Source organism: Bombina bombina, chromosome 1, assembly GCF_027579735.1.
Source record: "Bombina bombina isolate aBomBom1 chromosome 1, aBomBom1.pri, whole genome shotgun sequence".
NCBI lineage: Eukaryota > Metazoa > Chordata > Amphibia > Anura > Bombinatoridae > Bombina > Bombina bombina.
This window is the reverse complement of record NC_069499.1, coordinates 1,148,832,401-1,148,904,489: the sequence shown is the minus strand read 5'-3', so window position 1 is coordinate 1,148,904,489 and position 72,089 is coordinate 1,148,832,401. Positions and strand designations below refer to the sequence as shown.

Genomic DNA, 72,089 nt, shown 5'->3' with positions numbered 1-72,089 from the left:
GCAATTCAATGATTAAGGGTAAATACTTTTTTCACCCTAGAAAAGGTAAGAGGTATGAAATTAAAGAATTCTTTACATGTGAATCCACTTACATTATATACCTCATTAAATGCCCGTTCCCTAATTTATATAGGGGAAACAACTCGTAAGGCCCGCGATAGGCTTAGTCAACATCGCTCAAACATAAGATGTAGAAATTATGAAGCACCAGTAGCAAACCACTTCTTAAAATGTGGCCATCACATAAGCCAGCTAAGATGGCAAATAATTGATAGCATTAAACAGCAAAGAAGTGGGGTTAGTAGGGAAAAACTACTCAAACAGAGAGAAATGTATTGGGTATATGAGTTAGAAAGTTTGGCACCAAAAGGCCTTAATAGGGAATATGACTGGTCAATATTTTTGTAGATATGAAATAAATATATAGATGCAATACAAATGTAGATATGATTATGTCACATGAGAGGTGTTGTATAAATTAAAATTAATAGAAAACAATAGTGGCTAAGATGTATCTACTTAACATGTCTATAGAAGGTTTGTAGCAATAAGGTTATGGCAAATGTAACTGTTTTTAAAGAATTTTTTTACAGTGCAGTGTGCAGCATTTACCAATAGATGGCAGCAGAGCCACACTATTTGGTGGTTGGCGCGAAAATGTTGTTTTAAAAGTATGCAGTTGAATATAATGTAACTAGCATGAATAAGTCTATGGACTCGAAACGTCGCTTGTTCTGAAGTTTTGGAATAAAATTGAAAGTTATTTACAAGTGCTGTGGACATCTGTTGCTTCTATATGTTATTTTGGGGAATGGGCAGACCCCCAGTCTTTACAGGCACTTGCTCCATTTAGTTGCTGTTATTGAAGTATATTGGATGTTCATTTTTTTTCAGACAGACAATATCACAACTGTGGCATATGTCAATCATCAGGGTGGGACTCACAGTCCCCAAGCTATGAAAGAAGTATCTCGGATACTTGCTTGGGCGGAATCCAGCTCCTGTCTAATTTCTGCGGTCCATATCCCGGGTATAGACAATTGGGAAGCGGATTATCTCAGTCGTCAGACTTTACATCCGGGGAAGTGGTCGCTCCATCCAGATGTGTTTTCTCAGATTGTTCAGATGTGGGGTCTTCCAGAAATAGATCTGATGGCTTCCCATCTAAACAAGAAACTACCCAGGTACCTGTCCAGGTCCAGGTATCCTGAGGCGGAAGCGGTGGATGCGTTAGCAGTTCCTTGGTGTTACCAACCTGCTCATATCTTCCTGTCTCTGGTTCTTCTTCCAAGAATGATTTCCAAGATCATCATGGAACAACTGTTTGTGTTGCTGGTAGCTCCAGCATGGCCTCACAGGTTTTGGTATGCGGATCTTGTTCGGATGTCCAGTTGCCAACCTTGGCCACTTCCATTAAGGCCAGACCTTCTGTCTCAAGGTCTGTTTTTCCATCAGGATCTCAAATCATTAAATTTGAAGGTATGGAAATTGAACGCCTAATGCTTAGTCATAGAGGTTTCTCTGACTCAGTGATTAATACTATGTTACAGGCCCGTAAATCTGTTTCTAGGAAGATTTATTATCGAGTTTGGAAGACAACAGAATTTATGTTTACCTGATAAATTTCTTTCTCCAACGGTGTGTCCGGTCCACGGCGTCATCCTTACTTGTGGGATATTCTCCTCCCCAACAGGAAATGGCAAAGAGCCCAGCAAAGCTGGTCACATGATCCCTCCTAGGCTCCGCCTACCCCAGTCATTCGACCGACGTTAAGGAGGAATAATAGCATAGGAGAAACCATATGGTACCGTGGTGACTGTAGTTAAAGAAAATAAATTATCAGACCTGATTAAAAAACCAGGGCGGGCCGTGGACCGGACACACCGTTGGAGAAAGAAATTTATCAGGTAAACATAAATTCTGTTTTCTCCAACATAGGTGTGTCCGGTCCACGGCGTCATCCTTACTTGTGGGAACCAATACCAAAGCTTTAGGACACGGATGAAGGGAGGGAGCAAATCAGGTCACCTAAATGGAAGGCACCACGGCTTGCAAAACCTTTCTCCCAAAAATAGCCTCAGAAGAAGCAAAAGTATCAAACTTGTAAAATTTGGTAAAAGTGTGCAGTGAAGACCAAGTCGCTGCCCTACATATCTGATCAACAGAAGCCTCGTTCTTGAAGGCCCATGTGGAAGCCACAGCCCTAGTGGAATGAGCCGTGATTCTTTCGGGAGGCTGCCGTCCGGCAGTCTCGTAAGCCAATCTGATGATGCTTTTAATCCAAAAAGAGAGAGAGGTAGAAGTTGCTTTTTGACCTCTCCTTTTACCTGAATAAACAACAAACAGGGAAGATGTTTGTCTAAAATCCTTTGTAGCATCTAAATAGAATTTTAGAGCGCGAACAACATCCAAATTGTGCAACAAGCGTTCCTTCTTTGAAACTGGTTTCGGACACAGAGAAGGTACGATAATCTCCTGGTTAATGTTTTTGTTAGAAACAACTTTTGGAAGAAAACCAGGTTTAGTACGTAAAACCACCTTATCTGCATGGAACACCAGATAAGGAGGAGAACACTGCAGAGCAGATAATTCTGAAACCCTTCTAGCAGAAGAAATTGCAACTAAAAACAAAACTTTCCAAGATAATAACTTAATATCAACGGAATGTAAGGGTTCAAACGGAACCCCCTGAAGAACTGAAAGAACTAGATTGAGACTCCAAGGAGGAGTCAAAGGTTTGTAAACAGGCTTGATTCTAACCAGAGCCTGAACAAAGGCTTGAACATCTGGCACAGCTGCCAGTTTTTTGTGAAGTAACACCGACAAGGCAGAAATCTGTCCCTTCAGGGAACTTGCCGATAATCCTTTTTCCAATCCTTCTTGAAGGAAGGATAGAATCCTAGGAATCTTAACCTTGTCCCAAGGGAATCCTTTAGATTCACACCAACAGATATATTTTTTCCAAATTTTGTGGTAAATCTTTCTAGTTACAGGCTTTCTGGCCTGAACAAGAGTATCGATAACAGAATCTGAGAAACCTCGCTTCGATAAAATCAAGCGTTCAATCTCCAAGCAGTCAGCTGGAGTGAAACCAGATTCGGATGTTCGAACGGACCCTGAACAAGAAGGTCTCGTCTCAAAGGTAGCTTCCAAGGTGGAGCCGATGACATATTCACCAGATCTGCATACCAAGTCCTGCGTGGCCACGCAGGAGCTATCAAGATCACCGACGCCCTCTCCTGATTGATCCTGGCTACCAGCCTGGGGATGAGAGGAAACGGCGGGAACACATAAGCTAGTTTGAAGGTCCAAGGTGCTACTAGTGCATCCACTAGAGCCGCCTTGGGATCCCTGGATCTGGACCCGTAGCAAGGAACTTTGAAGTTCTGACGAGAGGCCATCAGATCCATGTCTGGAATGCCCCAAAGTTGAGTGACTTGGGCAAAGATTTCCGGATGGAGTTCCCACTCCCCCGGATGCAATGTCTGACGACTCAGAAAATCCGCTTCCCAATTTTCCACTCCCGGGATGTGGATAGCAGACAGGTGGCAGGAGTGAGACTCCGCCCATAGAATAATCTTGGTCACTTCTTCCATCGCTAGGGAACTCCTTGTTCCCCCCTGATGGTTGATGTACGCAACAGTCGTCATGTTGTCTGATTGAAACCGTATGAACTCGGTCCTCGCTAGCTGAGGCCAAGCCTTGAGAGCATTGAATATCGCTCTCAGTTCCAGAATATTTATCGGTAGAAGAGATTCTTCCCGAGACCAAAGACCCTGAGCTTTCAGGGATCCCCAGACCGCGCCCCAGCCCATCAGACTGGCGTCGGTCGTGACAATGACCCACTCTGGTCTGTGGAATGTCATCCCTCGTGACAGGTTGTCCAGGGACAGCCACCAACGGAGTGAGTCTCTGGTCCTCTGATTTACTTGTATCTTTGGAGACAAGTCTGTATAGTCCCCATTCCACTGACTGAGCATGCACAGTTGCAATGGTCTTAGATGAATGCGCGCAAAAGGAACTATGTCCATTGTCGCTACCATCAACCCGATCACTTCCATGCACTGAGCTACGGAAGGAAGAGGAACGGAATGAAGTATTCGACAAGAGTCCAGAAGCTTTGTCTTTCTGGCCTCTGTTAGAAAAATCCTCATTTCTGAGGAGTCTATAATTGTTCCCAAGAAGGGAACCCTTGTTGACGGGGATAGAGAACTCTTTTCCACGTTCACTTTCCAGCCGTGCGATCTGAGAAAGGCCAGGACGATGTCCGTGTGAGCCTTTGCTCGAGGGAGGGACGACGCTTGAATCAGAATGTCGTCCAGGTAAGGTACAACTGCAATGCCCCTTGGTCTTAGCACAGCTAGAAGGGACCCTAGTACCTTTGTGAAAATCCTTGGAGCAGTGGCTAATCCGAAAGGAAGCGCCACGAACTGGTAATGTTTGTCCAGGAATGCAAACCTTAGGAACCGATGATGTTCCTTGTGGATAGGAATATGTAGATACGCATCCTTTAAATCCACCGTGGTCATGAATTGACCTTCCTGGATGGAAGGAAGGATAGTTCGAATGGTTTCCATCTTGAAAGATGGGACCTTGAGAAATTTGTTTAAGATCTTGAGATCTAGGATTGGTCTGAACGTTCCCTCTTTTTTGGGAACTATGAACAGATTGGAGTAGAACCCCATCCCTTGTTCTCTCAATGGAACAGGATGAATCACTCCCATTTTTAACAGGTCTTCTACACAATGTAAGAACGCCTGTCTTTTTATGTGGTCTGAAGACAACTGAGACCTGTGGAACCTTCCCCTTGGGGGAAGTCCCTTGAATTCCAGAAGATAACCCTGGGAGACTATTTCTAGCGCCCAAGGATCCAGAACATCTCTTGCCCAAGCCTGAGCGAAGAGAGAGAGTCTGCCCCCCACCAGATCCGGTCCCGGATCGGGGGCCGATATTTCATGCTGTCTTGGTAGCAGTGGCAGGTTTCTTTGCCTGCTTTCCCTTGTTCCAGCCTTGCATTGGTCTCCAAGCTGGCTTGGCCTGAGAAGTATTACCCTCTTGCTTAGAGGACGTAGCACCTTGGGCTGGTCCGTTTTTACGAAAGGGACGAAAATTAGGTCTATTTTTTGCCTTGAAAGGCCGATCCTGAGGAAGGGCATGGCCCTTACCCCCAGTGATATCAGAGATAATCTCTTTCAAGTCAGGACCAAACAGCGTTTTCCCCTTGAAAGGAATGTTTAGTAGCTTGTTCTTGGAAGACGCATCAGCCGACCAAGATTTCAACCAAAGCGCTCTGCGCGCCACAATAGCAAACCCAGAATTCTTAGCCGCTAACTTAGCCAATTGCAAAGAGGCGTCTAGAGTGAAAGAATTAGCCAATTTGAGAGCATTGACTCTGTCCATAATCTCCTCATAAGGAGGAGAGTCACTATCGAGCACCTTAATCAGTTCATCAAACCAGAAATATGCGGCTGTAGTGACAGGGACAATGCATGAAATGGGTTGTAGAAGGTAACCCTGCTGAACAAACATCTTTTTAAGCAAACCTTCTAATTTTTTATCCATAGGATCTTTGAAAGCACAACTATCCTCTATGGGAATAGTGGTGCGTTTGTTTAAAGTAGAAACCGCTCCCTCGACCTTGGGGACTGACTGCCATAAGTCCTTTCTGGGGTCGACCATAGGAAACAATTTTTTAAATATGGGGGGAGGGACGAAAGGAATACCGGGCCTTTCCCATTCTTTATTAACAATGTCCGCCACCCGCTTGGGTATAGGAAAAGCTTCTGGGAGCCCCGGCACCTCTAGGAACTTGTCCATTTTACATAGTTTCTCTGGGATGACCAAATTTTCACAATCATCCAGAGTGGATAATACCTCCTTAAGCAAAATGCGGAGATGTTCCAATTTAAATTTAAAAGTAATCACATCAGATTCAGCCTGCTGAGAAATGTTCCCTAAATCAGTAATTTCTCCCTCAGACAAAACCTCCCTGGCTCCCTCAGATTGGGTTAGGGGCCCTTCAGAGATATTAATATCAGCGTCGTCATGCTCTTCAGTAACTAAAACAGAGCATCCACGCTTACGCTGACAAGGGTTCATTTTGGCTAAAATGTTTTTGACAGAATTATCCATTACAGCCGTTAATTGTTGCATAGTAAGGAGTATTGGCGCGCTAGATGTACTAGGGGCCTCCTGAGTGGGCAAGACTCGTGTAGACGAAGGAGGGAATGATGCAGTACCATGCTTACTCCCCTCACTTGAGGAATCATCTTGGGCATCATTGTCATTATCACATAAATCACATTTATTTAAATGAATAGGAATTCTGGCTTCCCCACATTCAGAACACAGTCTATCTGGTAGTTCAGACATGTTAAACAGGCATAAACTTGATAAGAAAGTACAAAAAACGTTTTGAAATAAAACCGTTACTGTCACTTTAAATTTTAAACTGAACACACTTTATTACTGCAATTGCGAAAAAACATGAAGGAATTGTTCAAAATTCACCAAACTTTCACCACAGTGTCTTAAAGCCTTGAAAATATTGCACACCAATTTTGGAAGCTTTAACCCTTAAAATAACGGAACCGGAGCCGTTTTAAGCTTTAACCCCTTTACAGTCCCTGGTATCTGCTTTGCTGAGACCCAACCAAACCCAAGGGGAATACGATACCAAATGATGCCTTCAGAAGTCTTTTATCAGTATCAGAGCTCCTCTCACATGCGACTGCATGCCATGCCTCTCAAAAAACAAGTGCGCAACACCGGCGCGAAAATGAGACTCTGCCTATGCTTTGGGAAAGCCCCTAAAGAAGAAGGTGTCTAAAACAGTGCCTGCCGATATAAATATATCAAAATACCCAGAATAAATGATTCCTCAAGGCTAAATAAGTGTTAATATCAATCGATTTAGCCCAAAATATGTCTACAGTCTAAATAAGCCCTTGTGAAGCCCTTATTTACAATCGAAATAAACATGGCTTACCGGATCCCATAGGGAAAATGACAGCTTCCAGCATTACATCGTCTTGTTAGAATGTGTCATACCTCAAGCAGCAAAGGACTGCAAACTGTTCCCCCAACTGAAGTTAATGCTCTCAACAGTCCTGTGTGGAACAGCCATGGATTTTAGTTACGGTTGCTAAAATCATTTTCCTCATACAAACAGAATTCTTCATCTCTTTTCTGTTTCTGAGTAAATAGTACGTACCAGTACTATTTGAAAATAACAAACTCTTGATTGAATAATGAAAAACTACAGTTAAACACTAAAAAACTCTAAGCCATCTCCGTGGAGATGTTGCCTGTACAACGGCAAAGAGAATGACTGGGGTAGGCGGAGCCTAGGAGGGATCATGTGACCAGCTTTGCTGGGCTCTTTGCCATTTCCTGTTGGGGAGGAGAATATCCCACAAGTAAGGATGACGCCGTGGACCGGACACACCTATGTTGGAGAAATATATTTCATGGTGTTCTTCTCATAAATTCTCCTGGCATTCTTTTAGAATTCCTAGAATTTTACAGTTTCTTCAGGATGGTTTGGATAAAGGTTTGTCTGCAAGTTCCTTGAAGGGACAAATCTCTGCTCTTTCTGTTTTATTTCACAGAAAGCTTCCTAAGCTTCCTGATATTCAGTTTTGTACAGGCTTTGGTCCGTATCAAGCCTGTCAATAAATCAATCTCTCCTCCTTGGAGTCTTAATTTGGTTTTGAAGGCTGTACAGGCTCCTCCGTTTGAGCCTAGGCATTCTTTGGACATTAAACTACTTTCTTGGAAAGTGTTGTTCCTTTTGGCCATCTCTTCTGCTAGAAGAGTTTCTGAATTATCTGCTCTTTCTTGTGAATCTCCTTTTCTGATTTTCCATCAGGATAAGGCAGTTTTGCGGACTTCATTTAAATTTCTACCTAAGGTTGTGAATTCTAACAACATTAATAGAGAAATTGTTGTCCCTTCTTTGTGTCCTAATCCTAAGAATTCTTTGGAGAGATCCTTACATTCTTTGGATGTGGTAAGAGCTTTGAAATATTATGTTGAAGCTACTAAAGATTTCAGGAAGACTTCTAGTCTATTTGTTATCTTTTCTGGTTCTAGGAAAGGTCAGAAGGCTTATGCTATTTCCGTGGCATCTTGGTTAAAGCTTTTGATTCATCAGGCTTATTTGGAATCGGGTCAGGCCCCGCCTCAGAGAATTACAGCTCATTCTACAAGATGAATGAAGAATGAAGCTTCAGTTAATCGGTTTTACAAAAGCAGCAACTTGGTCTTCTTTGCATACATTTACTAAATTCTACCGTTTTAATGTATTTGCTTCTTCGGAAGCAGTTTTTGGTAGAAATGTTTTTCAGGCAGCTGTTTCAGTTTGATTCCTCTGCTTATGTTTGAGTTTTTTCTTTTCATTATGAGAATAAACTTATATTTTGGGTTGTGGATTTATTTTTTTCAGCGGAAAATGGCTGTTATTATTTTATCCCTCCTTCTCTAGTGACTCTTTTGTGGAGTTCCACATCTTGGGTATTACTATCCCATACGTCACTAGCTCATGGACTCTTGCCAAGTACATGAAAGAAAACATAATTTATGTAAGAACTTACCTGATAAATTAATTTCTTTCATATTGGCAAGAGTCCATGAGACCCACCCTTTTTATGGTGGTTATGATTTTTTGTATAAAGCACAATTATTTCCAAATTCCTTTGTTGATGCTTTTTACTCCGTTCTTTATCACCCCACTACTTGGCTATTCGTTAAAAAGAATTGGAGGTGTGGTGAGGGATGTATTTTATAGGCATTTTGAGGTTTGGGAAACTTTGCCCCTCCTGGTAGGATTGTATATCCCATACGTCACTAGCTCATGGACGCTTGCCAATATGAAAGAACTGAATTTATCAGGTAAGTTCTTACATAAATTATGTTTTTACCTCTGTGATTACCTTGTATCTAAGCCTCTGCAGACTGACCCCTTTTCTCAGCTCTTTTGACAGACTTGCATTTTATCCAATCAGTGCTGACTCAAATAACTCCATGGGAGTGAGCACAATGTTATCTATATGGCACACATGAACTAGTGCTGTCTAGCTGCGAAAAACTGTCAAAATGCACTGAGATAAGAGGTGGCCTTCAAGGGCTTAGAAATGAGCATATGAGCCTACCTAGATTTAGCTTTCAACAAAGAATACCACAAGAACAAAGCAAATTTGATGATAAAAGTATACTGGAAAGTTATTTAAAATTGCATTCCCTATCTGAATCATGAAAGTTTAAATTTGAAGCGACTGTTCATTTAACAATGCTGCAGAAAAACCATTTCAAATGGGCTGGCTCAATCTACCCCCTCCCATCAACCACTGGGAAGTTAATTTATTTTGCTACCTCTTGTTTATTTAGTTTTTCTACAACCAGTACTGCAGTATTACCAGTATATGTGTTGGCTTCAATAAGAAAAATCTGTTATTTCAAATTACAAAATAAAGATCAAAGAGCTATTTGTAAACAAATCAATGCATTCCAGCGGGTAAGACGCATAACTGGATGTGCATTTAAGAGTAGAATGATGTCCCCCTAAAGGGACATTCCAGCCAAAATTGGAATCCACATGGATGCATTTAGGTTTGAAGAGAACCCAAATTTGTTCTTTTGTAATTCAGATAGAAAGTTGCTTAAAATTGCATGCTCTAATTTACTCCTATTAGCAAATGTTCTTCATTCTCTTGGTATCATTATTTGAAAAGCAAGAATGTAAGTTTAGCTGACGGCCCATTTTTGGTGAACAACCTGGGTTGTTCTTGCTGATTGGTGGATACATTCATTCACCAATAAACAAGTGCTGTCCAGGGTACTGGACTTTCTTTTTTAAATAAAGATAGCAAGAGAACAAAGAAAAATTGTTAATAGAAGTAAATTAGAAAGTTGCTTAAAATTGCATGCTCTATTTGAAACACAAAAGAAAAACTTTGGGTTCAGTGTTCCTTTAAGTATGCATTGTGCACCAGCATTTTAAACACAGCACTTGCTCAGAGGGCCTAAGGTGCTTGCACCATCTGATAATGACCCAATTTGTTAATTGTGGATATGATACAAGCCCCACTGTCACTCTGAGCAACAGCAGTATTGCTAACTTCTAGTAAATATAATTTAGCCCAATTAATATCAATATTAGAATGTTGATTTAACCTCCCACATTGAGTTTAGTCTGGTGTTGGTGCTTGACATCAGCTGAAGACAAGGCCCCTTGTTAATAATGGCAAATTAAAATGGCAGTTGCATGGTTCACATAATTTACAGATAAGTGGTTACATATATTACATTTTGTAAGATAAAGAGGAATGTTCCTCTCACCAGAAGGAGAACAAAGAGTACATTCCCCACAAACGTCTTCATCCCCTTAAGATAATAGTGACAACGTCCATTGTACAAACAGCAGGCTCCTTGACAATGGCTGCTCACAAATTATAGGTAGCAGAAACAAAAGACCTCAAATTAACACTTGTGCAAAGCACCAATATTGTGGTCATTAAACAATACAAATTAGACCATAAGGCCCAGCAAAAATGTTTTGTAATTTGATATTCTCTTTAGCATGGGTGTTACGGAAATGTTTATTGACCCAGTTGGTGGTGCATACTCATTTGGCAAATGCTTTTATAGGTATACACAAGAAAACATTATAATTTGATACCTTTCTGTATTTTCTGGTTTGTGCAACAAGATACCAATCCAAACTGCATTAATTCATTGTGATCTACATATTTCTTAACTCATTTACATTCTCATACAGCAGAAGACTTTTACCATGTAATTTGTACTCCCCTTTAAAATTAATTCTCCTACAGAAGAATATTTGTATGCTCAGCAGTTCCAGCTTCATGCTATGGAATTTTTTCTTTTTTGTTCTATTTGAGACATATCCTGACTTCTATGAACAAGGACATTACCTATATTTATCCTGCAAAGTGTTTTATATTATTAATTTGTATCACTCAAATACAATGATAAATGTTCTTCAAACTCTAGCTATAAAGCTACCTTCTAGGCAGGTAACAGACAACAACTAAACTAAATTCAGCTGGTTCATGCAGATCATATCTGTAGTTTAAACAAATACTTAGTGACAAAATCACTCCATGCTAGACCCATGTAAGACAGTCAACGGTCCATCACTTTGTTGCTGACATCCTCTTGCCTAATAATAAAAAAAAACTCACAGCATGGAGAGAAATCAATCAAAATCTTTGGGGACTTTTTTGGAACACTATATTGTAAAGTAGGTGTCTATCTTACAAATCCAAAACCCTGCATAGCGAGATAAAGAGCTCTCAAGCACAACTTTGGGTTCTAAATTTCTTTGAGGGACCTTGCACTGCGGATGAGTCTTCTTAGTTAATCCTGCCACAGCGGAGAGCTTTAGATCATTAGGCCCCAAGAGAGACTTCAGTAAATTCTGTAAGACTATGAGTGGAGAAATAGCATGTTTCCATTACACCAAAGGAAACTGGAGACGTGAGAGTTCCTATATAATTTCCACTTACAAATCAGCAAGTTAAACTGCACAATAAAAATCTTCAAGTTCAATGTCTGTTAGTTTAAGGCTTCTGATCAAGGTATCAAGTTCTCTGATGATGTGCCTTTAAAAACACAAAACACCTGAACAACAACCCTCCTTCATATACTGTGAATCTTTTAAATTATAAAAAGCTTAAAAATAAAACTAATTCAATCACTTGTTAAAGTTTTTCAACAAAAAAAAAATATCATCCCATGTGTTTAAGTGTACTTGTATGATGTGTATCAGGCATACTATCTCTCTCTCTTCAAGCATATGTTCTTTTTGTAGGAGTTAAACATACATTTGTTTTTCAGAATGTTTTCAACTGCATGAGTCCTTAGTTAGGGGAAATGCTAAAAAAAAACACAGTTTGCATCTAAAGATTTGTGTATTAAAAAGTGCAAAGTATTTAGTCACAAAACACGCAATATCTCTTCCATTTTACAAATATTTCTTTGGAATCAAAACAAGTGTTTGTTTTTTTTAGATCATTTTGCGAATTTATTCAGAAATAAGTGTAAAGACAAAGTAGCGTCATCACACACAAGGTCCCAGTCATACAGGCACACACAATGCAGAGTAAAAATATAGCTGCATCTCCAAACATTTACATCCGTTGCAAGCCGCTTTAAATGCATGGGTCTCCACCCCAGAACAAATGAGCTTCCTGCTATTGAAGGACAACATGGTCATTGGACTTCCCCTCTTCCTAAAAAAAAGTGTTTCTAGATCCATCTGGTAGACTTTGTTAAAAGAACTTCACGCCCCTGCTGTCATTTAGCGTGATGATCTCAGCTCTGTGCTCCAGCTGCAGTGCCTCCAGTGATCGCAGAAGCATGGTCTCATCCAGGCCATGGAATTCTGAGTAGAGGAAGAAGGTTTTATCAACAGTGGAAAGTGAAAAGGGCCAGACAAAACTAACAATAACACTGTTTAAATAGCATGTTTATTATACACAAGCACTACATACATACTTATGGTTTCATGAATCAAATGTAAAAGGTTTCCAAATGAGTTTTATTAACAAATTGACTTCATTCTCTTGGTATCCTCTGTTGAAACGCAGGCAGGTAGGCTCAGAAGCGTGCACTTGTCTGGGGAACTATATAGCAGCAGTTTTGCAAGAATGCATTTAACTATGTTTTACATTGTGTAAACACTGCTGCCATGTAGTGCTCGAAACATATATAGTTCTCCAGACACGTGCACTCTCTTCAGTATGCTCTATAAGAATTATGAAATAAAATGTTGGGTTTCATGCACCTTTGTTGGTTAAGGAAATAGCAGGAATATTACAAGTTACTACTGTAAAACTCACACTAACATGAGCTACTGGTATTGTCTATGGACAAGCTGCTAACATTAGATGACAAAAATGAAACAAAATATGTAGCTGGAAGGAAACGTGTTACAATAATATCACTGAGTTCATATGTCAGATGAGGTAGCATAACCCTGGCTATAGGACTCCTGGAATATGTTGGCACATGGTAGAAATAAATTATGATAATAATAATAAATGCTCTTTAAAGGGACATGAAACCCATTTTTTTAATTTCATGATATAAAAAGAGCATGCAATTTTTTTTTTCTATTTTTTTTTTTACATGGTGTAAATATTTATATTTAAGTACACACACACACACACAGAGTAAATATTTATATTTAAGTACACACACACAGAGTACATATTTATATTTAAGTACACACACACACAGAGTAAAATATTTATATTTAAGTACACACACTGAGTTAAATATTTATATTTAAGTACACACACACACACACGGAGTAAATATTTATATTTAAGTACACACACACATGGTGTAAATATTTATATTTAAAGGGACACTGTACCCAAAAAAATTCTTTTGTGATTCAGATTGAGCATGAAATTTTCTTAAATTTCTTTTTTATTCAGTATCCAACATAATAACATAAGACATTATTTAATTTACATTGTCTCATTATACTTTACGAGTAATTTAACAAGGAGAAAGAGAGGAAAGAAGAAAAAAAAAAAAAAAAGACAAGCAACCGAAATTTCCATTTTAACTTTAAACCTTAACCCATTTCATAACTTTTTTTTTCCTTTCTTTTTTTTTTGAGTTGATTCTAGGCTTTGCATAATAACTACTTATGTTACCCATCAAAGGAAAAAAAAAAAAGCAACAACATATTTCAGAAAATTACATTACATCTTCAACCCATCATTCATAATACAGATTCAATTCTATTTTGTTGGAATTTCCTTAACCTTCTTGGGTAATCAAGATGGCTTATTTAGAATTATTTGGTCTAATAAAAAAAAAAAAAAAAAAAAAAAAAAAAAGTGAATAAAAAATAATTTTCCCATCTCTCCCCTTCTTCCCCCTTCCTTTATTGTTCAATTTTTACCATGTTCCTAAAACAACTAATTCTGACTGTCTAAATGGGTAAATTAAATAATCAATTTCTTTTTTAGGGAAAGTTTTTATAAAGGAGGACCATTTTTGAAAAAAATTACTTACATCTCTTGTATCATAAAATTTTGTATTGTATTGTTCAAGGATACATTGTTTTTTTATGGAGTTTCGAATTTCCGAAAAAGTAGGACCTGATATATCTTTCCATTTTTTGAAAATCATATATCTAGATGCTAGTATGGCAACATTGACAATGTTTTTCTAATCAGGTGGAATTCTTGGATCCAGTCTAAGTAATATTATATTTATGAATGAAAAGTCCAGGTGGGAGACTCCCACCCTTTTACTTAACCAGTATTCCATTTTTTTCCAAATCGCTTTTATTTTAGGGCATTCCCACAACATATGCTTAAGATTAGCCGCTATTAATGAGCATTTTGGGCATTTGTTAAATTGCGAATTCCCCCATCTATGTCCCTTTTCCGGGGTGAAATATGTCATATGAAGAAGTTTTATATGAGATTCTCGCCATGTGGCAGAGAGAGTTGTTCGCCTGACTTCTAATATCGATGTTTGAATATTCCCTACTTCAACCTGATCTGGTACTAAATTAACTGCCCATTTTGATTGAATTCTTGTTATATTATTTAAACCCTTATCCGAGTTCAATATTTGACAGCAATATGTAATGGATAACCGTCCCTTTTTAGCCTGCATTAGCCAATTCTCTAGAGGCCCCAGTGACCAATTCCAGCCTGAATAATTTAATAATTTCCAAATATAGTGTCTTGCCTGTAGATAAACATAAAAATCTTTTTGGGAAAGATCAAACTCCACTCTTAAATCAGCAAATGTTTTAATATGCTTTCCTGCAATGTCTACTAATTGTGTCACTTTATCCAATCCCATCTCTTGCCACCTTTGTAGTGGAGCTAAATGTAGGGCTATTGCAAAGTGAGGATTCCCTTTTAAGGGTAAATATTTAGAAAAAAATGTATCGACTTTTAATAGGGTGCAGATCTTTGACCAGGCCTTGATTGGAGTATATATAGTTTTGGAGTTTTTTATTACCTTTGGTATGTCTCTTAATTCATTGTGTATTAATGCTGTTGGGAGATAGGGAAAGGTTATATTGTTTTCTAGATCATTATCTGTTACATAGTCTTTGGAACAGATCCAATCCACTACGATTCGGGACAATCCCGCTAAATTATATAGACGAAGATCTGGCAGGGCACAGCCGCCAGATTTTTGAGGTAGACTAAGTTTCTCTAATGCTATTCTAGGCTTTTTACCTTGCCAAATAAACTTTCTAAGGGCCATATTTAGGGTCTTAATATCTTTATCCTTCAGAAGAATTGGAACATTTTGAATAATATACAAAATTTTTGGCAGTAATATCATTTTATACAGAGCAATACGTCCTGACAGTGAGATGGGAAGATTTTGCCAGTTCTTCATTGTATATACCATAGTTTTTAGAATTGGGGGTATGTTAAGACTATACCATTTCTCTGGTGTTGAAGAGAATACCCAAGTATCTGAAAGCTTCTTCAACAATTTTAAAGGGTATATTTTCTTTTAATTGGGAAGGTCGTTTTAACCATAGTAATTCGGTTTTAGATGTATTCATTTTGTAACCTGAGAACAGAGTAAATTGATTTATAATTGACAGTAATTTTGGTAGATTTGTCTGAATCTCTCTCATATATAATAAGATATCGTCAGCATATAATGCTATCTTTAGTTCTCTATTTCTTATTTTTATCCCTTCACCATCTTGTCTAATCCTTATTGCGAGAGGTTCTATTGCGACATTAAAAAGCAGGGGTGAAAGGGGGCATCCCTGCCTTGTGCCCCTAGCTAAACATATATCCAATGACTGTCTAGTATTCACTATTATCTTTGTAGAGGCTTTATTGTAAAGATTTTCAATAAATTTAGAGAATTGGCCCTTAAAACCGAACTGAGCTAGCGTATAAAGAAGATGATCATGGTGGACTGAGTCAAATGCTTTCTCAGCATCGATTTTAATGACTACCTTATCACTTTTATCCTGTTTTCCTTCTTGTCCCTTATTCGTCTCTGGTTTAAAATAATCAATAGTGAGAAACAGCTCTCGAATCTTAGCTGAAGAATTTCTATTCATTAAAAATCCAGCTTGATCTTTGTGTATTATAGTTGGAAGAAGAGTTTGCATTCTTTGAGCAAGAATAGAGGTCATTAGTTTATAGTCCACATTTAACAAGGCTATTGGCCTATATAACTCTTTCTGGGTTAAATCTTTCTCAGGTTTTGGTATAAGCGTTGTATAAGAGGCTGCAAAACTAGAGGAGGGAAAGTTGCCCTCAACGTACATATTATTAAATAACCTTGTCAAATGCGGAACTATCAATGGCGATAATATTTTTTAAAACTCACTAGGCAGGCCATCAGGGCCTGATGCTTTATTGATAGACATATCTTTAATACTCTTTTTGACCTCTTCTTCAGTGATAGGGGAATTTATCATTTCATTTAATTCATCTGTTATCTTTGGACAGGAAATCTTTTCCCAAAAATTTGCGCGCTGTTTCTTATCTGATGCCCTATGAGAATAAAGATCTTTATAGTAATTCGTCATTATTTTTAAAATCTCATCTGGGTTTGTGATTAGTTTATCCCCTTCCTTGACAGACTCAATTGAGGGAGATCCTTTATCTTGTTTAATTAAATTGGCAAGTAACCTGCCTGCTTTGTTTCCATATTTAAATAGTTGTGCTTGTAATTTTAGTTCTCTTTGTGTAGTTTTATGTAATAGAAAGGTGTCTCTTTCCCTTTTAGCTTGCGTATATCTATTCCATGATTCAGGAGTTTTATTCAGTATATAAGTATTATAAGTATTTGATAGTGTTCTTAAAACCTCTTCCTCTTTCTTTTTATATTTTTTCGTTCTATTGATATTGTATGCTAAAATCTCCCCCCTCATAACTGCTTTTGCAGCCTCCCAAAAGATCATTGGTCGGTTAGTGTAATCACTATTTAATTGGGCATATTCTTGAAATTTCAAGCTCAGCATATTTTTAAATTCTGGATCTGTAGCCAAATACTGAGGAAAATAAAATCGTGAATTTTTATTCTTAGGATCCTGTGCATGTATTTCAAAAGTTATTGGGGCATGATCCGAGACTGTAATAGGAAGAATGTTAGACTCTATATTTAAGTTTAAGAATTTCTCATCTACCAAAAATAAGTCTATTCTTGAGAGCGTCTTATGAGCTTTAGAAAGACATGTGTAACTTTTAGTATCTTGGTTATGTAGTCTCCAAATGTCCTTGACTTTTAAATTAGAATATATTTTAGTAAAAACTTTTGTTTCTAAGTTGTCTTTCTTTGTTCTTAAAATTCGAGCATCTTGTCTTAGTCTGTCTAGTGCATAGTGTAGGGACATGTTAAAATCTCCTCCAATTATTAATAAGCCCTCTTTTTTGGAAAGTATTTTAGTTTGCAGGGTATCCCAAAAAACATAATCAATAGTATTTGGTGCATATATATTGCAAAGTGTATATGTGTTTTTAGCGATCTTAACCTTCAATAGTAGGAATCTCCCACCTGGATCTATTTCTAAAATTGTAGATGCAGCCTTTATTTTTTTCCCAAGTAAAATTGCCACTCCCCCTCTTCTACCCAGAGCCGGAGCTGCAATAACTTCCTGGACCCATGATTTTTTTGAGTTTAATTATTTCATCAATGTTCATATGTGTTTCCTGGAGGAGGGCAACATCTGTATTTATCTTTCTCAAATAGGATATAATTGTTTTTCTTTTAATAGGAGATGTTAACCCTCCTATATTCCAGGATACCATTTTACAGGTAATGTCTGTGTCCATTATTTAATACAAGAGGGAAGAAGGAGAAAGAAGAGAAAAAAAAAACAAAAAAAAACAATATAAAAACCCTTATCCCCACATCCTCCCTGACCCCTTCAATTGTGTATTCCTGGTTATCCCATTTTATTCCCCCTATCATATTGTCCCGATCAAACCTTGCTGGGACATCAACCCTAAGTATGGGCTGGCTATTTCTTAAAAATAGGAAAAAAAAAAATCCCATTAAGGTTAACATTAAAGATAATATATATTATCCTCAGATCAATGACTCTCTCTCTTCTCCCGTCCCTTTTTTCATTAAATTCATGACTATCAATCAGAGTAGTACCCATTTTGTTCTTGTGTCTCATTATCCTTATCTTCCTTTCTTTTTTTACCAACTCTGCCTTCTGATATTGTCATTGCTCATTATTTTGGAGATATTGCCTGTGCTATGTACTTTTCAGCTTCTTTAGATGATTAAAAAACCTGAGTCCTATTATTTATTGTTATTTTTAATTTATCTGGGTAAATTAGTGTAGCTTGGTAACCTTGACTTATCAATCTAGTACAGATTGGATCAATTGGAATTTGTACACAGAGTAGGATGCCGCAAAAGTTAGGACGTTCCATGACGTCTTAAGGGCATTAAAGCCCAGCACTTTTAGGACAGCATGGAACGTCCTAAGGTAAAACAGCCTCAGACTGACATGGCTGCACCTTTCCTAATGTGTGAGTGCTTTAACCTATGTTACAGAATAGCAGTTTTTAATGTTTCTCAACATTTCTGCAATTTTGGTTTTGTTTGGTTTTACAGCTTGGGTAGTGGTAAGAGACGTCTCGTTAGTGGCAATGTAAGAAACTATACAAGTATTTTGTGATCCATAATTTGGCTTTGACCAATGTGAATTACAATTCATATACTGCGTAGCTTAAGCATTAGATAAGGAACATTAATTATAACAGGCAAAGAATCAGACCCTCAGAGCAACCATAGAGCAGATAATTAATGTATTTGCATGTTTACTATAGAAATAACAGCAGATCTATACGTGTCCATAGAAGGTAACAACTTATCTAAAACTACCCAAGTAGAATATTTACTTTTTACTGTTAAATGTTAAAATATTAAGTCAGGGATGGCCAACCTATGGCGCAGGTGCCACAAGTGGTGCATTGCACCCTGAGAATAAATCTAAAACTTAATTTTATTTTATTATTTTTAGTGATTTTTTTTTTATTTTGTGCACATCTTTTAGTGAATGTCATCTTCTATCACAATCTGTCTTGAGTTAAAAAAAAACAAACATTCAGTGAGTAAGACTTTATCAAGTTGCTATATATTCACTACACATAGTGCTCTGCCCTTATCAGAGACATTATACAAAGAGGGAGTTCTGTACAGGAGTTGTTCCATAAGTGTGCAGGTTTTGATACTGGTTTGATCTTGAGGAATCAGCAAAGGCTGCAGAGCTTTGCACATTTTTACCAGTCAGTTTACAATTGACACTTGTACAGTAGCGTTGTGCTTTGCTCTTTGTGTGAAAGAAAATAAACAAAAGAAAAGCAGAAAGTGACAGTAAGCATCAACTTAAAGAACAGTGCAAAAATGAGTTCTTATTTATTGCGGGTCCATCAGTTGTGAAAATACTCTCTCAGATAATAGAAGACATAATCTTATGCTTGGGTCTGAGTAATGGAAAGAGTATGTGATTAAGAGAAAGGATGAAATAAAAAGAAGACACAATATATTTGTTAAAAAAAAGGTTGTGAAAATTTGGCAATAAAGGAAGCGTCCTACGAAATTGCCTTTGCATTGGCTAAAAAAACGGAAGCCTTTCTCTGATGGAGAAGAAATTGCTAAGCCTTGTCTCCAAATATTTGCAAGATTTCTTGGTGATAAAAATATTGAAAGAAAAGTAGACAAAATCTCTATAAAAGCAGTTACAGGGTGCACTGAGGAACTTTACAGTGATGTATCTGAGCAACTGAAAGACTTTTCACACGCTTGTACTTTCTTTAGCTTTGCACAATTCTGCTTACATATGTGATGTAGACCAATTACGCATTTTTATAAGAGGAATTGATGAGAATTTTAACCTCTCTGAAGAACTTGTCAGTCACGGAAAAACAAGAGGATCAAATTTAACAGAGTAAACACACGCCTAGAAAATCTGCACGTAGATTTGTGTTTGTACTGATGGAGCACCGTCAATGGTAGGTAAAGCAGCTGGGAGAACGCTTTTTAGCTCGTCCTCTACTAACATATCACTGCATTATACACCAAGAGTTACTGGGTGGAAAAACTTTATGTTTGCAACCGGTTGTGAAATGAGTGAAATTTGAGCAGGAGGATTAAACAGAAGAGAATTCAATGGATATTGTGAATTGCTAGTTTTGGAATATGGTGATCTCATCCTTCTCTGTGAGGTGCGCTGGTTTTCTAGAGGACAGGTTCTCAGTAGATTTTGGAAACTGAAAAATAATGTTCATAATTTTCTAGAAGAGAAAAATGAGCTGACTGAGGAAAGAGCAATTTTATGTGATAACAATCAGCTATTTGATTCAGAATTTTTAATTGATGTTACCAGCAATCTCAATGATCTAAATTTGAAACTGCAGAACAAATCGTTTCCTAGCTTAGTAAATGATATCAGCATTCAAGATGAAGTTAAAACTGATTACCTCTCAGTAAGAAAATAAGGATTTGAGCCACATCTAAAAAGGACAGAGTGAATATGCTGAAGATAATGGCATTTGTCGTTTTAGTGATTTTGCTAAGGAAGACGGCATACTCACATTTATAAACCCATTTTCACTTAGTTAACAAAAAATCCTGAACATGCCTAGTAGCATACATCCCAAATGCTTCTGACATAATACATTTTTGGTGATCATTACCCTCTGAACATTTTCCAGAACTAAGAAAATTTGCCCAGAGTTATATCTGTCATTTTGGAACAACGTACAGATGCGGACAAGCATTTTATCCATGAAATTGATTAAGAACAAACTAAGGTTGGGAATGACTGGTTTAAATTTGAAGAATTCTCTGCTGCTCTCAGTAACTAATTTAACTCTAAATATTACAAACTTGGTGAAATCAGAGCAGACTAAAAAGTCTCATTATAGTAAGCAATGTTTATCTTGTCTGTATATTAAATCATTTCATGTAAAAAAATACCCATATTAACATATTTTTAAAGAAGTGAATGGGGGTACAAGTGTTGTTTGGCCACCCCTGCATTAAGTAACTTGAGCTTCGGAATACCATTAGAACTGTAACGTACTTGATAGGTGAGGCAGTCTAAGTCCTGGTTTCTTAACAGCTGGCCCTGCTGGTGGAATGCAGCCAAACATGCCCACCCCTCCGCACGTAAGGAATACTGGGCAGTCCTGTCAGAGTGTGCACTGTGTGTGTGTGCCCTGTACGCATGTAGTGGCAGTTCACTGGGAGGACAACGCAGGATAAGGAGCATACACCTGGACACCGCAGGTAAGTGATACCTGCCCACTGATACCAATTTCTTCCCCCACTGACGCGTTTTATTATACATGTAAATAAATTTATATATATATATATATTTATTATATATATATTTTCTGCTATTTTACCTGTGTATGACCAGGAAGCAGGAAAGATGGAGCGGATAACAACATTTAATTCTTGGTTAGATAAGTGGTGCAGGGAACGAGGATTTGGTTTTATTGGCCATTATAGCTCTGTTTGGAAAGATACTAGGTTATTTAGGAGAGATGGCTTGCATTTGGATGCTAAAGGAACAGAGTATCTGGGAGAGGAGTTCAAATACTTTATTAGAAATCATTTAAACTAATAAAGGGGGGTAGCATTAATATATCCACCTGCCCCCCACAGCATGCCAAAACTGTTAGTCCAAGTAACAATTCTAGAAATTCTAGTAGAAAAATTCTTCGTGCCATGAGCACAAATGCTCGCAGCTTAGGAAATAAATTACCTGAACTCATTTCAATAATGACTAGGGACAACTTGGATTTAGTAGCTATAACAGAAACATGGTACAATGATTTGCATGACTGGGACATAGTCATACCTGGATACAGGTTATTTAAAAAGAACAGAGTAGGAAAGAAAGGTGGAGGAGTTGCTTTGTATGTAAATGAAAATATAAAGGTTACTGAAATTGTAGGAACAAATGATGAGGTGGAAAGTATTTGGGTGACTTTGGAAATTGGAGATAAAAATGTTTTTAGAATAGGGGTTGTATATAGGCCTCCATTGCAGGATGAAAAACTGGACAATCTGTTATTAGATGAAATAACCAAAATGACCATGAAGGGTAAGGTTATAGTACTGGGGGACTTTAATTTGCCAGATATAGACTGGAAGATTCCTTCTGCTAGATCGGCTAGAAGCAGGTATATTCTTGAATCTCTGCTAGGGGAATCACTTGAACAATTAGTCAAGGAACCAACTCGTAAGGAAGCTATATTAGATCTAATACTTACAAACAGTGATACAGTTTCAGATGTGTCTGTAGGTGAGAACTTAGGATCCAGTGATCATCAATCTGTTTGGTTTAGTATTCATGTTCAGGAACTGTACACCCAGACTAAAACAAAAGTTTTAGACTTTAGGACGGCAGATTTTTCATTAATGGGAGAATACCTAAAAAACTATTTAAAGGGGAAAAATCTTATTACAGGGGTTCAAGAACAGTGGGAATTTGTGAAAGGTGCCATTTTAGATGCAACCGCACACTGTATTAGACATGTCTGTAAAAGTAAAAGAAAGCGGAAACCAATTTGGTTTTCCAAAGAAGTAGCACATGCTGTAAAGACAAAAAAGATAGCTTATAAAAATTACAGACACACACAAGCAGATGATGATATGAAAATATGGAGACTCCAACAAAAAAAGACTAAGCAGTTAATTAGGAAGGTTAAAGCTGATGCAGAAGAGAAGATAGCACAGTCAGTAAAACATGGGGACAAAACATTCTTTAGATATATCAGTGAAAGAAGAAAAAATAAGGTAGGAATAGTAAAATTGAAATCAGTTGATGGTAGAATAATAGAAGGAGATAAGCAGATTGCAGACTGTCTCAATGATTACTTCTGTTCTGTTTTCACTAAAGATTGTGAAGATACAATGTCTACATTAAGGGATGCTATGCAAAATAGAAACAAGCTTAACAGTAATCTTTTTACAGAGGATGAGGTTTTGTTAGCATTATCAAAAATAAATGTTACAAAGGCAGTGGGTCCTGATAATATTCATCCAAGGGTTTTAAAAGAACTTCGTTCAGTGCTAACTGTCCCATTAACTGATCTGTTTAATCAGTCACTATTAACAGGAGCTGTCCCAGATGATTGGAGAATAGCAAATGTAATACCTCTTCATAAAAAGGGCAGTAGAGAAGAATCTGGCAACTACAGGCCAGTTAGTTTAACTTCAGTAGTAGGGAAATTAATGGAAAGCCTCTTAAAGGAAAGAATTATGACTTACATAAAGACAAACAATTTAGAGGACCAAAATCAGCATGGTTTTACTTCAGGGAGATCATGTCAGACTAATCTAATTGACTTCTTTGATTATGTAACAAAAGTATTAGACAAGGGAGGAGCAGTTGATGTAGCATATCTAGATTTCAGCAAAGCATTTGACACCGTCCCACACAATAAACTTATTCACAAACTATATCTCCTTGGTCTAGATTCAAAAATTGTGAACTGGGTGGAATGCTGGCTTAAGGACAGAAAACAAAGTGTCTTAGTAAATGGAGTTCATTCAGCAGAGGGGGCTGTTACTAGTGGTGTTCCTCAGGGGTCAGTTCTGGGGCCTGTTTTGTTTAACATATTTATCTGCGATATCAGCAAAGGGCTACAGGGGAAAGTATGTCTATTTGCAGATGATACAAAAATTTGCAACAGAGTGGATGTTCCAGGGGGGGTAGACAAAATGAGAAGTGATATACAACAATTGGAGGATTGGACAAACGACTGGGATCTAAAGTTTAACACAGCAAAGTGTAAAATAATGCATTTAGGGAAGAAAAATCCAAATGTTAATTACAGACTCAATGACACTTTACTGACTGTTACAGACGAGGAAGAGGACTTGGGAATTATTATTTCAGATGATTTAAAACTTAGTAAACAATGTAGTAAGGCAGCGAGTAAGGCTAGCAGAATGCTTGGATGTATTGGTAGAGGTATTTGCAGCAGAAATAGTAAGGTTCTTATGCCACTTTATAGATCATTAGTTAGGTCTCATCTTGAGTATTGTGTGCAGTTCTGGAGGCCATATCTTCAGAAGGATATTAACAAACTTGAATCTGTGCAAAGGAGGGCTACCAAAATGGTACATGGTCTAAAAAATAAAACTTACCAGGATAGGCTCAATGACCTAAATATGTATAGCTTAGAGGAGAGAAGGGAAAGAGGTGATATGATAGCAACTTTCAAGTACATTAAAGGGTTTAGTAAAACTGAGGCTGTGGGTATTTTACATAAAATGGAAAATTCAAGAACAAGGGGTCATGAGCTCAAGCTAAAGGGTAGTAGATTCAGGAGTAATTTGAGGAAGCACTTCTTTACAGAAAGAGTGATTGATTTATGGAATAAACTTCCTCAAGAGGTAGTAGCAACAAACACTGTGGGGGACTTTAAAAATGCATGGGACAAGCATAGGGCTATCCTACGAACTAGATAAGTTTATACTGTTAGGTAAGGTGGGGCAGACTTGCTGGGCCTATGGCTCTTATCTGCCGTCAATATCTATGTTTCTATATACACACACATATATTATATATATTATACACACACAAACACATATATATATATATATATATATATGCGAAAGAATATAGTGGAATGCCAGCTCAACCCAATTAAGTAATGTATAGATTAACCCCTGATATGTAAATAGGTATATCTAGGGGTGCACAGGGGCATAAAAAATATGTGACTAAAATATTAGAAAGAAAAAAGGGGACAGAAAAAAGAGGAAATGGAGAAAAGTAATGCCCTATGCCAGCACTAATTGTATAAAAAAATTGAAAGAGATAAGTCCTCAAAGCTGGATATCGAACCTATGTGAGTCTAGGGGGTATAAGCCCCTCTCCTATAAACATGGAAAACGCTAGTCATAAATATACAAAAAATGTCTTAAACTTTAATATTCCATATATATAAGAATGAGTAAAAATGATCAATAAAACCTAAATATAGCAAGAAATACCTATCTACCAATGGCCATTGGGGGAACAAAATGTGCAATGTCCATGATTAGGGCTCAAATGATATCAGAAGACAAATCTATGCCAAATGAATGCCACAATGGAGTCCAAAAGTGCAAACTGTGTTCAGGGAGTGTTAGTCAAAAGCAGCAGTTCGTATAAACAGTTATATGCCATGCAGAGTAGAAATGAAGTGAAGCAGTTCAGCAATATAGCAATTTGACAGGCGAGCAGTACAGTTAGTAGAAGTACAGTCGTTTAGTATTTCAAATGTGGTAGATACTCCCAGAAATTGCTGGGTATACTCGCTACAGGGTACTACCTACTGAGGGATAAGCCCTCGCCTAAGGGACCCGTAGTACAGACAAGGAGTATGGACTGATCTCACCCGTCTTCATTTAGAAGTAGCGTCCATGTACACTGATGGATATGAAGCCGGACTCGGTAGGGTGCTGAATATGCCGCTCCTCCTTTATACTGCAACCAGATGCAATGAAATAGCTGCTTCCCTTGTCTGTTCGATCAGAAGTATCAACAAAGGGTAACTGTATAGACTCCCCAATGGTCCAAAGGATCCAGGACCCTCAGCTGGCCTAGCTGAGGTAGGTAGTGCAAACTACGCTACACGTGTTTCGCCGCCAGGGATACTCCGTGCGGCTTCTTCAAAGCATGCCTTTCTTGTTTGTATGCAGACCCTCCTGGGAATTTAAACTCAATTTGGAAGTTCCGGTTACAATACTTCCTATGAGTCATGTGTTCACCTGTTAAGATGGTATCTTGCTTTTAAGGAGGTATTAATCTAACATATATATTGTAACTGAACTCGTTCAGCGTTCTCTAATGTATTGAGAATCTAGCATCTTATTTACAAAACCTTTTTACATGCATATACATAAACAAGAAGTTTAGTAGGAGAGAGGCTTAAATGTATGAATCTTATGGCTATCTCAAAAAATGAATCTAAGCTAGTTACAGATAAAGAAAGCAGTAATAGTAGCCGTATATGGTATTCCGTCATAGCATTACTTCAATATAAAAAAATATAAATAATTCATGACTATCCTCATTGTAGAGGTTGTATAGTCTATAATATTTGTTGTATTCTTATATAAAGATCTACTTTTAAACATGCACAGCTACAGTCTTATAGATAGGGTCCAGGGTAGATGTGTAAATGTATAAACGATTACTTTCACTACAAAAAAGGGGCAAAATGTATTTCTTCATTCATCCCCTTGGGTTTGAGAGTATTCATATTATAGATCCATTTGCATTCAGTCTGAAGCAATTTTTTATCTAGATCACCATCTCTACCATGTAGATCTATGAGTTCTAGACCCATGGTGTGTAAAGAAGTGTCGTGCTACACTACTGTCTTTGAGGTTTTTATTTTGAATATCCCTCTTGTGTTCTAGTATTCTTTCTTTTAGCTCTCTATAGGATTTACCCACATAGAATTGTGGGCATGAACATGATATGGCATATACAACTCCTTCACTTTTACAATTTATGTGTCCCTTTATTTTGTGTTTTTTTCCCTCAGCGTCTATTATGTGGGTACCTTTATGTATGTATTTACATACACTGCATTTTCCACATATGAAGTTGCCATCCTTAGTCTTATAATTTTGAAGCCAATTTTTGCTTTTGGTTGTATGTTTAAAGTGACTATGCACTAATTTATCCTGAAGGTTTGGTGATCTTCTGGGGGTCATGATTGGAGTCCCGCCGACTATTGTTTTTAGGACAGGGTCTACCATTAAGATATCCCAGTGTTTGGACAGTATAGATCTTATGTCATTCCATTTATTGTGATATGTAGATATAAATCTTACTGTACTGTTTCCTGCCTGTGATTTGTCATTTTTTTGTATACAATATACTGTCCTTTGATTTTTCTTTAGCTATATAATAGCTATGTTTTAAGATGTTATGTGAATAACCCATATCCAATAGTCCAATAGTCTGTGTGTCAATTTTTTTGGCATGGATTTCAAAGGTTTCTGGTGTAGAGCAGTTTCTTTTGCATCTCAAATATTGGCCATAAGGAATGCATTTTAGTACTGACTCTGATGGTATCCCTATTTGACGTATGTGTAAATTTTAAATTTAGGTTATTCTTATTTATTAGTTGGAGGAATTGTTGTAATTCTGCGTCTGTCCCATGCCACACCACAAGGATGTCATCTATATAGAAAACACAGAGGTTATTTTTTTCTTCATATTCTGATAGAGTATTACTTATATAATCAACCTCCCATTTGCCGAGGTATAGGCGGGCATTTGTGGGGGCACAGCTGGCCCACATTGCTGTGCCAAGTATTTGACGGTAAAATTTATGATTGAATATGAAGAAATGTCTCTCAAGGACAAAATTCAATAGGTTTAGGGTAAAGCTTGTATATTCTGAATATTCACTGCCTCTTTGATCTAAATAATATTTACAGGCCTCCATACCCAATATATGGGGAATTGATGAGTACAAAGCTTCCACATCTATAGCTACAAGCGTAGTGTTGTCCTCAACTGTAAGACCGTCTAATTTCCTGAGTATATCATTTGTATCTTGAATGAATGAGGGGAGTGTCGTCATGAAGGGCTGTAGGCAATAGTCAATATATTGAGAGACATTCTCATTCAGGCTCATTTGTCCCAAAATTATCAGTCTACCTGGTGGTCGATGTTTCTTTTTATGTATTTTAGGTGTTGTGTAGAAAGTTGCTGTTCTTGGTTTTTTTTTATGTACATATAATTATATTCTGCCTTGTTAATGAATCCCTCTTGTAATGCTTTTTGTAGTAAGTCTTCAAGTTCCATTTGATATTCTATAGTGGGGTCACCTTTAAGTAGTTCATAATGTGCTTTGTCCGTCAGTTGCCTCAAACATTCCTTATTCTAATCTAATGTATCCATTATTACTACATTACCACCCTTGTCTGATGGCTTGATCGTAATGCTTTCGTCTTCTATCAGGTCCTTTAACGATTTTCTTTGTTTCCGGGTAAGATTATCCTTATACCCTGTATGTATATCCAGTTTAGATATTTAATTTTCCACTAATTTGACGAAAGTATTAACCGATGGAACCGCAAACAAGGGTGGCATGTATAAGGATTTTCCTTTTAGTGATGAACGGCCTAAAAGCAGCTATTTCAGGGAAGCAGCTATTTCATTGCATCTGGTTGCAGTATAAAGGAGGAGCGGCATTTTCAGCACCCTAACGAGTCCTGCTTGATATCTATAAGTGTACACGGACGCTACTTCTAAATGAAGACGGGTGAGATCAGTCCATACTACTTGTCTGTACTAGGGGTCCCTTAGGCGCGGGCTTATCCCTCAGTAGGAAGTACCCTGTAGCGAGTATACCCAGCAATTTCTGGGAGTATCTACCACATTTGAAATACTAAACGACTGTACTTCTACTAACTGTACTGCTCGCCTGTCAAATTGCTATATTGCTGAACTGCTTCACTTCATTTCTACTCTGCATGGCATATAACTGTTTACATGAACTGCTACTGCTTTTGACTAACACTCCCTGAACACAGTTTGCACTTTTGGACTCCATTGTGGCATTCATTTGGCATAGATTTTTCTGATATCATTTGAGCCCTAATCATGGACATTGCACATTTTGTTCCCCCAATGGCCATTGGTAGATAGGTATTTCTTGCTATATTTAGGTTTTATTGATAAATTTTACTCGTTCTTATATATTTGGAATATTAAAGTTAAGGAATTTTTGTATATTTATGACTAGCGTTTTCCATGTTTATAGGAGAGGGGCTTATACCCCCTAGACTCACATAGGTTCGATATCCAGCTTTGAGGACTTATCTCTTTCAATTTTTTGATACGATTAGTGCTGGCATAGGGCATACTTTTCTCTGTCCCCTTTTTTCTTTCTAATATTTTAGTTTTATATATATATAAATATACACACATACATACACATATATATATATATAGACAGACTAATATCTATTGAAAGACTGTAAATAAAGAGAATGACAAGTAAGCTAAAGTAAAGTAGTCTGCTACGGCTCATGTACTTACCTTCTCCTTCAGTGTCATCACCGGCTATTAACTCATAAAGTGTGAATACAGAATTGGTCATTCCATTTTTTGAGACCTAGAATAAAGAGAGGAAAATGTTCTCAAACTGATGAGCTTTATGGAAAATAATGGATTCTCTATATGGTCTTATTATAGTGATAAATATGCATCATTAAAGGGGTAGATGTTTCCGGTGAAAAGGCAAAATGAAGACTCATTTATAACTGATATCTTCGTACATTCAGTTTATAATGGAATAACTAACATTTTGTATTCTTATAAATACTGCATATGCCAAACCCATCATTTCCTATTAAAAGGAAAACTAAACCCAATTTTTATTCTTTTACGAATCAGATAACGCATACAAATTGTAAACAATGTTCCAATTTAAGCCTGTTATCACATTTTCTTAATTCTCTTGGAATCCTTAAAAAAAAAAGAGCAGCAATTTGACACTGGGAGCAAACTGAACTCATCAGACAAACCAATGACAAGAGACATCAATGTGCAGTCACCAATCAGCAGCTAGCTCCCAGTGCACTGCTGCTCCTGAGCCTACCTAAGTATGCTTTTTAAACAAAGGAAAACAAGAGAATGAAGCAAAATAGATAACAGAAGTAAACTGGAAAATTGTTTAAAACCACATGAAATCATAAAAGTTTAATTTTGACCTTAGCTTCCCTTTAAGATAGGAACATTTTTTTTACTACTAAATACAACCATATTCCAGAAATCACAGCTGAGATACTCATGAGGTTGCCGTGTGCCTTGCCGTGAAGACGCGATCATGTTTCAAATTCATAGAACCTATCTTCAACTATTTTTGCCACAGATTTATTTGTGAGCGTTCCTGTCATTAAAGAGACTACTTGAAAATTGTTATTGTTTAAAAAGATAGATAATCCTTTATAACACTTTCCCTAGTTTTGCGTTTTACCTCTCTAATTACTTGTATCTAAGCCCCTGAAGACTGTCCCCTTATTTCAGTGCTTTTACAATCTTGCATTTTAGACAATCAGTTCTGGTTTTTGTGTAAACATTATCATTCTCCACAGGAGTGAGCACAATGTTATATTTATGACACACATAAACTAGCACTGGCTGTTATGTAAGATTTAAAAAGCTAATAAAAAGAATAAAATAAGTGGAGGCCTGCAGGGACTTAGAAACAAGCAAACTTAGAGGTTATTCAGCTGGGTATGCAAAGCTGGGGAATGAGCAGTAAAGGTGCTAGACTTTCCTTATATCCCCTATAGCTGTGAGAGGTGCAAAATGTATGAAATTTCACACACAAGCCCTCATGTATCAAGTGAAGTGCGGACAAGGTTCCTAACTAGGGAATCCCTCCACTCGTCTTCTTGTGCAACACCTTTCCCTGCTCACGCATGACCTGTCAATCACCTTAAACGAACATGTACAGGGTGAGGTTAAGAAACAGCAGTTGTATGACCGCTGGTTCTTAACTTGCTTTAAATAGGCTTCCTGCAAGGCCTACAATGCAGCCCATGAACTTCTTGCAAAGAAGAAAAATAATTACAACTTAGCTAAAACATGACTTGCCCCACTTGAGATGCCATCTACAAATATTTCCTGGGAACGAAAACTTCCAAAATCAAGCGCATGTCAGCTATATCTATCCTACTTGGTTGCTTTTATCAATAAAGCCATACAATTAAACGGGGTTAAGAAGTAATAGGTAATGAGGTTCTGTCCTATATCTTTGTATATAAATGATATCAGCAAGCATCAAGACTTATGTAAAAATGCAGAGCTGCAGGGCAGAACTACCTTTTCTGATAATGTCACCATTTACATGCGAGAGATGTACAAAGTTCACATTACAATTTATAGTTGGAGATGTTTGAATACTGGTGAACGGGGTGTATATACATATGCTCCTTGCACGTGAAATACTATCACTGAAGCATTTTACAAATATGTATGTTTTTGCTGCTTATAACTCACTATAGTCTTTGGATTATATTGCACAACAAATACAGTGTTTAGAAAGCCATATGTAGCCTTGGTTGTGGTAGACTGGAGCTTACCTTTTGGGTAGAACAAAATAATTAAAGGGACATGAAGTCCAAAATCTTTCTTTCATGATTCAGATAGAACATTTTTTTTAAAAAAACCTTCCAAATTACTTCTATTATCAATTTTGTGTCGTTCCCTTGTTATTCTTTGCTGAAGAGATATCTAGATAGGTAGCGTGCACGTCTAGAGCACTACATGGCAGGAAATAGTGCTGCACTCAAGTGCTCTTGTTAATGTATACAATTCTTGCAAAACTGCAGCCATATAGTACAGCAGACACGTGCACACTCCTGAACTTACCTTACTGCTTTTCAACAAAGGATAACAAAAAACAATGAAAATTTGGTTTAAAACTATATGTTCTATCTGAATCATGAAAGATCTTTTGGGGGGTTTTATATCCCTTTAAAAACAGTTGTATTCAGTTTATAAAACATCACTACTGGTGTCATAACAAATTCCTTGTTTTGAAACATAGAAAGTAACTCATATAAAAGACATCACTTGATAGTCTGTAAAACACTGAAAACTATAAAATCCTTAGCCAAGTTTTATTGTTTGGTTATAAACGTGTAACAATCTGAACTTGTGCAGTATATATAACAATGGATACGTTGATATCAAAAAGGTACAGGCGTAATCGATTCTTACCCATTGATAAATGACTTTTCCCCACTCATCAGGCTTCCTCCACATAATCAAAAACCTGGATTTGTTTTTATCCATCCATTCGAGGTTACCTGCATGAACAAAAAAGAAAACAACCATATTAAAGGGACATGATACCCAAACGTTGAAGCACTTGAAAGTGATGCAGCATAGCTATAAAAAGCAGAATAGAAAAATATCACCTGAACATCTCTATGTAAAAAAAAAAAAACATCTTTTACCTCAAAACTTCCTCACTAGCCACATCCCATTGTAAAGGGATTTTAAGCAGCCAATCAGGATGCTTGTTCCAAAACTTGCAAGGAAATGTGCATCTGGCATGTACATGCACAGTCATGTTATTTCCCTACTCAATTTAGAATCAAATCTCGTGAGATTTAAGTGAAATCTCATGAGATCATAGTAAAGCAAAGTGTGACATCAGCAGCACTAATGAATGGCTGTTTTTTTTTTGGGGGGGGTTTACATGCAGCTGACAGTAGCTGAAGAATAACTGTTCATAGCGCACTTAACTGTTGTGAGAAGAGGACATTTTGAGGTAAAATAACTTCCTTTTTTACATATGGATATTCAGGTGATATTTCCTTGTCAGCTTTTTTCAGCTATGCTGCATCACTTTCAGGTGATTTAGCATATGGGTATTATGTCCCTTGTATAAGTACCTGAACTATATCAACTAAACGCAACAGTCTAATCTACACTGTGGCAACATACAATATATAATTATAAGATTGTAAACTAAGATTGTCCAGTCTACCTTGGTCCCCATTTATTTTAAGCATATTGTACAGTAACTAATTTCTTATGAAATATGTAACTAAAAATAAATTATAATCTAATTTTATTTTGAGAAATTATTTTATGACTATGCATATAATGTAACATGGCTCTTGAACAATACTACCATTAGTGACTGTCCCTCCATATAAAAATAAGGCTGAGGGCATCTATAGGAACCACTTATATGTTAACTTGCACAAGCCTCTTTGTACTAAATTATAACATTACAGAACACATCTTGGAGGCCCAAGTCCAAAAGATCATTGGAGAAAAGTATCAGATCAATAAAGGAACTATATGGATCTTGTTGAAATTATCATGTAAGAGAAACCACTTATGGGCCTCAAAGTATCATATTTGCAATAAAAAAACTAAAAAAATAAGGGATAGAAAAAAGTAAGTAGTCAATGCACAGACATCTACATAATATAAATAAAAAGCAGGATAAATATGAACGCACTGACATTAAGCCCAAAAACAAAAGATTTGCGACAAAATATAAATCTCCTCTAGTTTTGGTCACAATATATATTGATTTGTATATTAATAGATATAACAGTCTAATTTGAAGGCCATGCTCAATCTTTAGGCAATAGACATGTTTAAGTTGCAACATTGTGTTATTGTAGCAACAATGTATGTTTGCCTTTAAGAAAAATGGTGACACGCTATTTAAGGAAGGAGTGTCATTACAAGCGGTATTTGACGAAGCCCCGTGTAAACTCAAAAGGGGAGGGGCGAAACGCGTCATCAGACTGCAGTGAAGTACACACAGGTGTGAGCAACAGATGGTTTGCTGTGTACCGTGTTCCTCCATGTCTCTGGATAAGTGTTTGGTAGCCTGGAATGGTTAACACGTGAGTTTGGAAGTAAGCGACCCACACACAACACAGAGTTTATCTTGGAAAAACAGCAAGTTTTTAATGCAGTGCAGTCGGCATTGTTAACGGTTCAAAAACCTACGCTTTGACAGCTCAATCAGCAACACTGGTCTAGGTTTGAAAGGACAGACCCGTTTGTTTGGGAAGCTCTGGATCCGTAAGTGAATCCTCCCTGGGTTTACCAGTGCAGGACTGTTGCCTTCTGATATAAGGTCTGGTTAAGTTATCTGAGCGTGCAGTTGCACTATGTGCATACACATGTTGCAAAAGGATGGACTGCACTCACTGGATTTCTTCAAAAGTATCAAAAATGTATTGTGACATGGTACACATGCATGTAAATATTTAGACGTGTATATGTATGTATCTCTACGTAAAAACACTTTGCCTGCCTTTTTTTCTCTCTAACACCTGAGACCTCATATCTCTGAGCCCTTATAACTTTTTTGTTAAATAATTTTTATTAGAAAGTGTTATTAGTGCAACTGTACTTTTTAAACATTTTTTATATTTTTTTCTGACACTTTTTTTTGTTTTGCAAAACAGTTAACCAGAGCTCTGAGGACGAGGTTATCATTCTAGCGTAAATCGCTATTGCGCTCATGCGTTTACTTTCAACTTGTAATACGAGCGCTACTTCCAATGCGCGAAAGCATACGCGATAAACCCCTTTTCTCTTGCTCGAAACTATTAGCACGTCACTCATATTCTGGCCCTTTATGAGGAATTACATTTTGAGTTTAAAGTCATTGTAAACTTTAATGAATTAAAGTGCCCCTGTTTTTAAGAATAATTTTGATACTTAGCTTTAAACTTAAAGTCAATCCTAGCGTTTGTGAAATGCTAAGTTTGACCATTGAAACAAATAAAGGTGACTTTCATTCATGAAGTATAACATACTTCATGCAGAACGCTCCTTTACTTGTTTCATGCGTTTGCCGTTCTGAGCTGATAAGGCAGCCCACGGCAGAACGCTGTTTTGCTAGAGAGGTGACATTTTCACCTCTTAGCCAATAGCCGTGTGGGAAATCCGGCTTAGCACCCTTGGGAGACGGATTTTCCACAGGACTGTTTGCTAAGAGGTGGAAATGTCACCTCTCTAGCAAAATGGCGTTCTGCCGTGGGCTGCCTGAGCAGCTCAGAACGGTGAATGCTTGAAACAAATAAAGGAGCTTTCTGCATGAAGTATTTTATACTTCATGAATGAAAGTCCCTTTATTTGTTTTTATGGTCAATCCTAGCGTTTCACAAACGCTAAGATTGTAAACTTTAATGAATTAAAGTGAAAGTCGATCACTTTAACTAGACCCACTACGCACATCCACCTCCAGTAATCAAAGTATAACCCCTTCCTTATTACATCTCCATACACAGAAATTGCAAATAAAAAATACATATCAGTTATGAGAATTGTGTATTTTATATTATGTGCTAATTCAAGAGTATGTTATTTCTAGATCTAACTTATTTACATTAAAGTGAATGTAAGCTTTTATGAATCTGTGCCCGGATTTTAAAAATACTATTAAAAACAAGGGCACTTTCATTCATGAAACTTTAGATTGCAGCGTTTCTTTTTGTTTTTTTTAAATGTCGTTTTCTGCAGCAAAGCCGGATTGGCGATCCCCCGCCCACAGCTTCCCTGTACTTACGTCAGCAATGACGAAAACCGGCTTCGTTCAATCACCAGAGCATCCATCTCGTAATTGGAGGAAGCCGGTTTCGTCATTGCTGTGCTAAGTAAAGCATGAGAAGAAGGCGGGGGATCGCCGGTCAGGTTTTGCTGCAGAAAAAGGCAAGTATTTTAAAAAATAAAAAGCTGCAATCTAAAGTTTCATGAATGAAAGTGCCCCTGTTTTTAATAGTATTTTTAAAAACCAGGCACTGATTCATGAAAGTTTACATTCACTTTCAATAAAATGTACACAAAGATTCTTGTATCGGTCATTAGTTATTTGAACATACAGAAGGCTGCATAATTGTACTTGCCTTTTCTCCTGAGTTCTTCTAAAACAACCTGGACAGATTCTAAAGAAAGCTTTCCTGTTTCTTGTTAAGGGATTGATATCAGTTTTTCAGTTATATCAAATATGAAAAGCTAAACAGTAAAATTAGAGAATTGTGTATTAGCAGTTGTACGCAAACAACTTATTTAACCATTTTAGGGCTGCAACTTATGATTATTTTTATTATCGATTAATCGACCGATTATTTTTCCGATTAATCGACTAATCGCATAAAAAATGAATTAATAATTGTTTCCTATATTTTAAATAAAATCCACATACTGAGTGTTAAAAGTATAAACTTCAGACTAAAACTTTAAAAATTGGAGAAACAGTTGTGTTAATGTAAGCAGCAGAACACTTTTTTCAAAATTAAGCAAAACAAAACCACAAACTGTTAGAAAAGAGGTTGAACAAGAAAAGGCAAACTATATAACTGTTTATAACATTCTTTTATTCACTCTTTCAGAAACTTTGCATTGAAACGTGAACATGTCCACGTGCTCCTGGCTGTGGCTGGGTCTCTTTTTGCGGCTATGTTGCCTGCAGCAAAAAAGAGGAGCTCAAAGGGCGTCGAGGTGTCAGATGCATAATTACGGTTTTGCCAAAGTGGAATATTTATCTTTGTTAGCTCTTCATCAATGCTAAGTGTTTTCCACCTTGGCAAGGGGTCTCTTAATAAAGCAAGCCTGGACTTCATTCTAACATAAAAAATATCTTGAATATCTATATGCAATGGTAAATAACCAGCTATAAGGTTAGGGGGAAATATCTAGTCTGCTCTAAAAAGAACAGATATATACTTAATAGAGGTTGAATCTGGTACATATTATCACAATTTATTAAAAATATAAAAAAAAAACTATTAAAAAAAAAAAAAAAGTCAAAAACTCTAAGGACTTTATATCAATAACAGGACAAAGTCATACACACTTATCTATACAGTACATATAATCAGCAATACCAAGCAATCCGCTAATAATTGTGCAAACAGATAATAGTGCACATCAGTTCAAATAACCATTAATCTAGGGCTAGATGTAATTAACAAGCTCTGCACTGTATCATGCAAATCACCTGATTTAATACAAACAAATGATGACTCCTATTATTTCTGGGTTGCACATGAGCCAGGCATAGCTGTAAACTTAAAAAGAAACTTATACTGTTCTGAAAAAGTGAAAGGTAAATGTCTGTAGATGTCCTTTAGGCTAAGGACATAACCATAAAACACAATATCATGTACATAATCTCATTGAAGTGAGGCAGCTGGTGCTGTGCACAGACCAACTAATTGCAAATCAACTATGAGATTCGTTGACAACTATTTTCATAATCGATTATTATTGATTATAATGATTAGTTGTTGCAGCTCTAAAATTTTTTAAATCAGACATAACAAAGAGAGTAACACATAATTTGCAATCTGCAACCTAAATAAGTTATTTTGCTCAGTAATAAGAAACAATGTAATTGCTGAGATTTTCGCTCTAGAACAAGTTAGTGATTGTGTATGTATGTATATATATCTATATATATATGTATATATATATATATATATACATACACACAGTCATTGGCACCCCTGCATGTCTGTCAGATAATGCACCACTTCACCCAGAAAATGGTTGTAATTGCAAATGTTTAGGCATTCTCATGCATATTTATTTTGTTTGTATTGGTATGACAAAAAAAAAAGTGGAGGAAAAAAAAGCCAAATCTGACGCATTCCACGCAAAACTCCAAAAATGGACTGGACAAAAACAGTGGCTAAGCCAATCAAATGGAGTAGACGAAAATCAGCATGGGTACAAAACAATCCGCCCCATAGGCTAATCGGCCAATACACACACATTATATATATATATATATATATATATATACACACACAGCCCTCAGTTTAAGCCAGGGTTAGGTTCCAGAAGGAATGGTTGTAAATCGAAATAGTTGTAAATTGAAACCCAGTTTATAATGTAAGTCAATGGGAAGTGAGGGAGATAGGTTCCAGGCCCCTCTCAAAATTGTCATAAGTAACACCTAATACATTTATTTTTATAGCTTTGAAATGAATAATTTAAATGCTAAACATCATTATAAACCTAATAAAATAATCACACAACACAGAATATATAATTAAACTAAGTTAAATGAACAAAACATTTGCTAAACAGCATTATAAACCTAATAAAATAATCACACAACACAGACTTCACTTGCATTTTTCTGCAAACAGTTCTTTCTATGCATTCAAATCTGGACTGATTTATAGACAGGAAGATCTTGTTCCTTTGAAATCTGCTCGATAGCTCAGGTCTGGTTAAACTGATTAATTTCAGCTTGCTTGGCTTTGCTGCAACACAAGCGGACAGCTCCACCTACTGGCTATTTTAATAAATGCACTGCTTCTCAATGCTTTTCAATAGCAGTCACATGACTGGGAAAAAAGGTTGTTATTCTGAAACGGTGTAAATTGAACCATTGTAAAACGAGGGCCATCTGTGTGTATATATATATATATATATATATATATTTATATATATATATATATATATATATATATATATATATATATATATATATATATATATATATATATATATATATATATATCATAAGTCCACTCTCATTTCTCAAGCACACCACATACCAACTTAGAATAAAATACAAAGTAATTAATAAATAGAAATTCTGGATGCAAAAACATCCTGGTCGATCACAAACGGACTGCAGGCCACCTGTTAAATAGTCCTCTTTTAGAGTTTAAAGTAATATAATAAAGATTAATATAAGGGCAATGATGGATTGCTCTAATACATTATAGTATTCTATTACTGCACTACTGCTTGCACAGAACTATGCGTGTATGTATATATATATTTTTTTAATATATTTAACCCCTTAACGACCAAGGACGTACGCCACACGTCCTCAAAAAAAATACAGTTAATGACCGAGGACGTGTGGCGTACGTCCTTGGTCTGGAAAGCAGCTGGAAGCGATCCTGCTCGCTTCCAGCTGCTTTCCGGTTATTGCAGTGATTCCTCAACATCGAGGCATCCTGCAATAACCCCCCTTGGCCATCCGATGCAGAGAGAGCCACTCTGTGGCCCTCTCTGTACCGGACATCGATGGCCGGTTTCGTTGGTGGGTGGGAGCCAGTCTGGGAGGCGGGTGGGCGGCCATCGATGGGCCGTATGATGTGGAGGGGGGCGGGATCGTGGGCGGGAACGCCGGGTGCGCGCGCGTGCACGAGGGTGCGCGCGCGGGGGTAGGAAGCGGGTGGGAACCGCTACACTACAGAAAATTTATGGGAGAAAAGTGGCAGTGATTGCCAAATATATTTATATATATATATATCGATCTAAGAGATCTGGGAGGGGTGGTGGGTTGGTCTTTTGGGGGGGGGAAAGCTACACTACAGAAAATTATTTTAAAAAAATAATAAAACAATGTTTTACTATAAACTGGGTACTGGCAGACAGCTGCCAGTACCAAAGATGGCTACTAATAAGTTAGAGGGGGATGGGTAAAGAGATGTTTGGGGGGTATCAGGGAGGTTGGGGGCTAAGGGGGGATCCTCCAGAGCAGCATATGTAAATATGCCTTTTTTTTATTTATGTTTTATCAAGGATAGCTTTTTTTTTTAGTACTGGCAGACTTTCTGCCAGTACTTAACATGGCGGGGACAATTGTGGGGTGGGGGAGGGAAGAGAGCTGTTTGGGAGGGATCAGGGGGTGTAATGTGTCAGGTGGGAGGCTGATCTCTACACTAAAGCTAAAATTAACCCTGCAAGCTCCCTACATGCTACCTAATTAACCCCTTCACTGCTAGCCATAATACACGTGTGATGCGCAGCGGCATTTAGCGGCCTTCTAATTACCAAAAAGCAACGCCAAAGCCATGTATGTCTGCTATTTCTCAACAAAGGGGATCCCAGAGAAGCATTTACAACCATTTGTGCCATAATTGCACAAGCTGTTTGTAAATGATTTCAGTGAGAAACCTAAAATTGTGAAAAATTTTACTTTTTTTTTTATTTAATCGCATTTGGCGTTGAAATGGTGGCATGAAATATACCAAAATGGGCCTAGATCAATACTTAGGGTTGTCTACTACACTACAATAAAGCTAAAATTAACCCTACAAGCTCCCTACAATGCTCCCTAATTAACCCCTTCATTGCTGAGCATAATACACGTGTGGTGCGCAGTGGCATTTAGCGGCCTTCTAATTACCAAAAAGCAACACCAAATCCATATATGTCTGCTATTTATGAAAAAAGGGGATTGCAGAGAAGCATTTACAACCATTTGTGCCATAATTGCACGAGCTGTTTGTAAATAAATTCAGTGAGAAACCTAAAGTTTGTAACAAAATGTGTGAAAAAGTGAACAATTTTTTTTATTTGATCGCATTTGGCGGTGAAATGGTGGCATGAAATATACCAAAATGGGCCTAGATCAATACTTTGGGATGTCTTCTAAAACAAAATATATACATGTCAAGGGATATTCAGGTATTCCTGACAGATATCAGGGTTCCAATGTAACTAGCGCTAAGTTTGAAAAAAAGTGGTTTGGAAATAGCAAAGTGCTTCTTGTATTTATTGCCCTATAACTTGCAAAAAAAAGCAAAGAACATGTAAACATTGGGTATTTCTAAACTCAGGACAAAATTTGGAAACTATTTAGCATGAGTGTTTTTTGGTGGTTGCAGATGTGTAACAGATTTTGGGGGTCAAAGTTAGAAAAAGTGTGTTTTTTTCCATTTTTTCCTCATATTTTATATTTTTTATAGTAAATTATAAGATATGATGAAAATAATGGTATCTTTAGAAAGTCCATTTAATGGCAAGAAAAATGATATATAATATATGTGGGTACAGTAAATGAGTAAGAGTAAAATTACAGCTAAACACAAACACTGCAGAAATGTAAAAATAGCCTTGGTCCCAAACGGTCAGAAAATGGAAAAGTGCTGTGGTCATTAAGGGGTTAAAGTAAGCTCTGAATTGACAATACACTACTGGCTCAGAGACACTATGAAAAACAGGGACAGCATATGTGCATAGCCACCAACCTCACTCTTGTTCTTTTACAGCTGTTATGTCTTTAATTATATGGTTATCCCTTTTTGAAGGAGGAGGGTTAAACACATAAGTCTGTGCAAGTAGTAGTGCAATAATAAAATGATGTAGCAAATTAGGGAATTTTATTATTGACATATAATGTAGAATAGCCTTTCAACAGAAAAATAAAATCTTTCCATAAAACCTATCAGAAACATTTACTGAAAAAGAATTGCAAAAATGCTTACACTTAAATCTAGATTTCACTAATGTGCATTTATAAACCTTTTAATATGCCCACCATATATGTTACATTTGTTTCTAATATGAAGCAAGAGGAACCTGTGAACATCTTAATAACGTTTCAGTCAAATGTAAAGTACTGATTATTGTACTTTTTCGTTAGAATAACATCTTTGAAGGATACTCTGTATTTTCTTATTGTTAAACAATGGGCTCTCCTGGATTTCCATTACATTCATTGTGTATAGCTTGTTGTGCCTGCAGTAGGAAAGGACTAAGGAAGTCCATGCTGACAGCTGCTTCTGTCTGGTGTCAACATTAGGCTGTAACCTGTAAATAACAAAGCAAAGTAATTGTTTTACACACTGTGGTGAAAGCTGCATGTCCTGTTTTTTTTTTTTTGTTTTAAAGGGATACTAACCCCTCATTTGTTCTTTCATGATTCAGATAGAGCATACAATTTGAAGCAACTTTCTAATTTACTCCTATTATCAATTTTTCTTTGTTCTCATGTTATCTTGATTTGAAAATGCAGTACTAAAAGGTTAGGAGCCGTCCCATTTTTTAGTTCAGCACCTTGGTAGAGCTGCTGATTGGTTTGCTACATTTAGCCACAAATCAGCAAGTGCTACCCATGTGCTGAACAAAAAATGGTCTGGCTCTAAAGCTTACTGTACTGCTTTTTCAAATCAAGATAGCATGAGAACAAAGAAAATTTGATAATAGGAGTAAATTAGAAAGGTGCTTAAAATCTCATGCTCTATCTGAATCATGAAATAACAAAAATTGGGTTTAGTATCCCTTTAAATAAAGCCAGAAGTGTGCTCATGCCTACGAGTTAGAAGATGGTGTTAAGTCAGTAATCTGATTGTTTGGGGGTTAGATAGAACTGATGGGTACATTTCCGGATATCTGGTGGGAATTGCAAGTATTATGCTCAGACATCTCATTTATAACGACGTGAGTGGTACATTTTTGACAGCTATGCATTTGGCAGAAGTTATAAGTGCTTGTTCTATTGTGTTTATGAATAGGTGGTGAAATGTGCCTCACAATTAGCGTTTAGTTTAACTAGACGAAATCAGCTTCAAAGTCTGTATATTAAGTGAAAGGTATGTTTGTGTCAAACGGTCTGTACAGTCTTATGTGGAGCATATTATGGGGACGTGTAGAGGAGGGTGAAAGGTCTCCTAAAGACTCAGCATTAGACGGGTTAATCCCGAATTGGGTGCAGCACTAATTTCTTGTCCCACTTCCTTGTTGCTGCCCGGAACTCTATAGCAGTAACACCAGCAGTTAGGACAGTGCCCTCTCCTAACCCTTCCCCTCATTCCCGAATATCTTTTACTCCCCACGATTTTGCCCAGGACTCTCACGTGTAGAAGGGGGGAAAGTTGTACTGCCACGGCCACTCGAACCCCATCTCCATGGAGCTCCAGCTAACCTCTTCCGCCCGGGGACAGAAAACGCGCTGGCTGAAAGGTTCCGGGTTCTGCCCCCCAATCCCGTCCTGGGCCGTGATAGGATAATGCAAAAAGCCAATCCAGGAGGAGACGGGAAGGGTCTGTTGCTAAGGGTAACCAGATACCCCGGGACAAAATTGTATTTCTTGCAATCTGAAATACTTTTTTGGTCTTTGCGTTTCGAGGGTTTATGACTCGAGCCTTATGATTCGTAATGGTTTTTCCTTGATGGAACCGCATTCGCTTTGCATAGTCATCTATTTATCAACATAATTAGAAGACTAAATTATTGTAACTATTTGCAACAATTATTTAAAAACATTTTGACACATCTACTTTGTGGAATTCTTTGTCATTTTTAGCAATTTGGATGCATACAGCAGTCCTTATCCTTGCACTTCTATAACACATTTACACCGATGGTTACCTGCGTCTTCGCTTTATGGGTGCCAAATAACTTTGAAGATCCATGTTTCTTCTAAACACAATTTGGGGTTTGTAATTTATTATTGGTTTTAGAATGACATTTTTAACCATTGGCTATTATCTCTAGATAACATGTTATATTCAAGATGGGTTCCTTATATCCATAATAGTGACGCTCTGGAGCTTCCAGTAAGCTCATTGCTATAGCCTTTCTAAAAAAAAAAGGAAAAGAAGGGGGGTTAAACACATAGTTAAAGTGATGACCAGGAGCCACAGCGCACTGCTGGCCTCAGCTGGAATCTGCTGCTGGCTCAATAAGCAGTGCTAATCACACAGCTGTGTCGTGAGAAATGTACTTTTTTTCAGCAACTCAAAAGATAATCAGTTTTCTTCAAATTTTCAGCATTTACAGTTACTGAGGGTGTCAACAAACTCTTATGTAGCAAAGAAATTAAAAGGACATGAAATCCAAAATATTTATTTCATGATTTAGATAAAGAATACAATTTTAAACAATATTCCAAATTACTTCTGTTATATAATTTGCTTCATTCTTTAGATATCCTTTGTTAAAGAAATAGCAATGCACATGGGTGAGCCAATCACACGAAGCATCTATGTGCAGCCAACAATCAGCAGCTACTTAGCCTATTAAGATATGATTTTCAACAAAGGATATCAAGAGAATGAAGCAAATTAGATAAGAGCAGTAAATTGCAAAGTTGTTTAAAATGTCCTGCTCTTTTTAAACAATGACATAAATAATTTGGGTTTCATGTCCCTTAAATTAACCGAATCCAAACTTACTAGTACCTGAAAAACAGTTTTTAACACTGAACAGACAGTCACAGGGGTCAAGTCCTACAAAAAATGGGCTCCAATGCACTTATATGTATGTCCATTATATATGTGTACATATGTATTTATGTGTATATATTATAAAGAAATAGTATCCAGAAATCATACAAATTTACAAGTGCATGCTGCGAAGCCCTGCACTAAGGGCCAACATGAATCAATATACCACAGAATGTAGCCTCACTATAATTTAGTGCGGCTGCATTCTGTGGTATATTGGATTTATATATGTGTATATATGTCTGTAAATAATATATACACATATAAATACATATGTATACATATATAGACATCTAGTTACATTTAGTGATGCATATGTATGAATCTCACTGTTAAAGCCCTTTGCCTGACTTTTTTTTCCCTAACACCTGAGATCTCATATCTTTGAGCCCTCATAACTTTTTTTGTGCAATATTTTTTATTAGATAGTGTTATTATGAGTGTAACTATACTTTCTAATGTATTTTTTTATGTGTTTTGTGACACTTTATAATTTCGCTAAACAGTTAACCAGAGCTCTGAAGTTTTGGTAATCATTCTAGCGTAAATCACGTTTGCACTCAAGCGATAGCTGTGTTTCAACTTGTAATATGAGCAATATGCTCGACGAGCACAAACACCTGCAATAAACCCCTTATTGCTTGTGCACAAACATTTGCACTTCACTCATAATCTGGCCCAGAGAGTTCTAAGTTCGCTAGTGTTTAAATTACATGCTATAATAAATAAGATCATGTCATTTTTCCATTATAATAGCACTTAATTCCTTGGGAACTTGGAACTTCATATTTTCATCTTGATATTTTTGAAAACTTGTGCAGTGAATCTTGAAAGTGAACAAACACCTCTTCAGCACTAAGCCAAGATGTGCTTGCAGAGAAAAATTATGTTTCGAGAAATAAAAATAATGTAAAATAAATATATTATCATCTCATATGGGACAATCTTTGCTGATTGAGGACTTGGTGCAGGGACGTTATCTGACCACATCGATACCGCTGTGAGATCACTCCATCTATATGTGTTTTTACATACCTCATATTGTTTGAGGGTTTAAAGTGTGAGTGTACATTTGTGACAAATAAATTGGTGTTGTTTTTAATGTACTTCCCTTAGAGGGGTTTGCGTCTTTCTCTATCTTTGTCTTTGTATTTAACTGTATCCAGCTTCCAGTGCTTTGTTTGTGAAGCGGCAGCAACCCCTACACTCTGGCTGTCAAGTTTGAAAACTAAGGTACCATATCCTTTTTGCTTGCACTATCAGACGGGACGCTCCTATTTGTTGATTGTTTTGTAAAATTTCTATTGCATTTATATTGTTTTTCATGTGCTATGAGTCATTATAGATAACTAGCCAATTAAGGGCAGATTACGAGTGGAGTATGAGTGGAGCGCAAAATTGCACTCTCACATGAGGGAGATATTTGCGATTTATTTGTAATACCAAAGCCAGGGGCGGACCTATTAGCGGTGCAACAGGAGCAACTGCACTGGGGCCCGAGGCTGGGGGGGGGGGGGTACAAACAGTCCTGAAATTAAACAATTAGGTGTTCAGCCTTTTTAAAAAATATATTTTTATTACCGATACAGTGCTGACATCATGTGACATTTAATAAACATGGTAGGGCATCACAGAGTCCTACTTAACGGTTCTTCTGCTTATTTTTTATTTTTCTAATGTGCAAACATAACTGTGCCAAGACCATGCCAACGTCACATGTCATATTGCATTTGTCACGTCGGCGCATGAAGGAGCGCGGTAGGCATGTGAGGAATAGCTGCTCTACTCTATGACTGGTGGGGGACCATGCAGGGTGGGGCTAACACTCGGCAGGCAAGTGTGGAGAATGAGACAGTGGAGGGAAGGTTCACAGACACCACCATCTGCAGGTGCTCAGCAGATAGTCGGTGCTCACCCCCAGAGAGATTCTCTTTATTGCAAGAAGGGAAAGTGTCTGTGTGCAGTGTGACCAATTCGAATTGCCAGGAGGGTGAGTGCCTAATTTTGTGACCACAACTCATTTTTAAACTACATAATAATTGGACCCTCAGAAATTCTGAAAATACATTGTAAGTCCAGATGAGTATTCAAGCCCTTTGGGACTTACAATGCTTTTTGTAATTTCTAAAGGTCCAATTATTATGTATTTTAAAAATTTTGACAAGTGATAAGATGAGGCGTATATGCTATCTGTTTGGAAATATTTAGAAGTGTTACACGAGTAATGGGTAGGATGGTTATATACTTAAAGGGACAGTCTACACTTACAACAACATTTACCCATCCGTTAGTTTAACCTCTGAATATCTGTTTTCATTCTGTCAACCATATTCAGTCTTCTCCACATCCGGAGTTATGTTGCCTGATAACTTGTATTTTCACCGTTAGAAATGGCCGCTTCAATCTGCCCACCCAGTACGTCACTAACTGTCTTACACAAAAATGTCCAATAGAAATTTGATCACCGATCAAAGAACTGTATCGCGCAATCTTCGCTTCGCACATGCGCATCATCATCGGGAACCAAAAATCCGGAACAAAAGTTTTGTTCTCATTTTCTTACGCTTCTCATTATCGCCAGTACCTGTTAATTTGTCCAGTAAGTATTAGTGCAGTCTGCGATCGTGAATTGTTCCCTAAAAATCCAGCCTTCTTTTTCCTTCCAACCTTTTTCTCTGGCTTTATATAAATTAAATAGCTATCATTTGCTAATATTGATTGAATTTTAATGTTATAGTAGATATTTATCACAGTTGAATAAATAGTCCTACTTCAACAGCGAAACATTACATGCTCTATTTTGTAACGTCATTTTTTAAATTATTTCATTCTGCTGCCTGTTTATATGATCCAAAAAAATAAAAAAATGGATAATTAGAAAAACTTCTTTTTTGAGAAGCAACCTAATAATTGGTTGCTATGTGCAACTACAATACCTGTTTGTCTCACACAAAGATAAAATGTTTTTGTTTGTTATTCAAAGTGTCTTTCGTTTTTACAATAATTAATCATAATTTGATAAGTCCTCTAGGTGCATAATGTACCTTACGGAAGCCCAAACTACAATCTCCACCTTTTGTGGGCATTCTAAACTTATGATGTATCATTGGTTGCGAGTATTAACTAATGACAGACCACCTGGGGGGGGAGTGCGCTGTTGCGTCATCACGCAGCACGATCAGCGCGGGCCCAGGTGAAGTGCAGACAGGATGGCGGCAGAGAGATAGCCGCGTCTGCAACAGAGGCTGGAGTGAAGTGCCCATTGTAGGGAAGCGCTGAGGTGTGGGAGTCCACGCAGGCTGCCGCAATAGTTGCAGCACAAGAAGAGTCTAGCGGCTTCCTGTGGCTGGAAGCTGTCGACTAACACTGGGGTTCTATGGTGCCTGGGAGTGAGAGCGGTGCACCCTGGAGCAGCAGAGTTGCCTCTATCTGAGAGGTCTTCAACCCCCACAAAGGAAGCCAAGTGGAGCAGACCTAGAAACATCCTGGGGTGAGGAAAGCTAAAGGAGAGGGGAGAAAAGGGGAGGTAGGAACTTTTATTTTTTGTTTTTTTCTTCACTTTGGAGAACGCAGCTGCCCTCTTTTGAAATCAGGCTGATGAAGGGATAATGTGTGGCAAGGAAGGATTAAATGAACTGAGGTTATTGATCTGGTGGGGAATTTAGGTGCTTGGTCCCCTTTAAATCCTCAGAATTGTTGTCATCCTCCCACTGTTTTACCATATTTCACCCCCCTAAGTACTCTCCTAAAACAAGAAAACTCCCCCAGAGAGAGAGAGCTGATATTGATGAAGTAACTGACATATACTGCAAAGCTTGTTACTCGCTACTAAATTGAATGTACTATTTTTTTATCTCAATGATACTTCTCTCTCCTATATGGATATCTATTTGAAAGAATTTTCTTCACCTGGGGTGTAAACTATACTGCTAAGTAAGTCTGAATTACTGAAACTGTCTTTTTGGAGGCTTCATAGGACAAATAAGGCGATTTGTATAAATGATGTAATTGTGCCATATGAGCTGAGACTTTTATTTAGGCTATAGAAGAGCCCTTGAAAGAATTAAGGAGCAGTTGGAAAAAGAAAAAAAAAAGGGGAAGGAAAAAAAAAGGGGGAGAAAGAGAAGGAAAAGAAAGGGAAAAAAAAAATACATTCTCTACACCTTGGGTGCAAGCTGTATTATAAGTAAAAGCTTAAGCTGTGTAAAGAGCTGAAGATTGCTATACATGGATAAATACCTTACTCAGCCTAAAATGTAACCTAAATTAAAGCAAATGGAAAGGAAGAACAATAAAGCCACCCCTGCTGCCTCCCCAAATAAATCTATGATGGAAGAAAGGAACTCTGAGGCCTCTAAAGCCCTGAATGCCGGTGAAATTGCAGCTTTGGTGGCAGATCTAATTAGCCCTAAAATAGAAGATTTCTATAAAAGGGTAGATGCAATTTTGGAAGAGCTAAAATCTCAAGCAGAAAGGTTAAGAGAGGCTGAACAGAGAATCTCTAACTGTGAGGACACTCAAAATACTATACAGATACAAATAGAAGCACTCCAAAAACAGAATGTAGCCTTATCCATTAAGATGGAGGATATGGAAAACAGGTCAAGGAGAAGTAACCTGAGGCTCATTGAGATACCAGAAGCTTTGAAATTTCAAGACCTCAAGAAATTTGTTGAGCACTCACTTCCGGAAATACTAGGCCTGAATCCTGAGAGCAACATTTTTACAATCGAAAGAGTACATCGGCTGGGAAGAGAGAGAGAGGATATAACACTGAAGGAGAGGAAACCGAGACCTGTGATTGCAAAATTCCTGAACTTTCAAGGGAAAAATGAGATTCTAAGGGCCTATAGCAGGAAGAAATCGTTACAATTTCAAGGAGTGAAAATCTTACTCTTTCAGGACTTTTCTGTGGAAACATCGCTGAAGAGGAAGCAGTTTTCATCAATATGTTCTCGTCTGGTGTCTGAAAACAGACTTTTTTCTCTTTTGTACCCAGCCAAGTTGAAGATCAAATCTGGGTCTGACTTTGTTTTTTTTGATTCCCCTGAGGCTGCCCAAAATTTTTTAGAAAATGAATCAAAAAGTTAATATGTTTAATGAGAGTTCCCTGTCCCTTTTTAACTTAAGTTTTTTTTTTTTTCCTCATCATTAAAGCTCTGTCCATGCTATCTGCGTTTAATTATAGGTAGATGCATGGATACTTAGAGGAATTCCTGCAAAGGAAAAATTTTTTTGGAATAGCCACTGTAAAAGAAAGAAAACTTTTTTTTTTTTTTTTTTTTTTTATGATTGAATTTTATATAGGTCAATTGATGGAGAATATGTGTAATACGGGCTTAAGTAGAGACCAAATAAACACGGTCACATAGTGTATTATTTGAAGAAGACACATTTATGAAACAAAATGATATCATGTTTATATTTCTGACTAAACGGGTTGAACACTATATTTCCCTTTGCACACTTTTGGAACAACTGGTTAGCCCATGCTTTATGGGTCTGAGTATAGGAACAAATAATTATTGTTATACACTGTTTGAGAAGGATATTATGTTTGTATTTTTGGTTAAAAGGGTTAAACACCATATGCAAAATTTATTTTGTGTTTATATGTTTAAGTATAGAACAGTTAGTTATTGTATTTATGGTGGTTTTTTTCGTCTTATACTAAACCATCTAGAGGGGTAATGATCCTATTTCATACGGAATTCGATTATAAAATTCTCAGAATTTTATAATCGAATTCAGTATAGAACAGTTAGTTATTGTATTTTATGGTTGCATTATACACAATCACTGGATAAGAGTATATGAAGTATCAGTTGTTTTTCCTTTTTTTTTTTTTTTTGAGTGGAATAGCCACTGTTTGAATATAGAGTTTGAATTTTGCACACTCATGGAGCAGTTGGTTAGCACATGCCTTACGGGTTTGAGTATGGAATTAAACAATTGCTGGTATGTATTGTTTGAAGAAGACATATTTACCCAATAGAATGATATTATGTCTGTATTTTTTGATTAATAAGGGTTACACACCATATGCAAATCTATTTTGTGTTTATATGTTTAAGTATAGAAGAGTCAGTCACTGTATTACTGGTTGTAACATGCACAATCACTGGATAAGAGTATATTAAGTATAGAATTTTTTTTTTTTTGTTCTCTCTTCTCCCCCTCTCCCTGCACTCTCCTGCTCCCTCCTTTCCTTCTTAAATCGGCGTTTATTCTTCCTCTTTTAGGTCTTTTTTGGGTAGTTGAAGAATGGTAAAGGTTTTAACTTGGAATGTAGGGGGAATTCACTCCCCAGTTAAAAGAAAAGCAATCTTAAATTATCTAGGTAAAAGTAATTTTGATATAGCCTGTCTTCAGGAAACTCATTTATCAGATAATGAGCACAATAAAATTAAAGCAAAATGGATGGGAGAGTCTTTTTTTTTCGTCTTATACTAAACCATCTAGAGGGGTAATGATCCTATTTCATACGGAATTCGATTATAAAATTCTCAGAGTCGTAAAGGATAAAGAAGGGAGGTATTTAATCATTAGGCTTATTATACAGAACCAGGAATATCACTGGTTAATATCTATGGTCCAAATAACTCTGATGAAAGATTTTGGAGGTCCTTAACAAAAATTGTATGCAAATTCTCCAAAGCTAAATTGTTATTAACAGGTGACTTTAATCTGACTCCTAACTCTTTTCTGTATAGGAAAAAAATGGGTCCAGATAGAAATAAGAGCAAATATAATTCTTCTCAGATAAAATTTGAGAAAAAGATTTTTGGATTATTGTCTGAGGCTTTAAATGTAGTGGATATATGGAGACTTTTGAATCCTAGTAATTCGGAATATACCTGCTATTCAAAATCACATAATACTCTTTCAAGATTGGATTTGTTCCTTATTTCCGAATCTTTGGAAACTAGAGTTGAGAAGTGTAATATACATGATTTTGTGTTTTCAGACCATGCCCCAGTAACTCTATCTTTCAAAACAAAGCTAAATTTTACTTATAATCGCTTCTTTTTCCCTACGTACCTTAGAGATTCAGTTAAATTTAAAAACTTTCTCTGCAATACATGGGAAGAATTTGGGACATTTAATAGTCATTCTAGAGAAAATGTCCAACTATTTTGGGAGACTGCTAAAGTTTATATGAAAGCGGAAATCAATACTTATGTAGCAAGGCAAAAGAGGGACAGGGTAGGGAAAGAGAAGGATTTATCTGAAAAGGTTAGGGAGGCATATGCTTCGTATTTAAAAAATCCTAATAAAGTTAACACAGAAAGTTATTTCTCTTTAAGGAAAGATAGAGAGACCTTTTTATTGGGGGAGGCACATGAACTTCTCTACAGGAATGCTGCTAGATTTTCAAAATTTGGCAATAAAGCTGGTAAGTTGATGGCTGCAACCTTTAAGAGACAAACTAGGAGGAAACCAGTTGCAGCCTTGAAAATAAAAGGTACATCTTATACAGGGCAGGAGAAAATTACACAATTATTTCAGAATTTTTATAAAGAACTTTATTCAACTCAGAGCCCTGAAATGGGGAAAATTATAGAATTTTTGGATAAAACTGATATTCCTCAAATCTCAGAAGTAGATCGCGAGAGTCTGAACCAACCGATATCTGAAAAGGAGATTCAGAAAACAATTAGTTTAAGGGCTAGGGGGAAAACGCCAGGGCCAGATAATTTACCTTTAGATTTCTATCAGATGTTACAGACTGAGATTGGCCCGGTTCTGGTAGATCTCTACAATGCGTACTTTGTATCTAATTTTAAAACATCAGACAATTTTAAAAGAGCGAATATTATCGTAATCCCTAAAAGCAACAAGGACCCGTTGGATATTGCCTCGTATAGACCAATCTCCTTGTTGGGGGTAGATTATAAAATCTTAATGAAAATTCTGGCCGATAGGTTGAAGTTAATTCTCCCTAGGATAATTCACCAGGACCTGGCGGGGTTTATTATGGGCAGGGCCTCGGAATTCAATATAAGAAAAATTCTACATGTAATTTGTCATTATAGGGGAGGCGGCGCGGCTCTGCCGGAGGCCTTCCTGCTATCCTTGGATGCAGAGAAGGCCTTCAACAGAGTGGAGTGGCCCTTCCTTCTACAGGTATTGGAGAGGTTTGGGATTGTGGGGCAGTTTGGGGATTTTGTGACTAACATTTACTCAGATATTAAAGCTTCTATCTTGATAAATTATGGGATCTCAGATGTTTTTTCTTTGACAAGAGGTACTAGACAGGGGTGTCCCATGTCGCCTTTGTTGTTTGACCTTATTATTGAGCCCTTAGCTATTAGATTAAGGAATTTGCTCATCGGAATTAACATAGGAAAGGAGACATTCAAAACTGCATTATTTGCGGATGATCTCCTATTATATGTATCTAACCCAAAAAAGCAGGTTGAAGAAATTGTGAAGTTACTGGATCAATACAGTTTAGTGTCAGGTTATAAGATTAACCTTGCAAAATCTAAGATTCTTTGGTTAAAACAAGATAAAGAAGACCTCCAAACCTATCAATTTATGGAAACTAAGACTCTTATTTAGGGTTAAAGATCTCTGCCAATCCGGCTAATTGGTATAGGGACAATATTGGCACAGTTTTAAGAGATACTGAGGAGAAAATGAAATCTTGGGCGACACTTCCAGTCTCTTTGACTGGTAAAGTGGCCCTGTTTAAAATGTTTATTGTTCCAAAAATTCTATACACATTAAGAATGCTCCCTTTTTTAATTAAGAAGATGGATCTTTTGTGCTTTAATCAAGCATTAAGGTACTATCTTTGGAGCGGAAGGAAACCTAGACTTAAGCTAGCCAGGTTATATCAACCGTACTGTAAAGGAGGTCTAGGGCTATCCAATTTAGAATGGTATAATCAGGCCGCCATCTTGCGATTTCCAGTAGACTGGTTAAAGCGGTCTTTTATATATTCAGAAGAGTCTTTAGAAAGACAGGTCTGCTCTTCTCTCTCCCTGAATTTTGTTCTTTTTGCTACCAATAGGGAGCTCAGTAGGGTCATTTTCGACCATCCATTATTTAAGGATATATTGCTATGTTGGAGGAAGCTATCTAAACATTTGGGCTTAGTACTGAATATCTCTAAATGGTTACCGATAAAAGGTAATACCCGATTCCCGCTGGGTAATATGACGGCTATTTATGAAAGATGGTCGCCGGCTAATCCTTTGATTGTTAGTGATTTTTATGATTATAATCAGCAGAAAGTGTATGTATTTGAGAATTTTCAAAAGAAGTTTCCCGGAATTCAGAGAAAACATATTTTTTATTTCTTACAAATTAAGAGTTATATTCTTGGTCTTGTTAGAATTTCTCCTTGTATTTGGGAGGACCATCCTCTTATTAATGCTAAATTATCAGAGAAAAGGCTTTTGTCAAATATTTATAGATTTCTTCTATCTTTAGAAGAAAAGGATGTGTCACAGGAGCTAGCTAAACGGTGGGATGGGATAACTAGTACAACGGATTTAGAAAAAGTACTTATTAACAGTCTTAAACTTACTAAAAGACTCTTTTCAGCTTCTTATTATAGAGAATCACAATTTAGATTAATTCAGGGGGACTATTTAACCCCGCGCAGGGTGGCTAAATGGAATAAAGAGGTGACTAATGTTTGTCCTAAATGTTCTTTCCAAGATCCTAATTTGGGTCACTTGCTATGGGATTGTTCTAAACTTAAACAATTTTGGGCGAAGTTAGAGTACTATCTTTCCTTAATAGGGAAATCAAGGATCTACATCGAAAGGGATTCTATCCTCTTTTTGGTTGGTCATAGCTCTTGGGGAAATTTAGCAAACTTCATACGTACGGTAATAATAATAGTGAGGACACTTATTTTTAAATACTGGATAACTTCTAAAACCCCCTCCATGAGGGAAGTGAAAAATCTTCTGCTTGACTCAATGATAAAGGCGGCCTTTGAGTTTAAACTAAGTCTGGGAAGAGGAAATTCCTTTCTCAAGAATTGGAGAGAATTTGTCTGCTGTCAAAGCGAGGGTACGGTACTCTATATAGAGCAAATCATTAATCTAAAGATAACTTAAGGAAGATAGTGGATGGTAGAGGAGGGAGGAGAGAGGAGGGGGGGTGGAGTGTGGGAGAATCGGGGGAGGGGCTCCCTTTTCCCCCTTTTTTTTTTTTTTTTTTATTTATAGTTAGTATTTGGGAAATGGATGGGGAAGGATAGGGGGACAGGGACAAGGGAAAAAATGAAAAAAATCTGGGAACTGTTAACTGGTTTGATTTAAATTTGTTGCTATTTTGGGGAAATTTGTTCTATGTAATTTGTTTTATGTGTTGATTATTGTCTGGTTTTTTTTTTTCTCTTTTTGATGTATGTATTTGTTTAAATAAAGGAAAAAAAAAAAAAAAATGACAGACCACCTACACCAATTAGTCGTTACTATTTTTTTCCTCTAGGATCTGCTGAAGACAAAAACTGCTTTTGCTTATTCTATATCTCTATCTTGATCATTACATGGTCTATAATTATATATATATATATATATATATATATATATATATATATATATATTTATTTATTTATATTCTTTTTTTTAATTATAAAAAGTTTTTTAATTTCAGCTTAGCATCTGCAACTATTGAATAAGTCAGTTTATGTTTCCCATTTCAAGCTTATTTCTTCCCTTTTCTGTTTATAACAGATACATCAAATAATTCTTTATAGTCTGGCCCTCCAGAGCAGAAAACAAACATGATTATTTCGTATATACATAGCAGATAATGAGCATTTTTATATTTCATTTATTTTTTTTTTCGCTTCCAATTGCGTTATCATTAATAGCTAGATATTTTCATTGCTCCTACATTTTAATTACTGCAGCTGCTCAGATCACAAATGGGGCTTGTATCATGTCCGCAAGTAAACAAATGATTCAATTCAAGATGCTCCAAGCACATTAGGCTCTCTGAGTAGCTGCAGTATCTAAAATGCTGTTGAAGATGCTCTTTATTTTCACATAAACATGGAGGATAAAATATAGTGTACTCATTTCTTTCTATATGTATATAACTATATATATATATATATATATATATATATATATATATATATATATATATAAATAAATAATCTTAAGTTAATCAAACGGGTGGTAGATGGTTGTTGTAATAGTAGACTGGCCCTTTAAATAAATCAGACACAAATTATTTTTATCAATAAAAGACAAACTTGAATGTATTTTAATTTTTTTTTTTTAATCTACTTGTATATATATATATATATTTGCATTAATATTTATGATAATATTTCATATATACATGTAATAGAAGGTACATTGATCTATTAACGTATTATCTACCATGGTATTAGTTTATTAAAAAAATATATTAATGCACATATTGTATAGTCTTGTATAATGTCTAACTACTGGTTTATAAACATAAATGTAACAGTTTACTACGGATGTAGAATATACATTATAACAGTTATAGTTTATTTTCACAATAATCAATTTTCTAATATTTATAGTATATTTCCAAAAACGACACTACTTCTCTACTCTTATCTATAATCTTTCCTCAAACACATAACGTATGTGCTCAACTTTCAATACTCTTCAAAGACATCACCCTCCTCCTAATACAACTTCTCTGTCATCTCAAGACTTTGTCAACCACTTCAATAACAAAATCGACTCCATCATAAATGAATTCAGTTTTCAACATAAATCCATTATCAAACCCCCTCAAATGCTCTCAATCAACCACAACCCCCATATCCTTAAACTTAGCTCATTCTCCCCTGTTACTGAGGAATAAGTTTAGGCACTTAGACTGCGCTCTCACCTCACTAACTGTCCTCTTGACCCTATCCCCTCACAGCTACTGTCCTCCCTCTCTGCCACCCTTATCCCTATACTCACACACACTTTAAAAATCTCCTTCAGCCCCGTTATATTTCCGTCATCGCTGAAACATGCCCTGTCACACCTATTCTAAAATAAAATTCCCTTGATCCTATCTCCCCATCCAATTCATGCCGTATTTCCATCTTGCATCAAATCTTGTTTAAAAAATAGCTTATGCACGCCTATCCCATTTCATTATAATAAACTTCCTTTTTGATCCATTGCAATCTGGATTTTGTCCCATCACTCCACATAAACGGCAATATTTTCCCCTCTTCTTCTACACTCTCCACCCCCAATCTCTCTATAACTGACGACAACTCCATCATTAACCCTACCCCGCATGCCCGACGTCTCGGGGTCACATTTCACGAAGATCTTTCACTCCTCACATTCAGTCTTTGTCTAAAGCCTGCCGCTTCCACCTTAAAAACATCTCTAAAATTAGACAATTCATTACACAAGACACAACTAATATTTAAATGCACTCTCTCATCCTCTCACGCTTCTATTACTGAAACTCTGTCCTCTCTGGTCACCCCAAATAATGCCTATCTCCTTTACAATCCTTAATGAATGTCTCTGTCAGACTCATCTTCCTCACACGTCGCTCTTCACCTTCTGCAACTCTCTTCCGACTCCTTCACTGGCTTCGTCTTTCCTCTATGATCAATCTGTAAAATCTAACCCTGACATACAAATCGCTAAACTGCACTGATCCCCCCTATATCTCAGACCTTGTCTACAGATACTCTCTCTCCCGTTCCCTTTTGCTCTGGTCAATAACTCCTACTCTCCTCCTCTCTTGTCACCTCATCACATTCCCATTTACATGACTTCTTTAGACTGGCGCACATCTTGTTGAACTCTATGGCTCGCTCCACAAGAATATCTTCTATTTTTTAAAAGCTTGAAAGTGCTCACTAAAGACTCTACTGTTCACGGTTTTATACTACCTACGCTAACCTTTCTTTATACCAGTTCCTCTCCTCCATTGCTATCCCATGAACCACCCTAGCATGTAAGCTTAAGAGTCCATCTGTTTGTTGATCACCTTCTCAAGAACTGACTACAAAAGTGCAACTCTTGGCATGGCACTCTACCCATTGGATACCTATAACTGTTTATTGTAATCCGCCTTTGTTAATAGCGCAGTGGAATTTGTATTGTGTTCTACAAACAACAGATAATAATAATAGTGATAATCCTATATAATAAAAGGCCAAGTGTGTTTGTCCGAAGCTGTCATGCGCAGTAGAGACTGCGTGTGAGGACAAACACACCTGGCCTTAGAGTCCCTACCTGAAAAGCCGGTGCGGGTGAAAGTGGGCAGGGCCGGGCATGACATGGCGTGGCCGGGCATGCCAGGGGCATGGTCGGGCGCGAGGGATAGAAGGGAGAGAAGAAGAAAGAGAAGGGGAGAGAAATAGAAAGAGAGGGGGAAAGAAAAAAATAGATGGGAAAGAGCAAGAGAGGGGAAATAGAGAGGGATCAAAAGAGAGGTGCGGAGAGAGAGCGCAAAAGAGAGGGGGGAGAGAGCGGGAGGGAGAGGGGAGAGAGAGAGTGCAAAAGAGAGGGGGAGAGAGAGAGTGCAAAAGAGGGGGAGAGAGAGAGTGCAAAAGAGAGGGGGAGAGAGCGCAAAAGAGAGGGGGAGAGAGAGAGCGCAAAAGAGAGGGGGAGAGAGAGCGCAAAAGAGAGGGGGAGAGAGAGCGCAAAAGAGAGGGGGAGAGAGAGAGTGCAAAAGAAAGGGAGGGAGAGGGGGGAGAGAGAGTGCAAAAGAGAGGGGGGAGAGAGAGAGCGCAAAAGAGAGAGGGGGAGAGAGAGAGCGGGAGAGAGAGGGGGGAGGGAGCGGGAGAGGGGGGGGGGAGGGAGCGGGAGAGAGAGAGGGGGAGAGAGACAGTGCAAAAGAGAGGGGGGGAGAGAGAGCGCAAAAGAGAGGGGGAGAGAGTGCAAAAGAGAAGGGGAGAGAGCAGGAGAGAGAGGGGGGAGAGAGAGTGCAAAAGAGAGGGGAGAGAGAGAGTGCAAAATAGAGGGGGGAGAGAGAGCGCAAAAGAGAGGGGGAGAGTGGGAGGGAGAGGGGGGAGAGAGAGAGTGCAAAAGAGAGGGGGCGAGAGCGCAAAAGAGAGGGGGGAGAGAGAGAGTGCAAAAGAGAAGGGGAGAGAGCGGGAGAGAGAGGGGGGAGAGAGTGCAAAAGAGAGAGGGGAGAGTGGGAGGGAGAGGGGGGAGAGAGAGAGTGCAAAAGAGAGGGGGAGAGAGCGCAAAAGAGAGGGGGGAGAGAGAGAGTGCAAAAGAGAAGGGGAGAGAGCGGGGGAGAGAGAGGGGGGAGAGAGAGAGTGCAAAAGAGAAGGGGGAGAGAGAGAGCACAAAAGAGAGGGGGGAGAGAGAGAGCACAAAAGAGAGGGGGAGAGAGAGCGCAAAAGAGGGTGGGAGAGAAAGCAAAAGAGAGGGGGGGAGAGAGAGCGCAAAAGAGAGGGGGGAGAGAAAGCGCAAAAGAGAGGGGGGGAGAGATAGCAAAAGAGAGGGGGAGAGAGAGAGCGCATAAGAGAGGGGGAAGAGAGAGCAAAAGAGAGGGGGAAGAGAGAGCAAAAGAGAGGGGGGAGAGGGAGCACAAAAGAGAGGGGGAAGAGAGAGAGCGCATAAGAGAGGAGGAAGAGAGAGCAAAAGAGAGGGGGAAGAGAGAGCAAAAGAGAGGGGGAGAGAGAGAGCAAAAGAGAGGGGGAAGAGAGAGCAAAAGAGAGGGGGAGAGAGAGAGAGAGTGCAAAAGAGAGGGGGGGAGATAGCAAAAGAGAGGGGAGAGAGGTAGCAAAAAGAGAGGGGAGAGAGGTAGCAAAAAGAGGGGAGAGAGGTAGCAAAAAGAGGGGGGGATAGAGAGGGGATGGAGCAAGAGAGCACAAAAGAGGGGGGGGAGAGAGCAAAAGAGAGGGGGAGGGAGAGAGCGCAAGGGGTGGGACCGCTGCACTGCAAAAAATGGCCTGTGTGAACGGGCTTTAAGACTAGTATAATCTAATTGTTCATTTTATTTCTGCAGATGAGATTTTCTTAGCACTCTTTAATTCTTCATAATATGCGCCATTAAAAAATATATAAAATAAGTATTGAGTTATCCAAATTCAATTTAAAGATTCAAAAAGTCTATAACAGTTACCTCTACTACTGGTAAGTGTAATGTATTTCATACTTTATTTATTATGAATAAAATATGTAGATTGATCGATAGATAGATAGTTATATATATAGATAGATAGAGATACACTAATAACAATTTCTTATATTTAACTTTATAAAGTATTATGTCCAGTCAAGATTTAAATCAACGTCCTACGCTTTATGAGTTAGATATTCAAGAAATAGAAAGACTGGTAAGTATATAATCTCTAAATTATCTCTACATTTCAAATTGTAAAGCCTATGGCCTAGATTTAGAGTTCGGCGGTAGCCGTCAAAACCAGCGTTAGAGGCTCCTAACGCTGGTTTTGGCCGCCCGCTGGTATTTGGAGTCAGTGATTAAAGGGTCTAACGCTCACTTTTCAGCCGCGACTTTTCCATACCGCAGATCCCCCTACGCCATTTGCGTAGCCTATCTTTTCAATGGGATCTTTCTAACGCCGGTATTTAGAGTCGTTTCTGCAGTGAGCGTTAGAGCTCTAACGACAAGATTCCAGCCGCCTGAAAATAGCAGGAGTTAAGAGCTTTATGGCTAACGCCGGTTTATAAAGCTCTTAACTACTGTACCCTAAAGTACACTAACACCCATAAACTACCTATGTACCCCTAAACCGAGCTCCCCCCACACCGCCGCCACTCGATTAAAATTTTTAACCCCTAATCTGCCGACCGCCACCTACGTTATACTTATGTACCCCTAATCTGCTGCCCCTAACCCCGCCGACCCCTGTATTACATTTATTAACCCCTAACCTGCCCCCCACAACGTCGCCGCCAGCTACTTAAAATAATTAACCCCTAATCTTCCGACCGCAAAGCGCCGCCACCTACGTTATCCCTATGTACCCCTAATCTGCTACCCCTAACACCGCCGACCCCTATATTATATTTATTAACCCCTAATCTGCCCCCCTCAACGTCGCCGACACCTGCCTACACTTATTAACCCCTAATCTGCCGAGCGGACCTCACCGCTACTATAATAAATGTATTAACCCCTAATCCGCCTCACTAACCCTATCATAAATAGTATTAACCCCTAATCTGCCCTCCCTAACATCGCCGACACCTAACTTCAATTATTAACCCCTAATCTGACGACCGGAGCTCACCGCTATTCTAATAAATTGATTAACCCCTAAAGCTAAGTCTAACCCTAACACTAACACCCCCCTAACTTAAATATAATTTACATCTAACGAAATAAATTAACTCTTATTAAATAAATTATTCCTATTTAAAGCTAAATACTTACCTGTAAAATAAATCCTAATATAGCTACAATATAAATTATAATTATATTATAGCTATTTTAGGATTAATATTTATTTTACAGGCAACTTGGTATTTATTTTAACCAGGTACAATAGCTATTAAATAGTTAAGAACTATTTAATAGCTAAAATAGTTAAAATAATAACAAATTTACCTGTAAAATAAATCCTAACCTAAGTTACAAATAAACCTAACACTACACTATCAATAAATTAATTAAATAAACTACCTACAATTACCTACAATTAACCTAACACTACACTATCAATAAATTAATTAAACACAATTCCTACAAATAAATACAATTAAATAAACTAGCTAAAGTACAAAAAATAAAAAAGAACTAAGTTACAGAAAATAAAAAAATATTTACAAACATAAGAAAAATATTACAACAATTTTAAACTAATTACACCTACTCTAATCCCCCTAATAAAATAACAAAGCCCCCCAAAATAAAAAATTCCCTACCCTATTCTAAATTAAAAAAGTTACAAGCTCTTTTACCTTACCAGCCCTGAACAGGGCCCTTTGCGGGGCATGCCCCAAGAAGTTCAGCTCTTTTGCCTGTAAAACAAAACATACAATACCCCCCCCAACATTACAACCCACCACCCACATACCCCTAATCTAACCCAAACCCCCCTTAAATAAACCTAACACTAATCCCCTGAAGATCTTCCTACCTTGTCTTCACCATCCAGGTATCACCGATCGGTCCTGGCTCCAAGATCTTCATCCAACCCAAGCGGGGGCTAGACATCCACTGAAGAAGTCCAGAAGAGGGTCCAAAGTCTTCCTCCTATCCGGCAAGAAGAGGACATCCGGACCGGCAAACATCTTCTCCAAGCGGCATCTTCGATCTTCTTCCATCCGGTGCGGAGCGGGTCCATGTTGAAGCAGGCGACGCGGATCCATCCTCTTCTTCCGATGTCTCCTGACGAATGACGGTTCCTTTAAGGGACGTCATCCAAGATGGCGTCCCTCGAATTCCGATTGGCTGATAGGATTCTATCAGCCAATCGGAATTAAGGTAGGAATTTTCTGATTGGCTGATGGAATCAGCCAATCAGAATCTAGTTCAATCCGATTGGCCGATCCAATCAGCCAATCAGATTGAGCTCGCATTCTATTGGCTGATCGGAACAGCCAATAGAATGCGAGCTCAATCTGATTGGCTGATTGGATCAGCCAATCCGATTGAACTTGATTCTGATTGGCTGATTCCATCAGCCAATCAGAAAATTCCTACCTTAATTCCGATTGGCTGATAGAATCCTATCAGCCAATCGGAATTCGAGGGACGCCATCTTGGATGACGTCCCTTAAAGGAACCGTCATTCGTCGGGAGACATCGGAAGAAGAGGATGGATCCGCGTCGCCTGCTTCAACATGGACCCGCTCCGCACCGGATGGAAGAAGATCGAAGATGCCGCTTGGAGAAGATGTTTGCCGGTCCGGATGTCCTCTTCTTGCCGGATAGGAGGAAGACTTTGGACCCTCTTCTGGACTTCTTCAGTGGATGTCTAGCCCCCGCTTGGGTTGGATGAAGATCTTGGAGCCAGGACCGATCGGTGATACCTGGATGGTGAAGACAAGGTAGGAAGATCTTCAGGGGATTAGTGTTAGGTTTATTTAAGGGGGGTTTGGGTTAGATTAGGGGTATGTGGGTGGTGGGTTGTAATGTTGGGGGGGGTATTGTATGTTTTGTTTTACAGGCAAAAGAGCTGAACTTCTTGGGGCATGCCCCGCAAAGGGCCCTGTTCAGGGCTGGTAAGGTAAAAGAGCTTGTAACTTTTTTAATTTAGAATAGGGTAGGGAATTTTTTATTTTGGGGGGCTTTGTTATTTTATTAGGGGGATTAGAGTAGGTGTAATTAGTTTAAAATTGTTGTAATATTTTTCTTATGTTTGTAAATATTTTTTTATTTTCTGTAACTTAGTTCTTTTTTATTTTTTGTACTTTAGCTAGTTTATTTAATTGTATTTATTTGTAGGAATTGTGTTTAATTAATTTATTGATAGTGTAGTGTTAGGTTAATTGTAGGTAATTGTAGGTAGTTTATTTAATTAATTTATTGATAGTGTAGTGTTAGGTTTATTTGTAACTTAGGTTAGGATTTATTTTACAGGTAAATTTGTTATTATTTTAACTATTTTAGCTATTAAATAGTTCTTAACTATTTAATAGCTATTGTACCTGGTTAAAATAAATACCAAGTTGCCTGTAAAATAAATATTAATCCTAAAATAGCTATAATATAATTATAATTTATATTGTAGCTATATTAGGATTTATTTTACAGGTAAGTATTTAGCTTTAAATAGGAATAATTTATTTAATAAGAGTTAATTTATTTCGTTAGATGTAAATTATATTTAAGTTAGGGGGGTGTTAGTGTTAGGGTTAGACTTAGCTTTAGGGGTTAATCAATTTATTAGAATAGCGGTGAGCTCCGGTCGTCAGATTAGGGGTTAATAATTGAAGTTAGGTGTCGACGATGTTAGGGAGGGCAGATTAGGGGGTTAATACTATTTATGATAGGGTTAGTGAGGCGGATTAGGGGTTAATAACTTTATTATAGTAGCGCTCAGGTCCGCTCGGCAGATTAGGGGTTAATAAGTGTAGGTAGGTGTCGGCGACGTTGTGGGGGGCAGATTAGGGGTTAATAAATATAATATAGGGGTCGGCGATGTTAGGGCAGCAGATTAGGGGTACATAGGGATAACGTAGGTTGCGGCGGTTTACGGAGCGGCAGATTAGGGGTTAAAAGTGTAATGCAGGGGTCAGCGATAGCGGGAGTGGCAGATTAGGGGTTAATAAGTGTAAGGTTAGGGGTGTTTAGACTCGGGGTACATGTTAGAGTGTTAGGTGCAGACGTAGGAAGTGTTTTCCCATAGGAAACAATGGGGCTGCGTTAGGAGCTGAACGCTGCTTTTTTGCAGGTGTTAGGTTTTTTTTCAGCTCAAACAGCCCCATTGTTTCCTATGGGAGAATCGTGCACGAGCACGTTTTTGATGCCGGCCGCGTCCGTAAGCAACTCTGGTATCGAGAGTTGCATTTGCGGTAAAAATGCCCTACGCTCCTTTTTTGGAGCCTAACGCAGCATTTGTTTTAACTCTCGATACCAGAGTTAAATTTATGGTGCGGCCAGAAAAAAGCCCGCGGAGCGTTAACAGCCCTTTTACCGCCGAACTCTAAATCTAGGCCTAAGTAAATTTAAATTTTATTAAAGTATTAATAATTTTATTTTTTGTGGTCCTAGATTATAAAAATAAAATTATTTTTCTCTTTTTTATTTTTATTTTTTTTTTAAAAAATAGCAAACATAATATTTAAAATATGCAAACAAAATAATGGTTAGACAAAAGAAATATTTTCTATTACTCTATTTTTTCAAAAAATTATATATAAATATTAATTTTATTGATATAATTAATTAATACTTTTAAATAATGTATCCCAAATAATGATTTATTTAAAAAGAGAGAAGAAATGAATCAAAGGAGATGTAACAGGCATGCAAGTTTGATTGGACACATGTCACATTCGTGGGATCCAAGAAGGGACAGTACACAGGATAGCAATTCAATACAAAGTGAAGGGTCAGTTTCTGAGGCTAATCAGGAAAATAAACGAGCAGGCAACATTAGATGGTGCACTTGTGGCAATTGCAGAAGCATGCCAACTGAAGTGGAAAGTATTTGTTGCAATGAAGTTACAGAAGTTAAAGCTCAATTAGCAGATTCTTCTTTTTGCATAGCAGATGAAAACTATGTTTCAGTTGAATTAGCCAATCGAGCCCTACTTGAGGAATTCTATGCGTATGGTATACGTTTTTATTCCAATACTCGGAGCAGGCAAGGAGCAATGAGAGAGAGGTATTTGTCTATATTGTTGTTAAATTAAAACTTATCCTATGTACAATTTAGATTATGAATGAATTCACTATGTCACTAAACAATAATCACAAAGAGTAAGCCTAAATTTTTTTTTAATATATCAAAATATGTGTTTGACAATTATTCAGTCAATTTTACAGCTTCCGATTCTTTAATACGATGAACTCCTGCATATGTTATTGTGCAAAACAATACCTTTGTTATTCTATTAGTAAGTGGATATATGAAATAATCAAATATGGTACAAATTTAGTCATTAGTAAGCACATTATTACTTACACTATTTTAATATATTAAAGCAGTATTTGATGGTCAATCGATCATATAATCACCAACAACAAAATCGTCTATGATAGTTGTTGTTCAATGTTTTTTAAAAAAAATTATCAATTGCTTATGTCCTAACTAGTATATACTGTCCTTTTATTCTATATTAAAATCAATATCTGTGTCTACTTATTTAGTATCTCTATGAAAATCATAAAACTTTCTAAAACTCTATCTTTATATATTATTTTAAAGTGATTACATAAAAGTGGCTTATCGTCGTTTTGTAAACAAAATTTATGGATATCTAGGACCGAAAGTACGAGTACCAATCCCTTCATGTGTTGTTAACAAAATTAGAGAACATTACCCATCTGCAGATAATTTTTACTGTGGTTTCCGATACGCCGATGACGACGGCCCAGCGTCAGAATTAATATGGGAATAAATGATATAACATATATATAATAATTTTATAAGTTATATTTTTATAAAATTCCATTATACGTTATTCTTATGTTTTTGGTTATTCAAAAATTTTTTGTCATTTATATCTTCTATTTATTTTTTTGGAAACTGTTTTCAACTGTTAGGTACAATATATAAAGATGTTATTTAAATTTTGTTTTCACATATTTAAAATAAAGTTTGAAAATAGTGTAATTTAATATTATTGAAAATTTTTTACTTAAGTATTGTATTCACAACCCAAAAATTTGAGTGTTTGATTAACAAATGTACAATGCTTTAACCTTTTTAAACAATTTTTTTGAAATAAATATCTAGAACATCTCATTCTATATTTTTTCCCAAAATAAAAATTAGAATGTCAATAGATTTGATCTTATATTAATGAAATTGATTTTATTGAACATATATAGATGTGAAATGTAAAATTACTGTCTACCACTTTACAAAATCACAGAAAAATATTTAAGAAATAGGTTTTTTGCATTACATCTATTTCAACAAAAAACGAGATTTTTTGCTCTGCAAAAGTGTTTCTTTTGGAGGACGTGGAACTTTGGCAATATTATCTGGTAGCAAAGCGTTCTTAGATTCCCACGAATGTTCTAAAAGTCCAGAATAAATTCGAAGTACATCACCTAACATAACATAGGGTAAATGTGATCCATTTTCATAGATTCATATATTGGGCGCAATTGCCATTCCTGTTTGCTTTTTGGATACACTGCCTTAAATTTCAGTTCGCCAAAAATTCAGATTTTTAGAGTTTGTCTTCGAATAGTTTGCTGGATCCTTTCAGTGTTATTATTATGAGCTAATACAGCAAGTGTGGTCCGTGCATCCATTGCGTCCATCTGAAAATGTATGCGTTTCGGGCAGTATTTTAAGACTAGACTGTGAAAGACTTCTATTGCGCCCGTATGGCAAAAATGCGAAAGGCATTCAAAGTCTTTATCCATCCTTGAATCGCAAACGATATCATGTAATGCCAGAAAAGCTGCGCTTTTTTTATCTATCCAGGGTCTTTGACGTTCTTCTTCTTCATCGATTTCTTCATGTCCACATTCTTTAATCAATGTCCCATCTGGCCATGAATGGATGTTGCATATGTGGTACATTAAAGATTGCCAGATCTCTTTCATCAAATCAGCATTGCCATTAGACTTTAAGCTAGACGTCCACAGATGATTGATTATAGCTTGAATCCAGGGAGAGATTGTGCGACAATTTTTCTTCCGACTAGCTGAGAGCAGCTTTTTACGTAGGTTTTTACCATAGTGCCAAATGTCGAACTGATGATTAACTAAAGGATATTCCTCTCTGATTATTTTCCTTATACTAATATGACGATCAATTGCTACTTGCAATACATAAAGTGAATCACATAATATCTTGTTCATCGTTCTCCTAAAGGCCATAGACTCCATAGCAACAGAAGATGTAGCCTCTGTCACCTGCACAACATTAAATTCAATTATCTTTTTTGACTCATCCTCGATCATAGTGTATGTGCAATACTTAGCACTGTATCCAGGGCTATCACATTGCCCATCGCCGCACAAAGTGATAGCCCTGTCTCTCATTAAATTTACATTCCTCTCTCTATCTTCAATCCAGTGTCTATGTATAGTCGGGAAAAGACACTTTTTTTGGATTTTATAAAAGGTTTGTTTACATACTGTTTGTAGTCCCATAAATTGACACATTTCAGTTATTTTTTCATAGTGATTACCACTGAACAGTATTGATGCACAATACATAAGATTACCAATTGGCATTTGTCCTATTGTAGGTTGACTACGCCATAGTATATCTTCGTGTCCAGACAAACATTCCCCAGATATCGCTATGATAGTTCCGAGTATTATTTTTTTTTATACTTATTATTGGTGAAGTACACCCAATAGAACTGCATGGCAATAGTTTCAGTAGTTGGTCTAGGCAACTTTCAAATACAATGAATTTTTTTTCTTTAACATAATCATCCAAAGAGGGATCATGAATAATAGTGGTATCGTTCAATGTTTGCTGAGTAGTCTCAGGAGAGTAATCAGGGTCTTTTATATTAGATGGTTCAGTATCTACTATGGAACTTGAAGCTTCATTAATGGTGTCCATTTCTTCGGCTAACTCAGTGTCTACATGATCCGATTCATAGTTTTCAGACGCAGCATAAATTGGAGAAATATTTAACATAATTCTTTCATCATTATTCTCCAAAAAATTAAAATCAATGATGCCATCATCGATTGTACTTGTTGCAACAGAATTTTTTTGGTGGTTTACTTCCACATTGCTCATGGTCCAAGTATAAGCCTCTTTCGTAGTGATTAATCCAACTGTAGATGTATAAGTATTCTTCATACCATAGGAGGGTAATGTTTGTGTACTTTTCGGAAATGTTCCATAGGAACGATCAAATTGTGTTTGTTGATCTTCCATTTTTGGCTCAGTCATAGTAGAAACATCTAAATAGATTTTGTTTACATGATGACCACATGTTGGGCAATTAACAACATATGATACTCCAACTGAAGCGATTGCAGCAGAATGCTGAACAGGATCAATAACTGTTTCTGTTACATTACCTTCTTGTAATGTTACAACAACATTCCTTGCTGCTGTGTTAGCTGTTATCGTAGAGGACACTTGTTGCAGAGCTAAAATTTTCTTTTTTTGATTTTCTCCAAAAATTGTAGGAACAGCATGTTTATAAAGATACATTTCAGACCAATTGAATAAAAATCTCTTGTTGTGAAGTGCAATGAACACATTCTATATCGGCCATACTTATTGGTTTCTAAAACTCGCTGTACCATTGCTTCTATATCATCATCAAATTGTTTTGTTTGAATTAACCACTCCCTTACAAGTTCACCATATGGTGGAAATTTGTGAAATGAAGTAGATGTTGTTAGCTTGGTCTTCCTATTAGAGTTTGGACAACTTTTCACAATGCATACTGCCATTATCAAATCTGAAAGATTAAGTTAAAATACATTAATTCAATTTTGCATTTTGTATATTTGTTTTACAATTATAATAAAATATTAAGATTTGATGAAATATTAAAGAATGTTCATTTTAAATTGTTACAACTTTAATTAATAGGCATTTATTTGGAATAATTATGTAAATTAAATGAATTATAAAATAGAGAAGCACTCAACCGGAGAACAAACAATAAAAATAGCACAATATCTTGGCTTGTTGTCACCATAGATGCAGCCTATTTTTGCTCAATATGTGCCTTTATCAGAGAAGAAATTTTCAAATAAACCACGTTATTTATTTCGTATTCTCCATCTACCTCTCTCTCTATCTCTCTTTCTCAATCCCAACACAAACATTTATATACATTATATATAAAGTTTGAGAGAGAAATAGAGAGATAGTGACAGAAATAGAGGTAGAGAGAGGGAGACATAGAGATAGGGCTCCATGTACTAAGCCGTCAATTCATCCGTCATTTTAGACGCGGCTAAACTCGCCGTTACTCGCCGCGGGCAAAATGGTGTCCGCTGTGGCTATGTACTAATAATCCCACAATAAATAGACACGTCTAGCCCGCCGCGAGCAGTAGCGGAATATTGATAAATTTGACGCCTCGCTCGCCGCGACTAAGCTGATGTACTTAACTTTCAGTTGAATTGTCTGGCCAATTGTTAACACGTGACATGTAAGGTGTCATGAACGTCATAGTAGTCGCGGGAATAGAATGTTGCTCCTATAAATGTACAACTTTTCTAAACAACTTTATTATTGTTCCAAAATTTTTGGAGAGTAATTACAGAGCGCTCGTTTTTGTGATCTTTATTTACAATTTCGATATGGCTTCATCTGGATCTGAAACCGCTTCAAAATCCAAGAATCCTCACTTTTCTCATCAGCAAAACGTCGTTTTGATTGACATGATTATTGACTCTTATGATTATTTGTTTGGATGTCGTGTCAAACAGACAAATTTTTCTAGGAGGAAGCAGATCTGGCAAAGGATCAGCGACGCTGTTAGTGCCCAGGGTCCAGGAAAAAAGGATGTCGATCAGCTGAAGAAGCGTTACAACGACATTAAACGCTTCGCCAAAGCTAAATTGGCCAGAGAAAAAAATTCGGCAAGTGCTACCGGAGGTGGACCAGCATATGTGGCAGACCTCAATGATTATGAGCAGAAGCTTGTTCAGCGTCTGGGACCAGAGATCATCACTGGCATAACGGATGATTGTGACAGTGATTTAAGAGGTAAATGTACAACATAGTTGACGTAAATGTTTTTTTTTAAATTATGATAGGTCATTGTCTCCAATATATATTTCTTTAAAATAACATTATCTGACTTCTTACGCTTCAGTATCCGAATCTATATAGGCCATTTAGGCCCCAAATACTGTAATCATTTATGTCGCATATATGTATAAGGGATTGTACAAGCCATTTAGGCCCCAAATACTGTAATCATTTATGTCGCATATATGTATAAGGGATTGTACAATAATAGGGTTGTTATACTGCCTTTTTTTAAAAGGTCTAACGGAACTAAAGATTTGTTGATTATTAATATAGTGATCCCTAAAGATAACACCCATGTGTTTATTTTCAAACCAGTATTGCATAGAAACCTTAAAGAGATAATGACAATAGAAATAATGTAATTTGAAACTATTAAAATAATATTGTATGTCCGACATTAATCATGAGACTAACCCCAGATCACATGCCTTCTTAAATTTCTGATCTATTGACTTCCATGTTGCGTTATTTGACTATAGAATATTATTTTTAACATCTTTCAAAATTGTTCTCCGCTTTATAAACATATACTTTTTTCAGATATAGCTATGCACATAGTTGACGCAGTCACATGAACCATCTATGTGCATCAACCAATGATCATTTACTGTGCCTGTATAGATTTGCTTTTCATCAAAGTATAAAAATCCAATGAAGGCAAAAACATAATACAATTAAATATTTTTGAAAAAGCATTTTCATATGCAATTTGTAAAGGAAATTATATTTGTTCATATCCCTTTAAAGGGCCACTAAACCCAAAATCTTTTTTTAATGATTCAGATAGAGAATTGAAATTTAAACAACATTACAAATTACTTCCATTATTTCTTTGGCTTCATTTTCTAGATATTCTTAGTTGAGGAAAAATAAATACACATGTTGAGCCAATCACACAAGGCTTCTTTTTGCAGCAATCAAATGCTTTTCAACATAGAATATCAAGAGAATAAAACAAATTAGATAATATAAGTAAATTATAAAGATGTTTATAACTGCATTCTCTTTCCAAATCATAAAAAAAGGTGGTTGGCATGTCCCTTTAATGATTGAGCCTGCATTCACTGCTGTAATTATTATTATTAACACTTTTAGCTTTCAGTTTCAACTAGAAATAAAAATAAACCTAACGTATTTTTTTTTTAAAGCGACGCCAACAACACAAGCAGAGCCTGTGAGGAGTAACGAAGTGCCCACTTGTTCTACTTCATCTTCTGCGGTTTACAGACCACCCAGTTCAGCTGTTTCCAGACCTTCGGCCAGTTACACACACAACTTCCTCGGCGGACACACTTCCTGATCTAAGGACCAGCACTCCAGAAACTGGTGTTGGTAGAGCAACTGGTAAGTACTTTACAAATGAATAATTTCAATGTTGTGTGTTTTTTTTTATGTTTAAATGATTTTTATTGACAAAAGGTACACTGAAATACAAGCAATAAAGGTACATTTCTTATATCAACATTAAAGTGACAATTCACTAGAACAGCAACTTTCAATAATCAGTGACCAAGTTTTTTAAGAAAAATTTTTTGAGGGGTAGCTAAGAGTAGCGGTGAATCACACCAGGGCAGACCTGGGTGAAGGTAGTCAAGAAGAGGTATAGGAGGAGGTGTGGTTAGGTGAGTGGGGTAGGGCTTAGGGAGAAAGGTTTAAAAGGAAAGGGTATAGGATTTTATCCCATCTGGTTTAACGTAATATTTGTGTTGGAGGATTATGATTATGTCATGAAGGTTTCAAGGACGGGGTGGTATGTGATTGTTAACGCTGGGGAAAAGTTGTGGAATAAGCCTAATAAGTACGTTCATGAGAACCCTGCTCCCATATAAACTGAATGTTAGATATCATATCTTGTTTACCTAGGTAGCAATAATGCATCTTTTCTAGTGTAAGAATATGGCTTACTTCATATTGCCATTGGGCGACCGTGGGTATCTCTTGTGTTTTCCACAATCGGGGAATTAACCTCTTAGCACACGATAGCATTAATAAAAGCAGTTTCTTGCGGTAGACACATGTGAGCTTAGGGATGTGACTAAGGAGAATGATTTGTGGAGATAGAGTAATGTTAGTGCCCAGGATGTTAGATATGCGTCTCTCTATTTGGTTCCAAAAGTCATTTAGGAGAGGGCAAGACCACCAAATATGGATGATGGTACCCTCTTCTCCACATCTCCTCCAGCAACTGGAGGAGGCGGTAGGGTATATAGTTTTCAAGCGTTGTGGGGTTAAATACCACCGAGCTAGTATTTTGTAATTTAGTTCGGAAATGGTCAAGGAAATGGAAGAGGAATGTGTGTGGCAGAAGCATCGTCTCCAAGCCTCAACGTCTAGGTCAGTGAGGAGCTCGTCTGTCCATCTCTTTAAGTATGTTGGCTTTTTCTCAGGGAATGAGCCTCTGAGGATTTTGTATATCATGGATAGATGCGCCTTACCTATTTTTGGGTTGACGCATATCTGTTCGAAAGCAGTTAAGGGTCTCAGTATCGTTTCTTTATGAGGGCTGTGGGTAATGGCGTGTCTGATCTGTAAGTAAGAGTACCAACAATGAAAGGGTGATCCTAGCTCTTCGTTAAGCGTGGTTCTGTCCTTCACACCTGAGGGGGTGGTTATTAAGTATATTGGTAAGGCCGTAAGGAGTTTGTTGGCAGGAGTATGCGTAAAGTGGCTATGTTTGAGAAATAGGTGGTATTGAAGTAAAGGGGTTAAGGGAGATATTATTGTGGATACTCCTTTTGTATGTGTTAGTATATCGTCCCATATAGCCAAGGTGGTTTTAGTGTAATCATTGAGTTGTATGACATGCGGTCTAGAGTCTTTGGGTATCCAAGGCAAGTCTCTCATGTGGTTAACTCGTGATAAATAGCTTTCTATTTGTATCCAAATCTTTGAGGAGTTGGCATGATTCCATGCCACAACTCTGGCCAGATGTGCAGCTTTGTAGTAATTAAGTAAATTAGGTACACCCAACCCCCCATCCTCCTTACTCAAGTACATAGTGTGTTGGGCTATTCTGGGTCGTTTGTATGACCAAATAAAGGAATTAATCAATTTTTGCTGTTTACGAAGAAAAGGTTTCGGTATGGCCATGGGTAGGGTTTGAAAAAGATATAGATATTTAGGTAGTATCATCATTTTCACTGTGCTTATCCGTCCAAGCCAAGATAAATGTCCTTGCCTATGCCAATTTTCTAATAAGGTTTTAATGTTATTTTGAAGGTTAGTGAAATTATCGGGGAATAATTTATGTATATCTTTGGGGATCGTTAAGCCTAGGTATTTGAGTTTATCGACTAATAGAAATTTTGTG

General features: G+C 37.2%; 1 protein-coding gene across 1 annotated transcript; it reads right to left on the bottom strand.

Annotated features, from left to right (window-relative positions):
- Positions 1-12,018: 12,018 nt before the first annotated feature.
- VPS25 (vacuolar protein sorting 25 homolog) lies at positions 12,019-42,289 on the bottom strand. Its single transcript, XM_053699465.1, has 6 exons — positions 42,139-42,289; positions 40,947-41,092; positions 35,434-35,487; positions 31,766-31,854; positions 29,075-29,150; positions 12,019-12,406 (listed from the first exon to the last, which is right to left on the bottom strand). The coding sequence occupies exons 1-6, from the start codon at positions 42,189-42,191 to the stop codon at positions 12,294-12,296; spliced, it is 531 nt and encodes a 176-aa protein (XP_053555440.1). The 5' UTR covers positions 42,192-42,289; the 3' UTR covers positions 12,019-12,293.
- Between the last annotated feature and the right edge of the window lie 29,800 nt (positions 42,290-72,089).

What these genes read in the sequence shown, in the direction of transcription:
- VPS25 (XM_053699465.1), bottom strand. Translation starts at nt 42,191, where the DNA reads ATGGAGATGGGGTTCGAGTGGCCGTGGCAGTACAACTTTCCCCCCTTC. An exon ending in TAACAATAAGAAAATACAGA is followed by an intron (nt 35,488 to 40,946) that starts GTATCCTTCAAA and finishes AACAAGAAACAG; the next exon opens with GAAAGCTTTCTTTAGAATCT. An exon ending in GAAAAGTCATTTATCAATGG is followed by an intron (nt 29,151 to 31,765) that starts GTAAGAATCGAT and finishes TCTTTATTCTAG; the next exon opens with GTCTCAAAAAATGGAATGAC.